Source organism: Helianthus annuus, chromosome 16, assembly GCF_002127325.2.
Source record: "Helianthus annuus cultivar XRQ/B chromosome 16, HanXRQr2.0-SUNRISE, whole genome shotgun sequence".
NCBI classification, from domain to species: Eukaryota; Viridiplantae; Streptophyta; class Magnoliopsida; order Asterales; family Asteraceae; genus Helianthus; species Helianthus annuus.
In genome coordinates this window covers 161,134,350-161,206,438 of record NC_035448.2, presented here as the reverse complement: position 1 = coordinate 161,206,438, position 72,089 = coordinate 161,134,350, and the positions used below count along the sequence as shown (strand labels likewise).

General features: G+C 36.1%; 3 protein-coding genes and 1 long non-coding RNA gene across 10 annotated transcripts in view; 2 read left to right on the top strand and 2 right to left on the bottom strand.

Moving 5' to 3' along the window:
- The window catches only part of LOC110919862, a 1,146-nt gene extending 918 nt beyond the window's left edge, over positions 1 to 228 (top strand). Inside the window, exon 1 of the mRNA XM_022164109.1 lies at positions 1 to 228. This exon is cut by the window's left edge and continues 918 nt beyond it. Within this exon, the coding sequence (XP_022019801.1) occupies positions 1 to 228 (228 nt within the window).
- Positions 229 to 3,796: 3,568 nt separating this feature from the next.
- Positions 3,797 to 5,098, top strand: LOC110920508. The gene is made up of 3 exons (XR_002581745.1): positions 3,797 to 3,919; positions 4,461 to 4,514; positions 4,837 to 5,098. It is a non-coding gene; the product is annotated as an uncharacterized LOC110920508 (long non-coding RNA).
- Positions 5,099 to 34,309: 29,211 nt separating this feature from the next.
- LOC110915932 (GDT1-like protein 3) lies at positions 34,310 to 40,421 on the bottom strand. Of its 7 annotated transcripts, none has more exons than XM_022160682.2 (8): positions 39,392 to 40,415; positions 39,214 to 39,286; positions 39,011 to 39,096; positions 38,718 to 38,801; positions 38,112 to 38,190; positions 37,876 to 37,948; positions 34,718 to 34,811; positions 34,310 to 34,621 (listed from the first exon to the last, which is right to left on the bottom strand). In XM_022160682.2, exons 1-5 carry the CDS (start codon positions 39,455 to 39,457, stop codon positions 38,122 to 38,124), a joined length of 378 nt encoding a protein of 125 aa, XP_022016374.1. In that variant the 5' UTR covers positions 39,458 to 40,415; the 3' UTR covers positions 34,310 to 34,621; positions 34,718 to 34,811; positions 37,876 to 37,948; positions 38,112 to 38,121. The 7 variants fall into 7 exon arrangements, with proteins under 7 accessions (XP_022016374.1, XP_022016373.1, XP_035841788.1 ...); XM_022160681.2 differs by having other exon boundaries at positions 37,876 to 37,927; positions 39,392 to 40,414; XM_035985895.1 differs by lacking the exons at positions 34,310 to 34,621; positions 34,718 to 34,811 and adding an exon at positions 37,204 to 37,374 and having other exon boundaries at positions 38,112 to 38,174; positions 39,392 to 40,421.
- Positions 40,422 to 53,461: 13,040 nt separating this feature from the next.
- LOC110919859 (aspartic and glutamic acid-rich protein-like) lies at positions 53,462 to 55,612 on the bottom strand. Its single transcript, XM_022164107.1, has one exon. It carries the CDS (start codon positions 55,610 to 55,612, stop codon positions 53,462 to 53,464), a length of 2,151 nt encoding a protein of 716 aa, XP_022019799.1.
- Positions 55,613 to 72,089: the final 16,477 nt, after the last annotated feature.

Genomic DNA, 72,089 nt, shown 5'->3' with positions numbered 1-72,089 from the left:
AATTGTGGTCAAGAGGGACATCCATACTATAGGTGTCCTAATCCTTCCAGAACGTGCTACAACTATTTCCAACCGGGTCATATTAAGGCAGAGTGTCCCAAGCTTCAACAGAAAACTGATAAGGAAGTAAGAAAGGAGGAAGCCCCAAGAGCTAAGGGGAGGATGTTTCAGATCACGACTGAAGAAGCAAAGGACCTCCCGATGTTGTATCAGGTATATTCTCATTGAACTTGATGCCTACGTACGTGTTATTTGATACTGGAGCCAGTAGATCGTTTGTATCGAGCGAATTAGTGTCCCACCCCTCTTTTAGAATCAAAAGAATGCATGTGCCTTTAGAAGTAGCGATAGCCGATAGTAAGAGTTATTTGTTGCACGAAGTTTGTAGAAATTGCGAAATCATCATTGAAGACGAGAAGTTTGCTATTGACCTTATTCCCATGGTATTGGGGGAATTTAAGGTTATAGTTGGCATGGATTGGCTAGCTAAACATCATGCCGAAATTCAATGTGAGAAAAAGGTGATTCATGTGCTAACACCGGGAGGAAAACGAGTAAGCATACAAGGGGAAAGGAATATTAATTCGAAGCTTTGTTCTATAGTTCAAGCATACAAGTATGTCCGAAATGGAAGCAAGGCATTCCTAGCCTACGTGGTGGATACTAAGCAGAATACCCCTAAGATAGAAGAGGTTGAAGTCGTGAACGAGTTTCTTGATGTTTTTCCGGAAGATTTGCCGGGGCTTCCACCAGAACGCGAAGTGGATTTTAAGATTGAATTGTATCCCGATGCCAAACCCGTAGCCAAGGCTCCTTATAGGTTGGCCCCAACTGAAATGCGGGAGTTAATGGTACAACTACAAGAATTGCTCGACAAGGGATTTATACGCCCGAGTGCATCGCCATGGGGAGCGCCTGTTCTTTTTGTCAAAAAGAAAGATGGTTCGATGCGCATGTGCATCGATTATCGAGAGTTGAATAAGCTGACGGTGAAAAACCGATACCCGTTGCCCCGAATCGATGATCTCTTCGATCAGTTACAAGGGGCAAGTTGGTTTTCAAAAATAGATTTGCGGTCCGGGTACCATCAGTTAAGGGTGCGAGATGAGGGTGTGGCGAAGACGGCTTTTAGAACGCGATACGGGCATTACGAGTTCTTAGTAATGTCCTTTGGATTAACGAACGAGCCCGCCGCGTTCATGGATCTTATGAATCGAGTTTGTCGGCCCATGTTAGACAAATTCGTTATAGTTTTTATCGATGACATCCTGGTTTATTCCCGAAGTAAAGCCGAACATGCATGCCATTTATGTGAAGTTCTTGAAGTACTCCGCAAGGAGAAATTGTACGCGAAATTCTCTAAGTGTGCTTTTTGGCTTAGAGAGGTACAATTTCTCGGTCACGTGATTAATGCGGATGTTATCTTAGTAGACCCGTCAAAGGTGGAAGCCGTTATGAAATGGGTACCTCCAAAGAACCCAAGTGAAGTGTGAAGCTTTTTGGGTTTAGCAGGCTATTATAGGAGGTTTATCCAAGACTTTTCTAAATTGGCCTTGCCGTTGACCAAGTTAACCAAGAAGGATAAGAAGTTTTCATGGGGTGCAGATCAAGAGAGGGCGTTTCAAACCTTGAAAGAAAAGCTGTCGAGTTCCCCGGTACTAACCTTACCTGATGGAACGGAAGACTTGGTGGTGTTTACGGATGCGTCACACCAAGGGTTGGGATGTGTTTTGATGCAAAGGGGTAGAGTCATTGCCTATGCTTCTAGGCAATTGAAGTCACACGAAAGTAATTATCCAACCCATGACTTGGAGTTAGCTGCAGTAGTGTTTGCTTTAAAGATATGGAGGCATTATCTATACGGTACGAAAAGTGCAATTTATTCTGACCACAAAAGCCTTAAATACTTTTTCGAGCAAAAAGATTTAAATATGAGGCAACGAAGGTGGTTAGAACTTCTTAAAGATTATGATTGTGAGATCCTTTATCATCCGGGCAAAGCTAATGTAGTGGCCGATGCCCTGAGCCGAAAGGATTACCCGCCTCCAATTCAAGTAAAGTCCATGAGGATGGTAGTTACACCTCGATTTCTCGAAATGATTAAGGAAGCCCAAATCAAGTCACTAAGCGGAATGGATTCTAGAAAGGAAAGAACAAAGGGGTTTGTGGATAAATTCGAAGAAAGATCCGATGGAATTAAAACCATGTATGGTCGTATTTGGATACCTCGGTTTAGCGAAGCAAAGGGTGTATTACTCGAAGAAGCTCACAAATCCCGATTCTCGGTTCATCCTGGAGCTACAAAAATGTATTTAGACTTGAAGAAAAGTTATTGGTGGCCCGGTATGAAACGTGATATCGTCAAGTATGTTGCAAAATGTTTGACGTGTTTGCAAGTGAAGGCAGAACATCAGAAACCATACGGGAGGTTGCAACCGTTAGAGATTCCGGTATGGAAATGGGAAGAATTGACGATGGACCTAGTGACCAAGCTTCCTAAGACAAGGAAAGGTCACGATGCTATATGGGTGATCGTGGACCACCTCACCAAGAGCGTGCACTTCTTACCCATTCGGGAAGCTTTCTCTTCTGAAAAGATGGCGGAGATCTATGTTAACGAGATAATATCACGACACGGAGTTCCTGTATCTATTGTGTCGGATCGAGATACCCGATTCACATCTTGATATTGGCAAGGTTTTCATGAGAGTATGGGTACAAAATTACATTTCAGTACCGCCTACCACCCCCAAACGGATGGTCAGTCTGAGCGAACCATTCAAACACTCATCGACATGCTGCGAGCATGTGTGATAGATTTCGGGGGAAGCTGGGATGACCACTTGCCATTGGTGGAATTTTCATACAACAATAGCTACCATAACGGCATTCGAATGGCACCGTATGAATTGTTGTATGGAAGGAAGTGTAGAACTCCAATTTGTTGGGGAGAGGTGGGGCAGAGAGAAATTGCACCCAATGAGGTAGTAGCTAAAACTAACGAAAAGATCGATCTTGTGCGAGCCCGTTTAAAAGCGGCTCAAGATCGACAAAAGGCCTATGCAGATCGAAGGAGGCGACCTATCGAATTTCAAATAGGTGATTATGTGTTATTAAAGGTTTCCCCATGGAAAGGTATAATCTGTTTCCGTAAGCGAGGAAAGCTAGGTCCCCGCTACATAGGACCTTTCAAGATTTTAACCCGGGTTGGGAAGGTAGCATATCGGTTGGAATTACCGCCAATATTAGATGGAATACATGACACATTCCATGTGTCACAATTGAGAAAGTGTTTAGCGGATGAGACGGCATACGTGCCCCTTGATGATATTGAATTGGACGAAAAATTGAATTATGTTGAAAGACCGATAGCTATCATAGATTCCAAGGTAACCCACCTTCGGAACAAAACTATAAAGCAAGTCTTGGTGCAATGGCAACATCGGAAAGGATCGGATCTTACATGGGAGTTAGAAGATGAAATGAGAAGCTCTACCCGACATTATTTGGTACGTATTAAGGTTTCGGGGACGAAACCTCTTTTAACGGGGGTAGATTTGTAACACCCCAAAATATGCAATTTATGTATGTTACATAAAATGTTTAGTCATGTTATATTTAACCTAGTTAAGTATTTACACTAGTAACTTGATTAGAAGGAAGGTTACATGACAATTAAACAATATAAGTAAGTAAAGGGACTAATCTTGTTAAAAAGGATGAAAGTTTAATTAAAACAAATAAAAAGAAAAAGGAAAAACACAAACACACATTCTGGTGTGTTTGTGTGGATCGATCAGAGCAAGAGGGCAAGGAGACAAACCCTAACTTCACAAATTCTCAAAAATCAGAAGGAAATTAGGAGTTCTAATGGATGCATGAACCCTAAATCGAATAATCTAAGCTTGTTCAACTCTTGGTAAGTAGGAATTTCTGATTTGAATGATTTGTAGAAAGTGGGTTTTAACCCAAACATGAAATTATGTGGATATCTCATGTAATTGAGAGTTAGGGTTTCATAGTGGTCGAAATTATTGTTGATTTCAGATTTGTTTGAATGATTTAAGTGTATTACCCAATTGTTGTGAAGAAATCATAAACATAATGCCTTCCATGTGTGATATTAGATGAAAAATTGATACTTGACCTTGATTGGATATAAAGAAATTAGATGAGATAAGGTAGGATGAAAGAAAGATATGAACTTGGTTGATTCTTGTTAGACTAGAAAATGAACAAGTAGGATCATGCTTTGAACACTTGTACTTTATGCTTTGTTAATGATACGCACACCAAGTGTTTGATGAAATGCCTTAGTAAAGGTGTTAGCTTTGATAGTCATAAATTTTATGTGAATTGAATGTGCTTATGAAGCAAGTGCAAATTTTATGAAGTATTATCCATTGGTGTGAGCAAACGAGTATGAGACATAAATTAAAAGTATGAATGGTTATGTATAGGTGTTAAGGAAGAGGGCTCGAGTCAAGTGAAGAAACAAGGGAACCAAGATCGAGGTACGCTACTTGTACAAAATTCAGAATTTTTATCATATTGTTGTTTTACCATTTGGTATGTTAAATTGAATCTTTTATAAAAGAGTGTCTGTAGAATTTATTAAATGAATCGAGTATGATGATTTACTACGTAATAGAATGAATATGTATGTTAGGACCCTTTATGAATGGGTCAAAAGAATAGAATGCAAGAATGAAAGAAATGGTAGTTAGAGAATTGCAAGTTGCAAATATCGTCGTGACTATGAATCCGCTAGATGGAATCTTGAGTTAAAAGAAAGAATTTTAGTCCTAATGAAGTTTACTTGTTGTTGTGATGTAGGTAAATCTCAAGTTTAATGACAAGCTTTGCCCGGTCCGAACACACTTCAAGCTCGTCATGCGTTCTGCAACTTTTGTAAAGAAGACAATGTTAATATGTTTGTTTTATTAGATATGTCTAGTAGTTAAAAGCTTGAACTTTGTCTTGTTCGTTTTTTTTAAAACTTAGTCGGTCGTAAGTAATCTAGCATGATGGTTTCGTATGTGAAACCAAGGTCCGTTTTGATGTAGTACATTATGTCTTTTGAAACGTAGCGTATGTTAAATGATATTTTGTTATGAAAAACAGGGGATTACTTCTTTTACGAACGGGTCATGCCCAAATTTCATTAGAAAAGTATGTTGTTATTGAGATAATTTAAAAAGAAAATTTTTGGTGCGTTACATATTTAATCCACAACTAGAACTATCACCCGTCGTAATGCTGCGGGGATTCTTTAGTTATATATCGTATTAGATGAAATGCAAATGTTTTCTTACATGACCACGAGTCTGTGTGTAAAACATAGAAAAGAATAAGTAAGTCGATTTCTGACCTGCGCGTTGCGACAGACCTATCAAACGGGAAAAATAGACGCGCTGCGATGGGCCTGTCAAACGGGAAAAATAGATGAAAAAACATTGAACCCCATACGCACATTGCGACGTGTTAACTCGGAAAATTTAGAACGAAACGTTAAACAGAAAATTTATGAAAAATGAAAAGTCTAAGGGATTAAAATTGAAAGTAAAAAAGTGTTGGGGTTAAATTTTAAAAGATGAAAAACTTTGTGTTAAAAGCAAAAAAAAAAAAAAAAAATCAAAGAGGTTATTTACAAAAGATGGAAACTTTAGAATTAAAAGTGAAATATCAAATTAATCAAAGGGTTAAATTACTTAATATTGAAACTTTAAACCTAATTTGCCAAATATGTACACTTTAGAGTTAGAAATGAAAATTTCAAAATTATTTTTGAAAAGCTCTCAAAGAATCATGTACAATAAATATATGTATAAGTAACTTGCTAATTTCTAGTATTTAAATTAAATGTATTTTTTTTTTATGAAAAGTGTTTGAAGTGATTCTGAATAATACAACACACTTGTATTTAGTGCTTTATATATGATTGTTTAGAAAACAAGTTTATATTAAATAAAGAACATAAAAGTATAGAAAGTTTTATCTCTCTCACTTCTTTTTTCTCACTCTTCATTCTCTCTCCCGAATAAAAAGGAGACAATTTCAAATAATAATACAACAAATGCACATATATATGTGAAAAGAATACGTAAAACCATAAGCGACTTTAACATATAAAGTCTATAGAAGTAGGAAATGCATTCATAGTAAACAACTACTCTATTTTTCATATCAAATTTTAGCAAGAATTACACGATGAATCAAAACCAAAATCTACATGTGCATTAAACCTATTAACCCCTCTCAATATTGGGAATTTCAAGAAGTGACGTCCAAATTGAAAAAAAAAAAACAAAATATAAAGAGAAATACATAAGGAGTTCAAGTACATATGAATGAAAACCTAGAAGATGGAATGCAGAGATATTACATACATAAGAAGAGAAAGTTGTACAAGAAAATCAAAGTTGAAAATGAAGTAATAATGAAATTCACTTGTAGGGAACATAACCAAATTTAAGTAGTAAAATCACATAAATAGTCATTAAGTTAAAGTACTTATAAGTACAAATATAATCCTTATTAAAAAGTGGTTTTAAGTTGTTGTTTTTTTTTAATCATCACTAGTGCTCTAGTGGTGGCCACGAGTATTTAAGTTCCACTTATGGTAGGCCCGGGTGAGTTTTCCTCTCAAGGTCTCAAGTTCGAGTCTTGGTGATAGGGGTTTCTCATTGAGGGGTTTAAATTGGGGATCTATTGTGCGAGGGGGCTCTCTAGCGCGGACCCGGTTAAGAAAACGTATGCTAGACCTCCCGACATTCGCGAATAATTCACACATTTCCAAAAAAAAAAAATTAAAAAGTGGTTTTATATTAAAGAACCTTTGAGAAAACAAATTTAATAACAAAATAACGCTTTCCGGATACGTTATACCTAGTCAAGGAATAGTTGCAAGTTGCAACATTCATTTTCATTGAAGGATGTAATGTAATAGCATTGTCAATATAAGTAAACTAAACAATTTTATTAATAAGTTGAGCATTCACACCTCCAGTAAGACTTTCGGCACGACCATTATTTAAAAAGTCTACGTAGTTACATTAAACTAAAACGAAGTCAAGCGGTAAGTTTACGTGACTTACTAGTAATAATACTAATATATTAAAAGTTATAAAATGATGTCAACTTATTATTGGTTTAATGTTTCAAAATATTTAATGATATCTAATCAAATGAAGTTACATATACTCATTTACTAAAAAGTATATATCTTAATCAAACTATTTATTGTATATATATAGTTAAATTAAGACTCTAATGGTCCCAATAAGAAAAATTCAACAACACCTTAAAGAAATCCATCTCAATAGGGCATTATACTGGTTATTGATAGGTAAGTCATGCGTATTGTTTTAACTTACTTTCCAAAATTATATTATAATAAAGTAATAATCATTCTATTAGTAATATTGTAGTTATTAATTATACTACACTACGTATTTTGGTGTGGGTTTATTGGGTAAACACAAAAAAATGTGAAACTGAAGAACCATTAGTAAATTTGTAATAAAAAATAAATTTTATATGTAAAAAAACATTTTATCATTTTTTTAAAGTTTTTTGCATATAAACACATGTAAAAACTGTTTTTATAAAAAAAACTAAAAATAGTTGGAAAAAACAGCCAAGAAAAGGTAAATTAAAAAAAATTGAAAAAATATGTTTTTATTTGAATGGCTTCTACATTTATTTACATACAAAAGCTATGAAAAAAAGTATGTAAAAATAATTTTTTCTATCTAAAATAATATTATAATAATTTTTTTACATATAAAATTAGTGGTTTTTGGTTCTCTACTTTTTTGAAATACTCCATTGAATCTCACACTACATACTTTTACACCGTTTCTGGAAAATTCAGAAACTATTTTGTTTTCCAAAGTAGGTCTTTGTTCATTAATTAGTTATACATACATAACCTCTTGTTTGATAAATTTATCTACCGAAAATAATGAACTCGGATATATTCCCTCAATTTTTCTAACAATTATTTACACAATATAATAAAGTAAATCAATGTATAAAACATGTCATTAATTGGAGACATTTGACATTTGTTTTTTGTTTTCCCGCATTCGTATCATACTTATCATATATTAATTGATTAAAGAAATAATAAATCTATTAATTTAAAACAATTCTAAGCATTACTACTTATACCATATGCTATTAAGGTTGTAGGGTATCATAGGCATTAACATCTTGTACTTAATGTTGTCATGTTTGTTTTATATTTAATATTAAACAAGACAAAAATATTATTTGTAGAAATTGATATGATCTATAATTCTATATATGGTCTATATTATTTCTAGAAACTTACATAATATAAATTTACAACAAGTTGAGGCATTGGGTGTTGTACCCCATGTTTTGAGGTTTTTTGCAAAAAAAAAAAAAAAAAAAAAAAGTTGATGTTTCACTTTAAACCCAAAACTACTTGATTTTGTAGTTTTAACCCAAAAGTTTTTAGTTTTTCCAATTTAACTTCACAACCTTTTTACTTTCAACTTTAATCCCCTATGTTTTTTATATTTTGCAAAATTTTTCGTTTTACGTTTAGATATAAATTTAGCGACTTAACACGGCACAATGTGTGTGTGGTTCAACGATTTTACGTTTTGTTATACACTTCGTTCTAAATTTTGCGAGTTAACATGGGGCAACGTACGTGTGTGGTTCAGTGTGTTTACGTCGTCTATTTTTTCCCGTTTAATCAGTTTGTCACAACGCATGAGTCCTAAATCGAGTTAGTTTTTATTTTCTATGTTTTATATGTCGGTCTAATTTTTCCACATTAAAACGTCGCAACTTCAATGTTGGTGGTCCTTAGCTATAGTGTGGCATTGGTGCTATTTGTCATGGTTTTAGCCCACGCCGCAACGTGGGGGTGCTTAATACAATAGGTTATTTATATGGATACAAGTCATGTAACGTAGTAATTATAATACCATTAATTGTATTGAGCTTATTTGTATAAGATAGTAATACAAACTTAACCAACAAAAACATCTTTAACACATTGTAAATGTGAATCTGATCAACAGCATATCAATTTCGTTAGCCGCAGCGCAACGCGCGCGGGTCAAACTTCTAGTTTGATATTAAATGTTATCCTACTTTCGAATAAAATCATTTTATTATTCTAATAAAATATTATCCTCAAAATTAAATTGTTAGTTTAAGATATTTATCTATACATATAATAAAGTAAATCATATGAGGACACATGACGCTCGATGAGGTGATCTCAACTATTTTTTCCTGCCTAAATAAATAGATATAGATAATATTTGTTAAAAAAATTTAAATAAAAATATATTATTTTAATCCATAAATTTTATCTTTTTATCTTTTAATTCTACTAATGTTTTAGATTTTTAATGTAAAAATATAAATGAAAATACAAGTAATAATTTGATCTTGTTATTTTTTACTGTTTTGTTTTCCACTTATATTTATCCATTATATTATTTGGTATATAAAATTAAATTTATTCAACCGATGCAATATATGAGTTTTTTTAAATATATTCTTTAATTAGTATATGAAATTACATTTATTCAAACCGTGCAAGACACAAGGTTTTTAAAGATGCAACTTTTTTTATTTTTTAATATATAAAATTTCATTTATTTAACCCGTACAATACATGTGATTCTTAAAGGTATAACTTTTTTTATTATTTAATATATAAAATTACATTTATTCAACCCGTCTAATACAAGTTGTTTTTAAAGATATAACATTTTTATTATTTGGTATATAAAATTAGACTTATTCAACATGTACAATACATGGGAGATTTTTTAATGATATAACTTTTTTATTATTTAATATACAAAATTACATTTATTCGACCTGTATAATACATAGGTTTTAAAGATATATATTTTTTTTATTATTTAGTACATAAAATTACATTTATTCAACCCGTATAATACACGTGGTTATATAATAAAAGAAATAAAATGGGGACATTTTCCATTGGTTTGAGATGCATGTATTGATACCAAGACTTTTCTTTTCAATAAGTAATGCACACAAAGTAGTAAATGTGAGTAAAATAGAATCAAAATAGTTGCATGTTTCTTCAGGGAATATTGGATTTCAATAATCCCAAATATTCGTCGTTGGCCGTCAATAGTTCTAACATAAAAAATAACCACCGACAGTCCCATTTGTTAACATATTGGCCTCCAATGGACCCTGACCAATAGAACTCTAAAAGGAGGAAGGTTTAGCTTTAGCCTATAAAAGGAGGCCGAAGCCTCAGTTGTCCGTCGCTCAAATTTCTTTTCTCTCTCAAAGTTATAGTGTAAAATACTCGGGTATTATACCCCTAAAAACACGAAGCTCTGCCACGTTGTAAGTATTTTTACCCCTAATCACGTATTCGTTACCCTACCCGATAGATCTAGGGCTCCGTAACGCATGTCAAGGCTCTGCATGACTCAGTTCGTTGGAGTTCTGTCTTGGTTGTATGGCTAATGTGATTTGGGTTATCTTGCTAACACATGTGCATTGTTTAATTTTAACAGATAATAACCAGGAAAAGCAACAGGAAGCTATAGTAACACCTAAGTCAACAATATGAGTCATTCTCTTTTTCTACCAAACTATTTTTATAAAGCCTCAAATGTTTTAAGTTATACTTACAGTGATTGGGTCTATGTGTTCTACAATTGATGCTCGTATGTGAGGTTTTGTATACACTACTTGTAATCCGTTACTATTGGACGACGAGTTAGCCAATGAGTAAATGACCACAGTCATGGAACTGTGAACATGACAAATACTGAATGAGTATATTGGTTGATATAAACATTGTAATCTCTCTCAATACTGTAAAGTTATAAAAGCCTGTTTTGATTAAACTAAGATGCACTCTCTAGTATTTCTTGCTGATAAAACCTTTTTAAAACGCATTTCAATTAACTTAATGTGAAGCTAATAGAAGGCAGCTGGAGAGCACTGAAGGCTTAAAGAAGTGGCTATAAAAGTTAGCTAAATAAAAATGAGATTATGTTTTCAATAATTAGGGTTGATCCCTATAAATGTACTATCAATGAAACTTGGGTTTTTATCCCATTTATTTATTATAAAAGTTTGGTGTTTTGAAACTCTGATAATATTTCCTAACTATGGTCCTGATGTCTCATTTCCGTTGCCAAATTAATAAACACCGATACCACCTGGCATGTCTCGTGGCTTCCGCTCCCGGGGTAGGGGTCAGGGGTTGCGACAGAAAGGTGGTATCAGAGCCAATGCCACTAGTTTAAGCAATTTAGGTGTTCTGTTAATACCTAAATTTTAACCAATTGTGTTAGGAAATAACTTATGTGATTATGTGTAAATCTGTATACTATTTGTTATTTGACAATTTGTTAATTTATAGTATGAGTGAGCAAGGTACTTCCGACGCTTACCGTCAATTACCTAATTCCCCAAAGAATGAAGGAACCTCATCCTAGCCAACCTCGAGATACTCTGCTGATTCTGAGGAAGGAATCTTTATCTTTAAGGCACAATCTGAGGAACCATTCACCCCTGAAAAGAGAGGCTAGTTTAGTAGAGAAGCGCATGAAAGGAGGAAAAGAATGAAAAAACTCCAACAACAGCGAGCATTAGCAAAAGCAAATAGAGAAATGAATACTCAAACCCAGGAAGCTAATAGACCATTATGGGAAGAGGAACTTGATAGGCAATTAGCTGATTTTCACATGTTAGCAAATACAGCAGCAGACCCTAATCTTAACCAAGTAGCTGAACCAGAACTTCTGCCCTTATTCCCTAACCAACCAATGGAGCTAGAATCCAACCAGGAGAACCAATTCCCAATCCCAGCATTTGACCCCAACGAAATCCCTAGAGTTCCCGCACCAAACCCTATAGCACAGTATACTGGCCTGAACCCTTTAGACCCGTGGTGGAACGATGACAAGTCAATTCATGATATACTAAACAACCCATACACTTACGGAGAATCCATACCATGTTACCCTGACCCAGTGCCAGCACTACTACCACCCATGAACCAAGAAAATGTGGAGGAACTTCGGTCATATGGCGAAGAATTAGTTGAAGAAGGAAATAGAATCCGTCAGATAGGAGAAAAACCCGTCTGGAAGTATGACGAGCGTGAGATGCAGTTCTAGTCAAGCCAAAACTTAATATATATATATATATATATATATATATATATATATATATATATATATATATATATGTGTGTGTGTGTGTGTGTGTGTGTAATTTTGTACTTGATAAAAAAATCAACTAGACTAGATAACCTAATACCTATCGATGCATAATTATTAGTGTGTTTAATTTTCAATTGTAATGTGTAATCGATGAATATATATAGATATATATAAAAACAGTAAGTCGCAATGTTCGACGTTTTTTATCAATCTGCTTGTGTGATTGTTTGAATTAAATTTATTCTGTGATATTAATACATGATAAATGTTTACAATTCAGATGGACAACAAAGTAAATCAGGAAAACCAGAATAATGATAATAACGGAAACCAAGTAAATAACAGTGCCATCGAACACATAGTAGCACAAGGAATTATAGATGCTATGCCATATATTATTAAGACTGTTAAAGAAGCAGAAAATAATAAATCTGTAATTGGAAGTAAACGTGCACCTACTGAACCAAGTCACAGCGTGAACGAAAATCACGGACCACTGATCCAAACACCTATTCCAAAAAGAAGAAGAACCATGTCATATGGTTGTTCTTATAAAGAATTCTGGTCTTGCAAACCAATATAATTCTCAGGCAATGAAGGGTCCATTGCAGCCTTACGCTGGATAGAAAAGACAGAAGCAGTCTTAAAAATAAGTAAATGTGCAGATGAAGATAAGATCACGTTTGCTTCTAATCTTTTCAATAATGCAGCCTTAGAATGGTGGAATATCATTCTCCAGTCTAGGGGGAGTGACAGAGTTTATAGCATGGAATGGATCAACTTTAAGGAGATAGTTGAAAGGAAATTTTGTCCTCATCATGAAAAAGAACAGATTGCCAATAAGTTCTTTAATCTTAAAATGACTGGAATAGACTGCAAGGGTTATACTACCATATTCTTTGAATATGTTAGGATAGTACCAATATTGGCCTCACCAGAACCAGTATTAATCTCCCGTTACATCTGGGGATTAATCAGTGAGATCAGACATGTAGTCAAGGCAGCTAGACCGCAAGCCATAGAAGAGACAGTAGAACTAGCCAACGCATTGACTGATGAATTGGTACGCACACAAGAAGAAAACCAGAGAAAGAACCTACCTCAAAAGCTTACCCAAGAATTTCGTTACAGTAATTCCTACTGTGGGAAAGGTATAGGTTCTTCCTCTTCACCCAACTGCAAGTATTGCAAAAGGAAGCACTCAGGAAGGTGCTCAATATACTGCAACTTCTGCAAAATATCTAGACACAAGGAAGAAGACTGTAGGCAGAAAGCTAGCAATAGGCTATGCTTCAATTGAGGAGAAGCCGGTCATATCAAACCAAACTGTCCGAAACTAGCTCTAGCAGCAGACAATAAAGCTAAGGCAACCGAAGGACCCAAGAAGAATGCCAGAGCATTCGTTCTAACAGCCGAAGAAGCCAAGATGATTCCGGATGTGATTGCCGGTACGTTTTTAGTTAATGATGTTTTTGCTAAAGTATTATTTGACTCTGGTGAAAACCAAAGTTTTATCAATACTTCTTTCTACAAACTTCTCAACCAACCATTAACTAAACTTCAACAAGACTGTCTGGTGGAGATGGCAAATGAAGAATCTATTAAGATAAGTGAAATCCTGCAGGAAGCAAGGATAGAAATTCTAAACCATAATTTTACCGCTAACTTTTACCCAATGAATCTAGCCGGATTCAATATTGTATTAGGAATGGATTGGTTGGTAGCCAATCATGCTAGTATTTTGTGTGATCAAAAGTCAGTACAAGTAAATACACCAAAGGGTGAAATGATCACAATTAAAGGAGACAAGCTAACCAGGTCAACAAAATTCATCTCTGTGATGAAAACTGCAAGCTATGCAAGGAAGGGAGGAATAATGTATATGATTTCAACAATCATTAACACTAAAGGAAAATAATTAAAAGATATTCCCGTAGTATCTAAATTCTCTAACGTTTTTCCAGAAGAGTTACCTGGATTACCGCCAGATCGAGAGGTTGAATTTAGAATTCACCTAATACTAGAAACGACACCGATTGCCAAAGCCCCATATCGACTAGCAGCGACGGAAATGCAGGAACTGAAGAAACAGTTGGACGAACTACTTGACAAAGGATTCATACAATCTAGTTCATCGCCATGGGGAGCACCGGTATTGTCTGTCAAGATGAATGATGGATCAATGCGTATGTGCATTGATTACCGGGAATTGAACAAGGTTACGATTAAAAATCGGTACCCATTACCAAGAATCGATGATCTGTTCGATCAACTTCAAGGAGCTCGGTTCTTTTCTAAAATCGACTTACATTCTGGATATCATCAATTGAAAGTACAGAAGAGGACATTCCTAAAACTGCTTTCAGAACAAGGTACGCTCATTATGAATTTACTGTCATGCCATTTGGTTTAACCAATGCCCCAGCCGCATTTATGGACATAATGAATAGGATATGTAAACCATACCTGGATAAATTCATAATTGTATTTATAGATGATATTCTAATTTACTCTAAGAGTAAAGAAGATCACGCGGAACATTTGCATACACTTTTGAAATTATTGAGAAAAGAGAAGCTTTATGCTAAATTCTCAAAATGAGAATTTTGGTTACAAGAAGTGCAATTCCTTGGGCATTTGGTCAATCACGAAAGAATTCATGTGTATCCCACAAAGATCGAGGCAATTACCAAATGGAAAGTCCCTGAGTTACGAATAGAAGTAAGAAGTTTTCTTGGACTAGCAGGATATTATAGGCGTTTTATTCAAGATTTCTTTGGAATAGCCATTCTATTAACCAAACTAACTTGCAAATCAATTAAGTTTGAATGGGGATCAAAACATGTGGAAGCATTTAGGATTCTAAAGCAAAAGTTAACCAACGCACCGATACTCGCGTTACCAGAAGGAACTGGAGACTTCATAGTCTATTGTGACGTATCTGAGTTAGGATACGGATGTGTGTTGATGCAACGTCAAAAGGTTATAGCCTACGCCTCTAGACAACTTAAGAAACATGAAGAGAATTATACAACCCATGATCTAGAGTTAGAAGCCATAATTTTTGCCCTTAAGATTTAGAGACACTATCTTTACGGTAGTAAGTTTATTGTATTCACAGATCATAAGAGCTTAAGATATGTTTTTGGGTAAAAGGAATTAAATATGAGACAGAGACGTTGGATGGAAATTCTTAGTGATTATGATTGTGATATCCAGTATCATGCAGGAAAAGCTAATGTAGTAGCTGATGCTTTAAGTCAAAAGTATCACGGAAAGCCAAAACGAATACGCTCTCTCATATTAAATCTGCAGATAGATTTAAATGAGTGAATTAAAAAGGTACAAGAAACAGTAATAAGGACAATACTGAAGGATTAAAAGGAATGATTAAGGAATTAAACCAAGGATTGGATGGAATTTGGAGATTCCATAAGAAAAGGATCTGGATACCTAAACAAGGAAACCTACGCCACAAAATTTTAGAAGAAGCCCATAAGTCTAAGTATACGACACATCCCGGTAGTGATAAGATGTATCAAAATTTAAGGAAGAATTTCTGGTCGATAGGAATGAAAAAAGATATAGCAAACTATGTTGCTAAATGTCTAACATGTTCACAAGTTAAAGCTGAACATCGGAAACCTTCAGGATTATTGCAACAATTAGAAATGCCAATTTGGAAATGAGAATTGATAACAATGGACTTTGTTACCAAATTACCCAAGACACGAAAAGGTAATGATACAATCTGGGTGATTGTAGACGGATTAACCAAATCTGCTCATTTGTTACCTATGAAGGAAACTTTCAGTATGGAACAATTAGCCAAGTTATATGTAAATGAAACAGTTTCATTACATGGAATTTCTTTATCTATTGTATGTGATAGAGATAGCCGTTTTACATCTCATTTCTGGACAAGTTTCCAAAAAGCAATGGAAACCAGGTTAAATCTAAGCACAGCTTATCATTCTCAAAAGGACGGACAAAGCGAAAGGACAATTCAGACAATGGAAGATATGCTTAGAGCCTGTGTAATTGATTTCAGAGGAAATTGGGACGATCATTTACCATTAATAGAATTTTCCTACAACAACAGCTATCATACCGGTATCAATGCTGCACCGTTTGAAGCGCTTTATGGACGAAAGTGCTGAACTCCAGTCTGTTGGGCAGAAATTGGAGAAAAGCAACTATCTGAACCAGAGATAGTGCAAGAAACAACGGACAAGATTATTCAAGTCAAGGAAAGACTAAAAGCAGCACGAGATCGTCGAAAGAGTTATGCAGATAACAGACGAAAGCCATTGGAATTTCATGTTGGAGATAAGGTATTGTTAAAAGTTTCTCCATGGAAAGGAGTGGTCAGATTCGTTAAAAGAGGAAAACTAAGCTCCAGGTATATTAGACCTTTTGAGATTATCAAAAGAATAGGACCAGTAGCTTATCAGCTACAACCGCTAGAGGAAATGGCAGGAATACATGATGTATTTCATGTATGTAACCTTAAAATGTGCTTAGCAGACGAATCATTAGTGGTACCTCTTCAAGACATAGAGGTAAATGAGAAACTTAAGTTTGTAGAGAAACCCATCCAGATTGAAGATAGAAAGATTAAGAGTCTCAAACACATGAGATTATTTCTGGTTAAATTGAAATGGGATTCCAAGAGAGGACCAGAATACACTTGGGAGCTCGAGTCAGAAATTCAACATAAATATCCACACCTGTTCCAGTAGATGTCACACCCCTATTTTCCACATGTCACCGGTGGGCCCGGTGGGGAGTATCTTGACGTAGTTGATATCATCATAGTCAAACAACATAAATAATAAATGCACAACGGAAACAAAAGATAGATTTATTTCAACTGAATAAATTGTAATGTTAAGTGTCACAAAACAGTCGAAACAGATCCACAGGCGGATCAAATAAAAGGAAAATTGTTCAACAGACTTTGACATCTAAAGCTTGCGAGACTTGAGTAATGATCCCTGGAGTAGCCAGCCTATTTCGTCTAGTACCTGCACTTAGCCTTTTTGGAAAATACGTCAGTTTACACTGGTAAATACAACTTAACTGACTCATTTTGAAAAGAGTTTGAAAATTGATTTGAATGCACTTCGGCAAAAATATTTTTATAACTTGGGACAATTAAAAATAATCTTGTATACAGTTTTACTCATTTGTCGTCCATTAGGGCTGGTTTGTAAGGCTGGACTTAAGTTAACTGACACGCCACAGGTATAATGCCCACAAGGTAGATTCCTTTAAGTGGGATAACAGTTTTTATATAATGCATCTGTCAGGTGTACGCCTACAACCCGTGCTTAGGTCGTGGCCATTTCTTTGAATGATGCCAAGGATATCCGGGACATGGTCATTTAATCCCCAAGGGCCATACACCAAATATATCAAATGGGTCATGCAAATACATTAATCACAATCCGATTTAAATGACTACACAAACCCGACCAAGCAGTACTTTTATAGTACCGTATCCCAAGCCCGTATAGGGAAAATATGTTAAGGGTATTTACCTGAGCAAAGTATAAATCAAATACAGCAAGTGCACGTATCTTTTACTGGGCTCCTAATCTAGAACGAAGGTTTTTTAATAACCTATTAGAATCCTAACGGGTCTTTAATTAAGCTTAGACTTAGACCGGTTAGTTTTTAAAAGGAAGACACGGTTCAAACGCATGATAAAGCGAATACCGGTTTAGAATGTGGTTTTGACCCGACAAGCTTGAATGCTTGTTTAATATGGGTAACTTAATCACATTCTGGATTTTGAGACAAAAAAAAAATATGATTTGACCCGTTTCGGCTAATATGTGTAAACTAGTTACATAAGCCGATCCGAATGCGAAAAGTGCGTAACGAGTAACCATAAGAGTCATATACAAGTCTCCTAAGTTAATATGCCTTAAATATGTTGTGACATCAGAAAGATATCTTCTATTATGCCCCAAATGAATTTAAATTCAAATTACGCCCCGAAAGGGCATTTTGGTCATTTAAATGGTTATAAAAGAGTTTAAATATAATTCTGAGTTTCGGGTCTGATGTAATCAGTAAAAATACTCAATTTACTAAGTTATATCAGTAGGGTATAACTTATATGTGAAATCTATCCTTTATAACCAAATATGCATCTTAAGGGCATTTTGGTAATTTCATATAGGCTTAAAAGGTCAAAATTGGAAATCAGAGCTTAAGACCTTTGCTTACTGTTAGAATGTAAATATTTACTAAAAATATTAGTAGGCATCAAACCTTATATTTATAAAATGGTTTTAATACATACTATGCGTTAAAAACGCTTAAAAGGGCGATTTGGAGCCATTTCCGGGTTTTTAAAGGAAAGCTGATATTTTTATTATTCCAGAAGGCGTAAAATACTTTATTTATCATATAAGATCAGTAGAAAAAGGTTTGGGGTCAAAAGGATTTGTAAAACTCATTTTATAGCCCAAAAGGGCAAAATCGGCAATTACCGAATCAAGCTTAGAACTCTAAGTTATGCTCGGCCTAAAAATAAATAAAAATCTTCAAAAATCTCAAAATATTATATAACATCAGTGGGTAAAAAGTTTGGTATCAAAAATTAGGTTTAGATAGGTTATATGCTAATTATTCGGTTTAATTACTAAAAAGCTTTCTAATTAAGCTAATGAGCATAACTCCTAATCTAGACTTCAAACTAATCTCAAATTTTAGGGACAAGTCTATAAATCAGTAGTGAAGGTTTCTATTCTTTCACTTTATCAAAAATCACATTTTAAGATGATAAGGGCATAATAATCAACATTTAAGCATTTAACGGAATCATGCATATGAATCGGATAACTAATGAACCAAGTTGTATAATCTTAGAGGGTTATACTTATAGGTAACGTGGTCCTATTAAGGCTCTAAGGCATTCCTAAATCATGCTCAAACGGGTCAGAACTGAAAGTCAAAGCATAAGCCAAACTATGCGACTTTCGGTCCCGAACCGAGCCTAATACTGAAAACTGTCGAGTTGAACATGTTTAGACATGTTCTTACATTAATTACCAAGTTATATTAATGTCAAAACAGGTTGCATAGCTTCTACATTGCTAATTATGCATTTATTTGAAAACTAGCTTTCTGTAGACTTTTTAAAATAAGCTTTGACCCGACAATTGACCTAATTAGAGTGGGAATCAGAGTGTGACCTTTTAAGGGTTTATTGCCCACATAATTACCAACTCATAGATACTTTCAATTTAAAATTTGACTAGAGAAATTAAGAGTAATGACAAAGTCAAATCTTAATTATGACGGTTTGACTTTACGCTAATAAACTAAGCAAAACTGAATTAAAGGAGGTTAAGCATACTTACAAAAGTCCTAAGCACGACTAATGATCACTATGGAAAGGTGTTTGAGCTCCAGGAACCTCCAAGAAGTGAGTTATGAACTTCCAAGTGAATGAGCAAATGAAGAACTCAAACTATAGCCTTCATATAGGTTTCTTGATGCAATTTGATCATGCCAAACAAGTCTAGGATTGATTCCAGATGATTACAAGTGTCCCTAGACCCTTTAAAACCATCAAACAAGCCCCTTGAATCGAAAAATGGTAAGTTAAGTCGGTTAAACCGGCTGTATAGGCAGCTTCCAACACTTTTCTGTATCTGGGCATCCTAGGCGGCCCGCGTAAGGCTCCATAGAGACCTTACGCGCCCCGTGTGAGGGTCTGATCCGGTTACAAAGTTTCAAATATTGCATCTTTAGTCCCTGGTCCTCCTAAACTCATTTTTAACATGGTTTCTTGCACTATAAACCCCCAAACTTGACTTTTAAGGACCCCAGGTCATAAACCAACTTTGTTAAGTCCCCGGTTATTCATACGTTCACCGAAACGTCTTAAATTTCAATATTGACGCTTTTAACCCCTCGTATACGAATATTGTCATAACTTTCTCATACTTAATCGAAACCTTGTGAAATTTTTATCACTTATCCTCGTGAGTATAACTAACCATTACAAAGCCTCGGGTTTGCTAAAAGGTCACTTAGAGGTATACTTTAAACATGTTGACACATTTAGCCCCTGTAGTTTGTAATTCCTCACTTTCTTTCATAATTAGCTTCGTTTGATCCATGATTTATTTGTTTAAGGGTATGAACATCATGTAAGGTTATTGAAAGATATATTTATTCATTGTTGACATTTTGAATCCTTTTACACACATAGATTCCCTGTTTGTCAACTTTAGTCCCTCTAATTCAATCCTTTACACGTTTTAAGTCCATGACACGTGTCGATATGATATTGGACATGAATTTTCGAGGTGTTACGTCCTCACCCCCTTAAAAGAAATCTCGCCCTCGAGATTTTCTGAAATAAATAAGGGTACTTTTCTTTCATTGTGGACTCTACCTCCCACGTGTACTCGGGACCTCTGCGGGCATCCGATTTGACCTTTACAATAGGCACATGCTTCCTTCGTAGCTTCTTAACCTCTCGATCCTCAATCGACAAAGGTTTTTCCGCAAATTTTAAGCTCTCATCTATATGCACATCTGTGTGTGGTATGACTAGCGATTCATCAGCTTGACATTTCTTCAGGTTGCAGATGTGGAATACATTGTGAATACCACTGAGCTCTTCAGGTAAGTTTAACTTATAAGCCATTGATCCTACACATTTGATGATCTCGAATAGTCCTATATACCTTGGGCTTAACTTACCTTTCTTACCAAATCGCATCACCCCTTTCCAAGGTGATACTTTAAGCAAAACTTTATCACCAACCTCAAACTTGAGAGGTTTTCGCCTTTTATCAGCATAACTCTTCTGCCTATCCCTGGCAGCTTTTAGGCGATCACGAATCTGGACAATCTTGTCCGTCCTTTCAAATACTATTTCAGGACCTGACAATTGAGCTTCTCCTACTTCTGCCCAACAAATAGGCGTTCTGCATTTCCAACCATATAATGCCTCAAAAGGCGCAGCCTTAATGCTTGTATGGTAGCTGTTATTATAGGAGAACTCAATCAATGGCAGGTGTTCATCCCAACTACCACCTAGATCAATCACACACGAACATAGCATGTCTTCCAGGGTTTGAATGGTACGCTCACTTTGCCCGTCCGTCTAAGGATGGTAAGCCGTACTAAAATTTAAGCGCATGCCCAAAGACTGTTGGAAACTTTTCCAAAAATGGGATGTGTATCTAGTATCCCTGTCGGAGATAATAGATACTGGTACGCCATGTAAAGATACAATCTTTTCTACGTACAACTGAGCTAACATGTCAGAGCTATAAGTTTCCTTAATGGGTAGGAAATGTGCTGACTTAGTCAGTCTATCCACTATCACCCAAATAGTATCATTTCCTTTCTTAGTCTTTGACAACTTGGTGATGAAATCCATTGTCACCATTTCCCATTTCCAAGTGGGAATTTCAGGCTATTGTAGCAAACCTGACGGTTTTTGGTGTTCAGCCTTGACTTGAGCACACGTCAGACATTTAGCTACATAGGCAGCTATAGACGTCTTCAAGCCTATCCACCAATAATTTGTCTTTAAATCCTGGTACATCTTGTCAGCTCCAGGATGAACGGAATATTTGGAACTGTGGGCTTCCTGGAGGATAACATCCCGAAGTCCTCCATAGACAGGAACCCATATTCGTCCATTTAATCTTAAGATTCCGTCCTTGCCATAGGATAACTGTTCTTCAGTTACCCCTAGCTTTTCGTCAGCGTAGTTAGCTTCTAAAAAAACTTCCTTCTGTGCAGCTAACAACCTTTCATTCAAATTATTCTTTATCTCAATGCTCTTGGCATTGATTCTTATATGCTTTACCCTTTCCTTTCTGCTTAAGGCATCAGCAACCACATTTGCCTTGCCTAGATGGTATCTTATTTCACAATCATAATCGTTCAAAATTTCCATCCAACGTCGCTGCCTCATATTCAAGTCCTTCTGATTGGACAGAAGGATTCCTGCTGCTTAGGCCCCCAGTCAAACTTACTATTCTTGCGAGTGAGTAAAGTCAGGGGTGCTGCAATTCTTGAGAAGTTTTCAATAAAGCGTCTGTAGTATCCTGCCAGTCCTAGGAAGCTGCGAATCTCCGTAGGCGTCTTCGGCTCTTGCTAATTCATAATAGCTTCAATCTTAGCGGGATCTACTTGGATACCACGCTTACTAACAACATGTCTAAGGAATTGGACTTCACGAAGCCAAAATTCACACTTAGAAAATTTGGCATAGAGCTTTTCCTGTTGAAGTAGTTTCAGAATGCAACGAAGATGCTTCTCATGGTCAGCTTGACTCTTCGAGTAAATGAGGATGTCATCGATGAAGACGATGACAAAGTTATCCAAATAAGGCTTGCAAACGCGATTCATGAGATCCATGAATGCGGCAGGTGCGTTAGTGAGCCCAAAAGGCATCACTAAGAACTCATAATGACCATAGCGAGTCCTAAACGCGGTCTTGTGTACATCTTCATCCTTAACCTTCAATTGATGATAGCCTGACCTTAAGTCAATCTTAGAAAAGTAGCTTGCCCCTTACAATTGATCGAACAGATCGTCGATCCTGGGCAAAGGATACCTATTCTTGATAGTGACCTTATTAAGTTCACGGTAATCGATGCACAGACGCATCGATCCATCCTTCTTCTTGACACACAAGATTGGCGCTCCCCAAGGAGACGAACTAGGTCTAATAAAACCTTTGGCTAGCAAATCATCTAGCTGCTTCCTCAATTCCTTCATCTCTGTTGGTGCGAACCTATAAGGTGCTCTAGCAACAGGTGCTGCTCCGGGGATGATGTCAATTCTGAATTCCACTTGCCTATCTGGTGGTAAACCAGGTAGTTCTTCAGGAAAGACTTCAGGGTAATCAGAAATGACCGGAATATCTTCAATCTTGGGCTTCTGCTCGTCGGCCGTTACTTGTGCCATATAAATAACACAACTCTTCTTCAAGCACCTAGATGCCTTGAGCATAGACACTTGCTCAGGCAATCCATGTTAGGTATCTCCTTGAATGGTAAGTGACTCACCAGACGGAGTCTTAATCACCACTTGCTTCTTGTTACAGATGATCTGGGCTTGGTTATGCGATAACCAATCCATGCCCAATACTATATCAAATTCGGCTAACTTCAAAGGAAGCAAGGACAAAGGAAATGAGTGGTTCCTAAAAGATATAACACATCCATCTAACATGGTTGAGGCGGTTTTTAAGGTTCCATCGGCTAACTCCACCTCATATTTCACACTTAAGGTTTTAACAGGTAAATTCAGCAACTTACAAAACTTGTTATCTATGAACGACTTATCAGCGCCTGAATCAAACAGTACTCTAGCATATACATCATTTATGAGGAAAGTACCTGTGATCACATTGTCGTCCTGAATTGTCTCCTGTGCGTTCATTTGGAAGACCCTAGCATTTGTCTTTTTGGCTTCCTCGGGCTTCTTAGTGTATTTAGGGTAGTTAGTCTTAATGTGCCCTTTCTCGTTGCAGCCGTAGCAGGTAGCATCTTTAATCTTCTTGCAGTCAATAGTCTTGTGCTCTTTAGACTTGCACAACCCACATGCAGGTGGTCCTGATTGAGACTTGGTCTCAAGCCTGCATTTTCCAAAGTGGCGTTTTTGGCAAGTTGTACACTTTGGCTTTTCCTCAGTTCGTTGACTATTCTTTCCAGACCTAAACTTCCTGGAATCATTGTTTCCCTTATGCTTCTTCTCTGACCCTCGTGAGTTATCCTCCTCACGCTTCCTCTTACTCTCTTCAGAGTTCTTGAGCGATCTTAGCCTGACCGCATCTAAAGTGAGGGATAAAGATAGATCAGCTGCTGATCTAAATGTAGCAGGTCTTGAAGCCTTAACACTGGCTTTGATTTCTGGGGCTAAACCCCCAATGAAGTGAGCAATCCTCTTGGGTTCTGGTGTCATAAGGTAAGGAACCAGTCTAGACATGGTGTTGAAGCTTGTAAGATAGGCTTGGCAATCTAGGTTCCTCATTACCAGTGATAAGAAATCTGAATCAATCCTTTCCACTTCATGCTGTGGACAATAATTCTCTTTAATGAGAACAACAAACTGCTCCCATGACATATTGTAGAGTGGAATCTTCCCAGCAGCTTAAATGAGAGACTTCCACCATGCCAGTGCCTCTCCCTTGAACGATTGGGATACATACTTCACTCTATCCCTTTCAGCACAACCGCTGATATCAACAACAGTGTCCATTTCATCTAACCAGGTCATACAATCAATTGCTCCTTTCTCCCCAGTGAAATCCCAGGGTTTGCAGGAAACAGAGTACTTATAGGTACAAGACTTGGTACGCGGTTCATCATCGAACACTATCCTCTTGGGTGGAACACTGTGTTGATTTGAGGAATGTTGAACATCCTCTTTCTTAGATTCATCTTTCTTAGAGGGTGGCTTGCTATGAGCTTCCGAATGAGTTTTAGGGACAGACTTAGAGTGGGGTACTGAAGAAGTTCTACTATGAGTTCCACTAAACCCCTTGAATTGCTCCTCTACAGCTTTAGATACAGCTGTATCAATCAGCGTACGGAGCTCTCCTCTGGTTATATTAACCTTATCATCATCGTGGTTTTCCAGGGGATGACTGTTCACTTCCTCCGACCTAGCCATGTAGCTTTAATTGCTACATAAAAATCAAACAAGGACAAGGTTTATATAGAAGCTTATACAGTTTTTATCGTTTTAGACGATTTATTATCCATGGTTTTTAGTACCCAATTTAGTTAATTATTCAGGATCTTTATCATAACCCTAAATTATAAATTAATAATAGCATAAAAGGCCTAGTCTCGAAGACAAGTTTAATTTATAAACCAGGATTCTTACAGAATCGAGATATTAAGGTTTGAATCAAAGTTCATTACCTTTTCTAGACACGGAGTTGTAGGCTACCACTGTCTTTAGTCCCAGAGGACGTTAATTATTAGGGCTGGCAAAAGTAACCCATATAGCTGATTTTGGGTCATTTTGGGTCATAAAAATAACCTCATGGGTCTTTTTGGGTTTTAATATTATCTTTGAAGGGTCAAACTGGGTCAAAATAAAAAGAGGGAAAGGATGGAACAGGTTAATACGGGTCAAGGTAAAAAAAGAAATGGGTGAAAATGGGTGGAAGAAAAAATTAGAAGGAATGAATGGGTTCGTTGCCAATCCACATTTCAAAGTTCAAACCCTACAAACCCTAACCATGTCTTCACGGCAGCTCCTCGCCACACTCCTCCCCCGCTCCCTCCACCGCTCCCCCGTCACCAGATCCGCCGCCGCACGCGCCTCTTCCACTCTCCCTCACCCCCTCCCCCTCATTTCACCCGTTACACCACCTACTCCACCTCAACTGCCGCTCCATCTCCGCCATCACCAACTGCCGTCGCTGGATCTCACGACGGCAAGATCACCGACGAGTTCACCGGTGCCGGTGCTATCGGACAAGTGTGTGAGGTGATCGATGTTGTTGTTGATGTTGGGTTTAGCTAAGGATTACCGCCGATCCTCACGGCTCTTGAGGTTTTGGATAACTCGATTCGGTTGGTTTTAGAAGTGGCAGAACATCTGGGAGAGAATATGGTGAGGACTATTGCTATGGATGGTACTCCAGGACTTACATGTTCTTAATGCTAGTTCTATGACTGTATGTCTTTGTTTTTTATATTAATTAATAATTTGTTGATATGTTTCTGTAAGTTAATTTGGATCTAGTGGAAGTAAGAATGGATGTTTTTTATATTATGAATTCATTTTCATTTTCATTTTCATTTTCAGTAGCCAGAATCCCCTTCTACATCGTTCTTCTACAATTCGTTCGCTAGCCAACCATTTTTTAACTAACCAGACCCGACCCGACCCGAAACCCGTTCTGACCCGAAACCCGTTCCGACCCGAACCCGTTCCGACCCGAAACCGTTCCGACCCGAACCTGTTTTGACCCGAACCAAAACAACCCTTTTTTTAATTGACCCGTTTTGACCCGAACCCGTTTTGACCCATGACCCGACCCGACCCGTTTGCCAGGTCTATTAATTATAGACCGTGGGCACTTCATCCTTAAGGGATGATCATATAAATAAGGGAATTTAGAATAACCCATTTTAATAATGACTTATGTGATTTTATCGAATCACATTTGTCAAGCATATTAATATGCTTTCTGACGTTAACAAGGTTTTGAATCTTTTGAATAGGTTGTACCATCTTGGCCATGTCTGCAATGACATTTAGGCTAGGTTTTACCTTTAAGATTCTTTTAATATTAACGCAGAGCAATCCTAAATTGAGATGTTAACAAGGATCTGAAGCTAATTGAGGAACTACCATCTTGGCCCTGTCTTAGAACGACACTTGAGCTAGGTCTTGTCCTTTTTAGATTTTGCCATTTTATCACAATGGTAGATCTTATAATAGGAATGTTATTTTAAATCAGACCATTCCATTTAAAATTTAAACAAGTATATGGTTGCCCTAAACGGGACTTCTAACTGAAATGATTTACCCATGCAAGGGCCAATCAGAAAAATAACAAGAAAATAAATCAAAGACAAAACAAAACGAATTAGGATTAGTCCTAAGTTCTTGTCTAGACTAGAGAATGTGCAATTGTGTAACTGAGATTAAACACAAAAGGCTAGTGTTTAATTTACTCAGTGTTGGCTCTGATACCAACCTGTCACACCCCTATTTTCCACATGTCACCGGTGAGCCCGGTGGGGAGTATCGTGACGTGGTTGATATCATTATAGTTAAACAACACAAATAATAAATGCACAGCGGAAGCAAAAGATAGATTTATTTCAACTCAATAAATTGTAATGTTAAGTATCACAAAACAGTTGAAACAGATCCACAGGCGGATCAAATAAAAGGAAAATGGTTCAACAGACTTTGACATCTAAAGCTTGCGAGACTTAAGTAATGATGCCTGGAGTAGCCAGCCAATTTCGTCTAGTACCTGCACTTAGCCTTTTTGGAAAATACGTCAGTTTACACTGGTAAATACAACTTAACTGACTCATTTTGAAAAGAGTTTGAAAATTGATTTGAATGCACTTCGGCAAAAATATTTTTATAACTTGGGACAATTAAAAATAATCTTGTATACAGTTTTACTCATTTGTCGTCCATTAGGGCCGGTTTGTAAGGCCGGACTTAAGTTAACTGACACGCCACAGGTATAATGCCCACAAGATAGATTCCTTTAAGTGGGATACCAGTTTTTACATAATGCATCGGTCAGGTGTACGCCTACACCCGTGCTTAGGTCGTGGCCATTTCTTTGAATGATGCCAAGGATATCCAGGACATGGTCGTTTAACCCCCAAGGGCCATACACCAAATAATACATATCAAACGGGTCATGCAAATACATTAATCACAATCCGATTTAAATGACTACACAAACCCGACCAAGCGGTACTTTTATAGTACCATATCTGAAACCCGTATAGGGAAAATAAGTTAAAGATATTTACCTGAGCAAAATATAAATCAAATACAACAAGTGCACGTATCTTTTACTGGGCTCCTAATCTGGAACGAAGGTTTTTTAATAACCTACTAGAATCCTAACGGGTCTTTAATTAAGCTTAGACTTAGACCGGTTAGTTTTCAAAAGGAAGACACGGTTCAAACGCATTATAAAGCAAAGACCGGTTTAGAATGTGGTTTTGACCCGACAAGCTTGAATACTTGTTTAATATGGGTAACTTAATCACATTCTGGATTTTGAGACAAAAAAAATATGATTTGACCCGTTTCGGCTAATATGTGTAAACTAGTTACATAAGCCGATCCGAACGCGAAAAGTGCGTAACGAGTAATCATAAGAGTCATATACAAGTTTCCTAAGTTAATATGACTTAAATATGTTGTGACATTAGAAAGATATCTTCTATTATGCCCCAAATGAATTTAAATTCAAATTACGCCCCGAAAGGGCATTTTGGTCATTTAAAAGGTTATAAAAGAGTTTAAATATAATTCTGAGTTTCGGGTCTGATGTAATCAGTAAAAATACTTAATTTACTAAGTTATATCAGTAGGGTATAACTTATATGTGAAATCTATCCTTTATAACCAAAATATGCATCTTAAGGGCATTTTGGTAATTTCATATAGGCTTAAAAGGTCAAAATTGGAAATCTGAGCTTAAGACCTTTGCTTACTGTTAGAATGTAAATATTTACTAAAAATATTACTAGGCATCAAACCTTATATTTATAAAATGGTTTTAATACATACTATGCGTTAAAAACGCTTAAAAAGGCGATTTGGAGCCATTTTCAGGTTTTTAAAGGAAAGCTGATATTTTTATTATTCCAGAAGGCTCAAAATACTTTATTTATCATATAAGATCAGTAGAAAAAGGGTTGGGGTCAAAAGGATTTGTAAAACTCAGTTTATAGCCCAAAAGGGCAAAACCAGCAATTACCGAATCAAGCTTAGAACTCTGAGCTATGCTCCGCCTAAAAATAAATAAAAATCTTCAAAAATCCTAAAATATTATATAACATCAGTGGGTAAAAAGTTTGGTATCAAAAATTAGGTTTAGATAGGTTATATGCTAATTATTCGGTTTAATTACTAAAAAGCTTTCTAATTACGCTAATGAGCATAACTCCTAATCTAAACTTCAAACTGATGTCAAATTTTAGGGACAACTCTATAAATCAGCAGTGAGGGTTTCTATTCTTTCACTTTATCAAAAATCACATTTTAAGATGATAAGGGCATAATAGTCAATATTTAAGCATTTAATGGAATCATGCATATGAATCGGATAACTAATGAACCAAGTTGTATAATCTCAGAGGGTTATACTTATAGGTAATTTGGTCCTATTAAGACTCTAAGGCATTCCTAAATCATGCTCAAACGGGTCAGAACTGAAAGTCAAAGCATAAGTCATACTATGCGACTTTCGGTCCCGAACCGAGCCTAATACTGAAAATTGTCGAGTTGAACATGTTTAGACATGTTCTTACATTAATTACCAAGTTATATTAATGTCAAAACAGGTTGCATAGCTTCTACATTGCTAATTATGCATTTATTTGAAAACTAGCTTTCTGTTGACTTTTTAAAGTAAGCTTTGACCCGACAATTGACCTAATTAGAGTGGGAATCAGAGGGTGACCTTTTAAGGGTTTATTGCCCACATAATTACCAACTCACAGGTACTTTCAGTTTAAAATTTGACTGGAGAAATTAAGAGTAATGACAAAGTCAAATCTTAATTACGACGGTTTGACTTTACGCTAATAAACTAAGCAAAACTGAATTAAAGGAGGTTAAGCATACTTACAATAGTCCTAAGCACGACTAATGATCACTATGGAAAGGTGTTTGAGCTCCAGGAACCTCCAAGAAGTGAGTTATGAACTTCCAAGCGAATGAGCAAATGAAGAACTCAAATTATGGCCTTTATATAGGTTTCTTGATGCAATTTGATCATGCCAAACAAGTCTAGGATTGATTCCAGATGATTACAAGTGTCCCTAGACCCTTTAAAACCATCAAACAAGCCCCTTGAATCGAAAAATGGTAAGTTAAGTCGGTTAAACCGGCTGTACAGGCAGCTGCCAACACTTTTCTGTATCTGGGCACCTTAGGCGGCCCACGTAAGGCTCCATAGAGACCTTACGCGCCCCGTGTGAGGGTTGTGATCCGGTTACAAAGTTTCAAATATTGCATCTTTAGTCCCTGGTCCGTCTAAACTCATTTTTAACATGGTTTCTTGCACTATAAACCCCCAAACTTGACTTTTAAGGACCCCAAGTTATAAACCAACTTTGTTAAGTCCCCGGTTATTCATACGTTCACCGAAAAGTCTTAAATTTCAATATTGACGCTTTTAACCCCTCGTATACGAATATTGTCATAACTTTCTCATACTTAATCGAAACCTTGTGAAATTTTTATCACTTATCCTCGTGAGTATAACTAACCATTACAAAGCCTCGGGTTTGCTAAAAGGTCACTCAGAGGTATACTTTAAACATGTTGACACATTTAGCCCATGTAGTTTGTAATTCCTCACTTTCTTTCACAATTAGCTTCGTATGATCCATGATTTATTCGTTTAAGGGTATGAACATCATGTAAGGTTATTGAAAGATATATTTATTCATTGTTGACATTTTGAATCCTTTTACACACATAGATTCCCTGTTTGTCAACTTTAGTCCCTCTAATTCAATCCTTTACACGTTTTAAGTCCATGACACGTGTCAATATGATATTGGACATGAATTTTCGAGGTGTTACAGTAGATCTCGAGGACAAGATTTAGAACAAGGTGGGGGAGAATATAACAACCCTCGAAAACACCCCTAAACATTCCTAATATACCTCGTATATATTTAAATGAACCCGTATAACCTTAATATTATTAAAAATCAAATAAAACAAATGAATAGCGTCACTCGCGGGCCGCGAGTGAGTCCACCCTGTGGCTCGCGGGGGGCGACAGCCCCTGGTTCGCCGGAACCTCCTTGTGCCACGTGTCCTGATGCTTGTCGAAGCTATATAGGTAACTAACCCAAGCTAGACCCCAATCTAGCTGGCTCGCGGGCCGCGAAGGAGAAGGGGTGGGGACTCGCGAGGTGTGAGCCATCCCTGATCCAGCCTATAAAAGGAGGCCGAAGCCTCAGTTGTCCATCGCTTAAATTTCTTTTCTTTCTCAAAGTTATAGTGTAAAATACTAGGGTATTATACCCTTAAAACACGAAGCTTTGCCTCGTTGTAAGTATTTTAACCCCTGATCACGTATTCGTTACCCTACCCGATTGATATAGGGCTCCGTAACGCATGTCAAGGCTCTGCCTGGCTCAGTTTGTTGGAGTTCTATCTCGGTTGTATAGCTAATGTGATTTGGGTTATCTTGCTAACACGTGTGCATTGTTTAATTTTAATAGATAATAACAGGAAAAGCAACAGGAAGCTATAGTAACACCTAAGTCAACAATGTGAGTTATTCTCTTTTTCTACCAAACCGTTTTTACAAAAGCTCAAATGTTTTAAGTTATACTTACAGTGATTGAGTCTATGTGTTCTACAATTGCTGCCAGTATGTGGGGTTTTGTATACACTACTTGTAATCCGTTATTATTGGACGACGAGTTAGCCAATGAGTAACATGACCACAGTTATGGAACTGTGAACATGACAGATACTGAATGAGTATAGTGGTAGATATAAACATTGTAATTGCTCTCAATACTGTAAAGTTATAAAAGCCTGTTTTGATTAAACTGGGATGCACTCGCCAATATTTCTTGCTGATAAAAACTTTTTAAAACACGTTTCAGTTAACTTAATGTGAAGCTAATAGAAGCCAGCTGGAGAGCACTGAAGGCTTAAAGAAGTGGCTATAAAAGTTACCTAAATAAAAAGGAGATTATGTTTTCAATAATTAGAGTTTATCCCTATAAATGTACTCTCAATGAAACTTGGGTTTTTATCCCATTTATTTATTAGAAAAGTTTGGTGTTTTGAAACTTTGATAATATTTTCTAACTACGATACCGATGTCTCATTTCTGCTACCAAATTAATAAACACCGATACCACCTAACATGTCTCGCGGCTTCCGCTATCGGGGTAGGGGTCGGGGGCTGCGTCAACTGTTCTTAATGTCCTTTGGGAAAGCTTGATTCTTTTGTTGGTGACAGAAATGTAACATTAACAAAGAAGAAAGATTTGTGACGAAAAAAAAAAAACAAATTAATCAAGAATGGGAGAACTTTTTTGATGTTAGGTTGGTTTGATGTTTAAAATATGGCTGCATCTTCTTTTTTTTTTTTTTTTTTTTTTCTTTTCTAGCATATTGCTAGAGGGTCTGTTAAAAAAATAAGCATCTTTTGTAAATGAAATATTTGATATTCTTTTTCTTTTTGTGAAATGCTATCTAAGTTTTCTTTATATTAGGTACTTTTTTGGACAGCATGTATTTGAAGTTAACTCTCGAAGCTCAAGGATTTCTTTGAATGGGTAAAAACAAAACAAAACATACTCTTGTTTCATAACATTTGTTCATGTATGAATTATTGTTAACCAAACTATTTTTTGCCCCGCCCGCGTTGCGGGGCACTAAACCGAATATTTCTCACTTTCCTAACATGTACGCCTGTATTTTGCTTACTTGTACATGCTACTCATAACACGATATCAATAAAAGTTACATCGAGTCAACCAATTAAAAAAATGGGCCAAAATGGTTAGTTATAGAGACCATGGGGGCCAAAATGGTTAGTTATAGAGACCATGAGGACAAATATGTTAAAAATTCTTATTTTGGGCTAATATAGTAAAAAGTGATATAATCACAGGGGTCAAAAACGTAATTTACACTAAAATAGAAATAAACAAAGTTACTGTTCAAAGTACTCAAAAATTAATATAAGGATAATGGGCCAAAATGGTTAGTTATAGAGACCATGGGGGCCAAAATGGTTAGTTATAGAGACCATGAGGACAAATATGTTAAAAATTCTTATTTTGGGCTAATATAGTAAAAAGTGATATAATCACAGGGGTCAAAAACGTAATTTACACTAAAATAGAAATAAACAAAGTTACTGTTCAAAGTACTCAAAAATTAATATAAGGATAATTAATATAAGGATAATGTATGAATTCATATATAAATAAACATTGAACAAAACAAAAAAATCTAATAGTAGTTTAAATGTGAATTTGTATTGTGGATTCACCTAATCAAATATGTAAAAGAAAAAAAAAACCTATTTTGCATTTAAAATTTTGGCGGTTCAAATGTCAATTAAGATTTTAAAAATCCAATAAAATTATAAAGAATAGTGTTTATTAAAAATATAAATAACATTTGTTTTTAAATTGTAAGGAGGAATTTTACTCGCGCTTTGTGGCGTGTAACAACAACAGAGTAGTGCTAATTTTATAAACACTTGTTACGACAATGACATTAACATGGTTAAATATAATAACACTTGATCCATTCACATAATTTATCATCAACCTGTATTAGGGATGAGCTCGTACTAATACCCAAAATACTGATCCCGCAAATCATCAAAACTATGTATCGGTACTGAAAATGCTTCGTAGGATACGATATATAAAGGTAAAAATCAGCAAAATATTGATACCGAACCTAAAGTACTGATCCTGAAAAAGCCAAAAAGTGGGTCCCAAAATTTAATTGGTACGTTACCGGTATTTTTCGGTACCAATACTTACGCCTTTTTTACTCTCAGATCGAGGTTCTCGGCATTGAAAAATCTTCGTAAACTAAATCACACGTAAATATGTTGACATTTAAGAGATATACAGTCAAGAAAATCAAGGACAATCTCTAACCTATATCCAATATTATGAAGAATATACAAAACAAAATGAACAGCAATTTAATTTGTAACTTTATTTATGAGCTTGGTATGGTTGTAAAAAAATAAAAAAAAGTAACTTTATTAAAGTTTAAAGCTTGTATGGTAATTTTTTTATAATTAAAGGATACAAAAGTAATTGACTAAACAAAAAGGAAGAAATAGACCGATTAAAGTGAAGGGGGTGTAAACTCGACCTTCTCCTGCAAGTTTTACCCCTATTTTTTGCATACCCCTAGATTAAAACGTTACAAAGACGACTGTAGAAGAAGGGGAAAAAATTCGAAGTAATGTTTTTCGGCCCTTTACATCAGCTGTAAAAAGATAATGACATCACCATGAAATAAACTTTTTACAACATTTACGACTCGTGTAAAATTAAAAAAAAAACTAAGATTTTTTAAGGATTTTTGGTAAAAGAATTTTTTGAAAAAACCTTTCTTAAGACCGAGTTCTCTAAGTTCTCAAAATTCTTATAGGTTTTCATTTTACCCTAACCCTACATATATATGTATATATATATATATATATATATATATATATATATATATATATATATATATATACTAGTGGGAAACCCGCGCATTGCGGCGAGTCAATACTTTGCAATAGAATTTATAAAAAGTTGTCAGTAGAAATCGCTAGATGCTTTCAAGTTTCAAATTATCATCGATTCAACACATACCGTAATAGCCAACACTCCTTTAACCAATTTTAAAGTACATAATGTTCGAACAAAGAACAGAAGCTATCAACGGTTGATAACCTTACCTAGGAGCAACTGTTTTTTGTTTTTAAAGGGATGATCCTGAAGACTCAACCTTAAAGTACATAATGTTCGAACAAAGAACAGAAACTATCAACGGTTTATTTCGTTACCTAGGAGCAACTATGAAATATGAACAATACTCGAATTCCTCTAATTATAAGTACATGCAAGGTAATAACACCTTCAAACATGACCCTTAGCGTATGTCCATCAGCAACATCAGTCCTAAAATTTTATAAAAATCGAACATAACAACATTATAAAATGGAGATAAGAAAACAAAAATATTTAGCTGGAAACACAAACATATATCGATCTTACGTGTCCATAAGTATTCCAGCATTGGCCAAACATTAAACTCATCACAGTGTAAAATAGATGCCAGACTGCTAGTTGAGCACAGAGAAAGAAGTGCCTGCAACCCAAAAAAATTATTTATTATATCAAATCTTTATAAAACAATGTGGCAGAGGTTCATACCCAATCTCTATGACTATCCTTAGATTACAATATGTGACACCAAAAGTCAAAATGAAAGAAACACTGTTGATGAACACCAGCATAAATGCAAGCCACCTAATGACACACGTGAATCAAGATATCCATCTTTTATGAAAATTGCAAACCAAACCAGCTAATGAGTTTTTTCATCAAATAATCAAATAAGAAAGTATAAAAATAACTGATTTTCAGATGGAATTTGGCATCAATTGTCTTGAGATTTCATTGACAGGATGTATGGATGAACCGATAATTGAATAGAGAAACTCATCAAGATTCGACCTTTTTATCTCTCAAGCTGTCAAGCAGAATTGAGTAAACTGCTTATTCAATCAGATAAAATAAATTATCAAGTAGGACATTAAACCATACTTACTGGGTAATCAGGTTGATGTTTGAGGATGTGCGTGTAACCAAGTGCGAAAGTATATGGGCTCTCAGCTGATGCAAGCTCTCTCAAATCAATTTTCCTAAGTCTGTTTTCAACTTTCTGCATGTGTCGGGACCAAAAGTGCCGGACAACACGCACCCACAAAAACTTTTACGTCCATCTATTTTATATATATGAATGTGTTGAATATAAAAAACAATTACTTAAATCTTCGATAGCAAGATTTAGAAGGTAGTTTGCAATAGATTATCTTTAGAAAAGATAAGAAAAAAAATCTCGATTATTTTGGACCTGGTTAGTTTACGTAACATTTTTTTTATCTTGTTCAGAAACTGTAAGCCTAATACATACATATATATATATATATATATATATATATATATATATATATATATATATATATATATATATAGGGTAAGGTTCATGCGAGAACCACCTTTATTGCGAGAACCGCGAGAACCAATGTGAACACAAGCTAAAATAGCTAAAAAAACCTAAAAAAACCCTAAAAAAACCTAACCCCCACCCCCCAAAAACCTAAACCCCCCCCCCCCCCCAAAAAAAAACCTACCCCCCCCCCCCCACAAAGCTAAATGCTAAAAACTAAAACCCTCAAAAAACCTAAAAAAAACCTAACCCCCCCCCCCCCCAAGCTAAAATGCTAAAAACTAAACCCCCCAAAAAACCTAAAAAATCTAAAAAAATCAAAAAAAAATCTAAATTTTTTTTTTTATTTTTTTACTATTTTTTATGTTCAAATCGCCACTTTTAGTAGCAAAAAAAAAAAAAAAATTTTAAAAAAAAAAATTTTTTTTTTTTTTGGATACTAAAAGTAGCGATTTTTATATAAAAAATAGTAAAAAAATAAAAAAAAAATTTTTGGGTGTTTTTTAGATTTTTTTAGGTATTACTGTTTGTGTTCACACTGGTTCTCGCGGTTCTCGCAATAAAGGGTGGTTCCTAACGGATCTTTGTCCTATATATATATATATATATATATATATATATATGTAGGGGAAGTTTCTTTGCAGAACACTAAATATCGCGAGAACACGCAGAACAAAGTGAATCACTCATTTTTTTCAATCCTAAAAACCTAAAAAGTAAATGAAAATGTTATAAATGTAAGATTTATTGTTTCTCAAACTAGAATTTGAAACAAAAAATGAAATATCTTCGGTTTTTAAATAACCTACACACATGTAGGTTATGTGTAGGCTAAATTTCCTACATATATGTAGATTATGTGTAGGAAAAAATATATGATTTTTTTTTATGTATATATAAAACACATATGAATGTAAGAAACATAAAATTTAAGAAATATGAATCTTAAATCCCAAAATTTAGTGATTTAGAGTTGTTCTTTTTGTTCTCGCAATAATTAGTGTTCTGTAATGATCCTTATCCTATATATATATATATATATATATATATATATATATATATGGAGCCGCTAGAATGAGAACCACCTCGAGTTGTAAGAACTGCGAGAACTACACCCCACGGAGCGCCGTTCGCCATGATTTTTTTTTACAAGTAGATGTGTATATTATAAACACAGCCGTAAAAAATCATGGCGAACGGCGCTCCGTGGGGTGTAGTTTTTTACACCACAAGTTTGGTGAAAAAAAAAAGAAAAAACAAAAAAATTAAAAAACACCAAACTTGTGGTGTAAAAAACTACACCCCACGGAGCGCCGTTCGCCATGATTTTTTACGGCTGTGTTTATAATATACACATCTACTTGTAAAAAAAAAATCATGGCGAACGGCGCTCCGTGAGGTGTAGTTCTCGCGGTTCTTACAACTCGGGGTGGTTCTCATTCTAGCAGCCCCCTATATATATATATATATATATATATATATATATATATATATATATATATATATATATATATATATATATATTCTTTCCCAAAATCATGCTCTATCCAAAAAATCAAGACCCAAAGAAAAATTTTAATTTCCTTAACGGGTCAACATGCCGAAAGTGACCGGTGGCCTGTAACTTGTTTTAGTGTCCAGCTATTTTGACCAGTCGCAAATCCCAATCCAATCCAACCCAACCAAACCATTTTGACACCTACAGTGAAGAGAAAGAAACAAATGTTTGACAAGGTTATCAGATGTGCATGGCTTGACTATCAAACACCTGGTGGTGTATTGATGCATTATCCTACCCACTTTGAGAGATTGAGATATCATGCATTATCCTACCCACTTTGAGAGATTGAGATATCTATCTTTTTATAATTCTGAAGTATTTTGACCCATTATCCTACCCACCCGTTTGCCACCTCAGTATTTACGCTTAATTTATTTTACCACATATCGATTTACATTGAACACACCATAACTAATTAATTATTCGAAAAGTTAATCTAGTTGTCAAAAACTTCAAAACTGACACAATTTTCAACTCGAAGATGAGCTACTTGATTTTTTGAAGTGTAAGCTTAACTCTGATATGAGCCAAGAAACAACCCTAAATATCAGCATCCCACAGTCATTGGCAAAATAAGAAAAAAAGAAACAAATCAAGTGGAACCAAACATGCAGAAAAGATAGCGTAGAATAAATTTACCTGCAGCCTCAAGTTGCTTTTGAAGTTCTTGACCAACAAGATCATTTTCAGCCTTCACAAAAAGATTCATTATCTGTGAGATCACAATCTATAATCATTCTTCTTAACTTCTTTAGTTCTTTTAGGTTGTTATCGTCACGCGTATGATGATTATTCATGGGATGCACTATGGTAACAATTTTTTTAATAAAATCCACACATATAAACACTAAAACTTTCTATGTGGGCTAATATACCTTAAGTTCTTCAATTTTTTTTCAGCTGAGCTTCCTCACCTCCTTCGAAAAACAGAAGAGCAGCTACCAATGCATCAAACTACACATGTTACAACATGTGAAAATTAATCATGAAAACTCAATTTCAAAGTCATGGACAAGAGTTATAATGCAAACAAATTATCTCCATTTAGTTCTATCTTGGTTTAAAAAAGCCTGATGAACAAAGGCATCAGGAAAGCACCACAGGGCCTTGAGGTGGAACCTCACGCACAGTTAGGTTGGTGATACGTAAAACCATGAGACAAATGCCGTTCTTGGTTGTACATAAAGCTTATTTGGTTGTACATACAACAACACCTCGCGTGCGTGTGAGGCTTTTGCTTCACGCCTCGGGCGGCCTAAACGTAAAACGCCTCAGAGCGCTTCACGCTTTTCTAAACCAAGGGTACTTAAACCAGTCTTGTTAACCTTGAAAACACCAAAATGTCTAGTCTCGAAAAATTACTTTAGTGATTAACGTTTAGAAATCTTGGCTTCATTAACTTCTGTGCATCTTAAATAAATTGATAAAACTATAACAAGAATACAAACAACAAAAATTGAAAACCATTGAATTAAATGTACCTCCAAGAAAATAGGCGTACAGAATCTAGAAAAGAACCGTCGGGCAGCTGTTTTTCCTTGTCCAGACTCAAGTTTCTCTTCTACCTGTATATATTATAAATCAATTTAAGAGGAAAATACATTTACAAATATATAGAGACACCAGCTATAAAGGGACATTATTCAACCCAATAAGTCTGGTAAATGATAACTTCACCAAGAAATTTGACATTTTCAGGGTTATTAGTGCATTAAGTTGGCATAGTTTTCTGATAACTAAACATTAAACATAAAAATTAAAAATTAAAACATACCTCTTCCATCTCCTTCTTCTGAGATGCTTTTGAATCTGATCTCCAAGCTATATAGAGCAAACGCAGCCCAAAAAAGGCATAAAGAGCTGCATTTTCGAACAACAACTTAGATGTCTGCCAATCTTCGTATATTACATGTAATTTGAATATGGCAGAATAAGGTTCACATGTAATCATCTAAGAAGAAAGGGTCAACTACATGCCTGTAGCAGCATTGTTTGTCTGCTTCCTAGATATCAAATTTGGAAAAATCCTACCAAGCCCTGTAGACAGTATCTACATACCAAGTAAACCAAAATCAAGCTTAATACGAAAAGATCATAATTCATCATGCATTCGAAATTCAAAACAAAAACAACTTGGATTTGTTTTTCTATGTACCGTCATCACGAACAGTGCACTGAAGGCGCCAGATAAAACAATCGACTTTTGATGATGCATTGCCATAAGAGCTGCTATTATAGAAGTCTCATGTAGTCACCTAATTCGCGGTTCGCTCTGGTTCGAGAATGCGATTCGGGTTTGCGATTCGCGAGATAGGACGAATTCGGTACGAAAGGGGTAGGTTCATTTCGGTACGATCCGGTACGGTGAACCATTGAGTCCGGTTCGGTATACACAAATTAAAACAGAAATTACAAATCCAAATAACCAAAATCCAAATTCATATTACCAATAGAAAACGTAAACAAAAAGTTCTAAAAACACACATTAATTTTTTTTATCTGATTTATTGAAAACCCCTTGGCTGTCAAACAATATAACCCCAACCTTACCATTTTTTCCACCAATAAGAAAAAACAAAACCTAAAACCCTAGAAATGCTTTTACAGCTGCACACACGACCTATTCTTTTTATTTCTTTTTCTTCACTAAACAACCCAAAAACCCTAATATTTCTACCAGCCGCTCCTTTTTCACATTACCAGCCCACTACACCTCTTCTTCTTTCTTTCATTCAGACACAAACAACAATCAAACATATTCGAATTACAGACCAAGATCAATGAGCAAATTGAACCAGATACGTACCAAATTGAACCTGGTACGCCAAGATTTTTTATCAAATTCGCGGTACTTGATCGAATTGGAGCGCTACCCACCTGGCTGTATTGAACTCCACTCAACCAGAGCGCCATTAGGGGGATTTGAGAGAGAGACAGAGAACGAAGGAAGAGCAAGCACAAGATTTAATTCAATTTTGAGGGTTTCACGTTAATAACCGTGGAGTTTTGGCCTACTTATAATAAAAATTTCATTGATGAATTAGGGTCCGGCAAAGTGCTTGAGGATTTATGGTACTGAAAGCGTAGAGGAATTGATCGACTCATACTTGAGGTGTATTGAAAACTTAGGGCTTTTGGTTTCTATAAGGGTAGAAAAGTGTAAAAATAAAGGAGTTTGTTCTAGCTTTTGGTATGCCATCTTAAAAAATAGGATGAAAATTACATTTGTAGACATAGGAAATGTTTTATAAAGGTCTATATATATATATGGGTAGGGATAGTGTACATTAATTCAAAAGTGTGAGAAGTGTGAGATGTGTTTTAAACCATTAGATCTTTTATCTAATGGTTGAGATCAATAAAGACCAAATTATAAATTGTGTTTTAATTATTTTGACTGATTTAAAAATTGTAGGGGTAATAGTGTCTTTATATATATATATATATATATATATATATATATATATATATATTTCAAATTAGGTAACCTCTCCTAAATTCTAGCGATTCACTCCTAAATTCTAGCGATTCAATTTTAAACTTATTTTAAAATTCGGACATTCTAAAACCAGAAATATGTAACTTCTACAAGAAATATATAACACTATACATTCATCATATACCACTATATAACACCATATAACACTGTATAACACTATGTAACACCATATAACACTATGTAACACTGTATAACAATATATAACACTATACATCTATCATAGACATGCTATTAGACAAATATAACACTATATAACACTATATAACTCTAAATAACACTATATAACATCATATAACACTATACATCCATCATATAACACTATATAACACCAAAAAACACTATATAACATCATATAACACTATGTAACACTATATAAAACTATATAACACTATATAAAAATATATAATACTATACAGTTCTGAACGAGATGACACAAATTCGTAGATTAATTCTTAATTCGTATTCCTATAATTAAGGGTGACAGTTATGGAAGGTTATCAATTAATTAAATCAATAAGAAAATTACTTGTTTACCCTTTTGAATTAATTTAGATTGAGGACACATGTCATCACTACAATATTTCTCACCCTTCTCACACTTTTAAATTAATGTACACGATCCTATATATATAATGTAAGTATCTAGAGAAAACCCCTACAAATGAGAAAACCTAGGAAACTCTAACATCCTGATTTTTTTTTTTTGAAAAAATGTACACATGTAATATACATGTTTTCAAGGGTTTTTGGGCAAAAAAAAAAAATCAAAAAAGCGCCAAGTTGATATTTTTAAAAAAAAATAAACAAGTCTCCTGGGTAACATATGTCATATGAATGTAACATATGTTACACCAAAAGTTTTTATTTTTTTTAAATATCCACTTGGCGTTATTTATTTATTTTTTTTTTGATTTTTTTTGACCAAAACTCTTAAAAACATCTATATTACATGTGTAAATTTTTTCAAAAAAAAAAAAAAATCGGGAGCTTTGAGTTTCCTCGGTTTTCTCACCACAAGTGGGTTTTCTATACATCCTTCACACACACACACACACACACACACACACACACACACACACACACACACACACACACACACACACACACACACACACACACACACACTACAGGGGTGTCCGTGCAATGCGACAAAAAAAACATCATTACTAATCACATAATATGTTATTCTTAAATAAAAAACTATAGTAATGCCATACTCAAATTAAAGAGAGTAAAATGTTCTTTTTTATGGTATAATTTAAATATATATATATATATATATATATATATATATATGTATATATATATATATATGTATATATATATATATTAACATATGAAAAAATTATGACCGTTTAAAAATCGTGATGGTAGTTGATTTAAAAATTAACAATATGTTTTAAAAGATTGCATGCTTATGCTCTAAGAGTTATATTACTTAAATTCTTAAAATTACGTAAAATTACATTTTTATCATCTTTATATATATTTTTAATTTTAATATAGTGTGTAATACACAGACGTATATATTGCATAATCGATGTCACCAATTCAATCTCACATCACAGTTCACAAACATCATGAATGAGGATAATTTAAAATGACATGTACATAGATGATAATCCCCTTAAATTCCTAAAATACAAGTGGAAGTGTGGAACCAACGAGAAAGCTTATCATATATACAAAAATCAAACCCAGTTTATTTCTACCTTAAAAAATCTAAACATATTATGCTAGCATTCCAGGTAATAATTAAACTTGTCATTGAGCATTTCTTCCCTCCATTTCCTAATATTCTTGGCTATAAATTCTTCTATTCTAATGGTAAGATCATCGCTATCGCTATCGTTACCATCATCAAGAATACCATCATCATCATCACCTTCATAGTCGCAATTCTCAGCATACCCATTAAACTCTTCAATCTCGTTATTGCTCACAATAGCACCCTCGATTAGTTTCACATGAATAACATGAGGGGCGACTTTGTTGTAATCTTCATGGTTCCCAGTGGCACCTTCGGTTAGTTCTAGATGAACTAATCGAGGAATGAACTCCTTTTCATCTTCATTTACAACATTAGTGAGACTATAAGTCTCATCTAATATTTCTTCATGAATTTTGTGTGACCGAGGGATTAACACCCGGTCATCATCAGCCACAATATTAGCGAGACTATAAGTCTCATCTAATGTTTCTTCATCAACTTTGTGTAATCGAGGGATGAACTCCTGGTCATCAACAGCCATAATATTAGTGAGACTATAAGTCTCATCTAATATTCTTTCATCAACTTTATGTAACCAAGGGATGAACCCCCAGTCATTTTCGGCTACATTAGTGAGACAATAAGTCTCATCTAACATTTCTTCATCAACTTTGTGAGATAATGGGTACAACTCTAATATAGAGAGAAAAGGGTCGGAGTGACGTTGAGATTCTTCACTATCATGTGATTGCTTCGAAGAACCACTCGAGAATATGGTTACAATGCACCAACTAATTAGTGCCAAAAACACTAGCAAAACATAGATATGGTTTATCTCACTTGCGGGTTTGATAGCAATATGATGAACAAGAAGTTTTTGATGGCGACGCGACGAAGAAAAGAACGAGACGATGCTACTTATGAAAGATAAAAGTTTTGGAACTCGACGGATCTTCATGCACTTCTTTCTTGGTTCTTGCCTATGTTTGCTATTAGTGAGAGTTAATACATACACACATATATGCATATATAGTCAGTCATATATATAGACATATATCCAAAGATTTTCAAATCATTTCGGATTATTATAAAGAATTGGGTGTGTTTGAGTAATGATGTCAAGAAACGTGGAATATATATCATAAAGTCTACTCCTGAAATTTCTTGGAAATAGTTGATTATGACTTTGTAACTGTGAATAAATTATATGTGTACATGTCATGATGAGGATTAAAATATTAAAATGATCTTTGACCAATAAATACTCCTCATACACGAAGTTAATTTAGTTCATAGAAATATTAGATATTTTGAATTGCAATTCCTACGTCACTAGCTAAGTATGTGAGGCTAAACTATACTATATAGCGATAAAATACACCGTTTATCTATTCATTTTATGTTCATGTAACATTATAAATGTCTTTGACTACACAAATATTACCCAGTTTTTAGGAAAACAAAGCACATACGTGAAAATAAAGTAAATGCTTGTATAACGTAGATGCTCAACAAAATTTCATGTATAAATAAAAAAAGTGTATTACGTTCCAATGATTTTCTCATGGTATGGAAACTTGAAGTAATATGAGAAATAAGTTTACGTACTTCAAAAGCTAAAAAGATAAAAACTTATGTGTCTAAATATACTTTATTTTCATAACTCATAATGTTTTGCTTAGTATCTGTATATTGAACATATATGAATAAAAAGATCCATTAACATTCGTAAATCTATAAATTATGTATAAGTTAGAGAAACACGTGTCTATTTTGTATACTAGACATGATTTTTTTAAGGATACTTAATAAAAAATGATTGCCTTTTTTATTGTATTTCTAGTAGAAGACTTGGTCGTTCACTTTGTTTTCGTGTTCCCTTCTTGAAGTTGGGTTCGCTAAAGTAGCGATCTTTCATATTCATATTTGATAATTCAAGAAGCTAAAGTCAGTAATGTTTTAAAGACCGGTTTATATCGGCCGGTTGAGTCGGTTAAATCGGATGCCGGAAGCTTGGTCGGCTCGAATCATACCAGTAAACTGAGGGAACGGTAAAGAAATTGTACCGCTGGTAAATTTTTGGTTTATTTTTTTATTATGGATTAACTTTTGAGATAGTTTTTTTTTTTTTTTTTTTTTATGAAATGATGTAGTTTTGGATTATTTTTTGAGTTGAAATTGTATTTTATAGATTTATAGGGTTAATTAGTCAACTCAATTGAACTGTCCAGTATAATACGGTTCAACCGGTTGAATCATTTCTAAGCTTAACCTAGTACGATTTAAAAACCGATTTTAAAAACATTGAAAGTCAGGGTTAGGGACTCCCATCCTACTAGAAACAAATTCACACTACATTTTTTTACAAATTCTTCACCCATTGAAACGTTTACAGCTATATTGATTGACACTTGTTATTATAAAAGCCTTTATAATAAATTTAGCTCATAAATGACATCAGAAATGATGAACAGTATTATCCTTAATTACTAATTATAAATGAAGTTGGTAAGTAGACTAATTAAATAATATCCCATGGAATCTTAGAAAATCCAACCACATATTAGTTTTAATTTTCAGTTTCGTCCTTATGATAAATGTATTGTTATAATTTTGTTCCATGCGACATGTAAAATGATAGAAGTATTCTCATTTCCTTTGGAGTAAAAATGCAATTTGTGTTCCTGTGGTATGTCTCAAACATCAACTTGAGCCCCTAAAAACAATTTTTTGCATTTTGAGCCCCTGTGGTATTAATTTCATAACAGTATGAGTCCCTGCCGTCAGTCTTCCGTCAGTTTGACCGTTTGCCAGTTGTGAAAAGTCCATAATACCCCCCACCCTTTAATATCTACACTTAAATGTTCACCAGTTTCATTATCATCATCAACAGTCTCGACAAAGTTCTCCCAACTCCCAATATCATCATCATCAACAGCTCTCCCAACTCCCAAGATCATCATCATCATCTTCATCGAAGAGATCAACAGATCATCTTCATCATCTTCATCGAACATCGAACAGATCATCTTCATCTTCATCGAACAGATCAGGTTCATCTTCATCCTCATATTGGTCATTCGATGTGTTTATATTGTGAAAAAACAGAGGGTTGATTCTGGGTTTGATTTTGGGTTACATTCGATGAAAAACAGAGGGTGAAAAACAGATTTTGGGTTTGATTTTGGGTTGATTTTCGGTTGATTCTGGGTTTGATTTTGGGTTTGATTTTGAATGTGTTTATATTGTGAAAAAAAACAGAGGGTTGATTCTGGGTTTGATTCTGGGTTGATTTTGGGTTACATTCGATGAAAAACAGAGGGTGAAAAACAGAGGGTGAAAAACAGATTTTGGGTTTGATTTTGGGTTGATTCTGGGTTTGATTTTGAATGTGTTTATATTGTGAAAAACAGAGGGTGAAAAACAGAGGGTTGATTTTCGGTTAAAAATAGAGGGTTTGATTCGATGATTTGGGTTCCTCATATTAAGAACTGATCGTATCAGTTTCGGATTGAATGTGTTCCTCATTTTGATTTTTGTTTTTTGTTTGATTCGATGATAACAGTTATTTGGGTATTTTGGTTTTGATTTAATGATTTGAATGTGTTATTTGGGGGGTTTGAATGTGTTTTGGTATTGATTCTTGTGGGTTTAGGGTTTACGGTATCAAAACAGAGAGGGTTTCAATGTGGGTTTGAATGTTTCAATGTGGGTTTGAATGTGTTTTGGTTTTTGATTCTTGTGGATTTTGATTCTTGTGGGTTTAGGGTTTAGGGTATCCTCATTTGAATGTGTTTTGGTTTTGATGCTGGTTTGAATGTTTTTGTTGTATCGAATCAGTTTCGGATTGAATGTGTTCCTCGTTTGAATGTGTTTTTGTTTTGATTCTGGTTTGAATGTTTTTGTTGTATCGGATCAGTTTTGGATTGAATGTTTTCCTCATTTGAATGTGTTTTGTTGTACAGAATGGCTGCGGACGTAAAGATACTACGCAAAACACCAACTACGAAGGCGAGAACACTTGACAACCTCCTAGAAGATGGCGCGGTGCACATAAGGAAGTGATTGATATGAATGAATACAACCCCAGTGGCAGATACGTAATTAGCGAGCTCTGGAATTTCATATCTACCACTTGGGTTATATTCATTCATATGAATGAATATAACCCCAGTGGCAGATATGTAATTAGCGAGCTCTGGAATTTCATATCTACCACTTGGGTTATATTCATTCATATCTGCTACATTCCGAAGTGCACCCGTCAGTAAAGATCCACAATTGCTTGTGGATCTTTGACGTTTTGTCTCTGTATTGTATGTTTCGGTCTTTTGTTATCGAGTCTGTAAGTTACGGTCTTTTGTTATCAAGAATTTTATTATGAATGAATATAACCTAATTGCTTGTGGATCTTTGATATATATAGGATACATTTAATTATTATATTGCATTTTTTAAAAAATAAAAGAGTTAATTTAATTTGAATTATTAGATCTCTTAAGAAAAAAGCAAAAAATGAATTTAGGGGCTCAGGTTGATATTTCACTCATACCATAGGGACGCAAAGTGTTATTAATATATGTCAAAAGACGGTCCTACCCCTGCCTCAAACAGTCAAACTGACGGCAGGGACTCAAAGTGTTATGAATTTATAAGGTCAGGGGCTCAAACATCCAAAAATTTAATTTAGGGGCTCAGGTTGATGTTTAGGACATACCACAGGGACGCAAATTGCATTTTTCTCTTTCCTTTGTATATGTATATATTTACTATGTTACAATCTCATGTATTATATATGTTAATAAATGTAATTTTATATAAATAGTAATAAAAAGTATGTTTTAAAAAGGATATTGTACAGTCGAATAAACCGCGTATTATAGTAATAAAATATAATGTAATCTGTTAATATATACAGTTGTCAAGATATGTATTTAAAAAAATTAACATTGACGTGAAAGTTATAACTCTTGTCAAGTTACTTTTAAAAACATTATTTCTTTCAACTGGGTATTAACTTTGATTTTTTTAATACCACCTATTTTTTAATATTTAACATGTATTTTAGCTATTCGGTTCATCGAACCACATTATATATTTAAATTTGTTTTGAAATCACTAAAAACATCTTTATCGTTGTTCTTCATTTTTTAATATTTTAACTAACATAATTTTGAACTTGGTGAAACTTTTAAGTAAAAAATACAAGTTTATTTAAAACTTAATAATTAATTTCATATAAATTCATTTGGTTAATGATATAATAAACTATCTTTAATTAAAAAAATAAGTATTCATAATTAAGTAGAAAAGATATGCCTCAAAATCAAGAATTAGATAAATCTAATGAATGACATGTGTTCCCATTTAATTTTCTTTAAAGTAAAGTGCAATCTGTCATCCTTTGGTTTGGTCCATATTGCCAAATGAAACCCCGAGGTGGGTATTTCATCTCACCCTGCCACCAGACGTTAGTCAACTGTTAGTGAGAAAAGGTTTGACCATCCAAATGAGGGGTATAATCGTAATGTTGCATCTCCTTCATAACCCCCCCCCCCAAATCGTTTATATGTATATTGCGACCCTGTAGTATACTAAATTACAATCACTAGTGGTATGTACACTAAAAAAGGTCGATTAAAGCTTCAATTACAAGTGGATTAATGTTGTGGCCGCTGGAGATTAGAGAGTTCGTCCAAGTGAAAACCATGTTGATCCATACCGATTATACCATGGTAAGTATCGCTTGTAACGTTCAGTGTATAGCAAAGGCTGAAGCTTTGCATATGAAATTGAAATCCGTTGTTGTGTTTGTTTGTAGCTAACGAAGTGATACTGCTTACGTTGAAGATATTCCATGCAGGTGAGTTTACTCAAGCTCCTGATCGGAACTACCTACCCGCTGACATTGCATATATTGATTTTGTCGATACAAACGATTTTGGAATAGATGTGTTGGAAGAGATGGTTAAACAGATTGGTTATGATGTAGATATGGTTTTCTACTAGCATTTTAAAGATCATAATTTCTCTTTGGATGATGGTTTAAGAAGTCTGCCTATCGATAATGATTTTGAATGATTTAGAGGTCATGTCCAATCAGGTGTTAAGTTAATTGAAATTTACGTTGAACATTGGGTTTCACAGGTGTTGTTAGACTCCAACCCATCATCTCAAGAGTTAAGAGTTGCCCCGTCTAAGGATTCGGTTAAAATTAAATCTAGTCAATAAGTTCCCTTGAGTCCTAGCTCCGGTTTAGGAATGGACAATACTGAAGATGTCAATGATCCATCATGATTAGAAAGGAATTCAGGATCACATGTTGATGCAGGTTTAGAAGGTTCAGAAGGTGATGCAGGTTTTGAAGGAGAAGAAGGTGATGCAGGATTGGAAGGATCAGGCAAGGATGATGCTGACGTTATGGTAGTAGAAAGACAATCTTGGGATGGATAGTTTAGAAGTGGACATGAGTAACTTTAAGCCATTAGTTAATCATGATGTCGTAGAGAGTGACCTCCATGATGATTTTTTTAATGAATTTGAAGAAGACTTAAATGTTGATATGGATAACTTTGATAGTACTAGTTAAAATGAAGGTGATTTGAGGTTTGTGTGCTAAACCAAGCAGCTAGGAGAATTAGGAAGCAAAGAAGGAAAAATCTTGACCAACATAATCCTTTTTATATTGGCCAACTTATTAAAGATAAGCAGTAAATTAATCAGATTGTTAAAGCATATGCTCTTAAGGATAGAAGAGATATTTACATTGGTAGAAATGAACTACTAAGGTATAGGGTAGTATGCAAAAGGGAAAATCCGCAATTGGTAGGGGTTGTAGGTGTAGAAAGGGAAGTTGGCCAAAACAATGGGGGTCAATCTGCAAAATCTAAACTTTGGAAAAGGAAAACAAAACCTACTTGTCCATTTGTTGTTCAGATCTCTAGACAAACAACCTTAGATGCTTGGTGTGTGAAAACAATTCAGCCTGAGCACAAGTGTCTTCAAACTAGAGAAGTTGGTCTCTATACCATGAGTTTCATCGCCAAGGAGATACAGCCGCTTGTTGAAACCAACCCGATATACCCCTGCCGGCTCTTCAAGATATAATCCAGAAAAAGCATCAGGTACAAGTTTGAATTATAAAAGTGTTTAGAGCAAAGTGTATTGCCTTAGCAAAAATTAATAGTGACTATAGAGATCAGTATGGGTTGTTAAGAACCTATTGTGATGAACTATTAAACACTAATCCAGGTAGCACAATTAAGATCGATGTGGAGCCTCATGCAAACTATAGTAGTGGTATGAGGTAATTTAGAAGGATTTACATATGCTATGTTGGTATGAAGAGAGGTTTTAAGCTTTATGGTAGAGAATTGTTGGGATTGGATGGTTGTTTATGAAAGGGCTATATCCAGGACAGATCTTGAGTGATTGGGTGTGGACGACAATAATGGAATCTATTCACCCAGTTTTTCTCTTGTTGAAAGTGAATGCTATTAAAGTTTGTCATGGTTTTTAAGAAACATCTAGGGTCATCTTGATTGCACTATGGAGTCTAATTTCACATTTATTAGTGACCGGCAAAAGGTAAGTCCTCCAATTCATCATTATTGTGCTATGAAATGAAAGTTACGTAAGTTGTCTGGTCCTATCCATGCAAGCTCTCATTCCAGTTTTGAAAAGGGTTTTTCCCACAAACAGAGCATATGTATTGTCTTAGGCACATACACGAGAACATGAAGAAGCAATGGCCAGAAAATGTTTTTAAAAACATGTTATGGAGAGCAGCTATGATGACAAGCATGCCTTACTTCCAAACCTGCCAGCCCAAAACTACACCATTGGCTACTTTAAATCCCACCTGAATCATGGTCAAGAGCTCATTTTACACCTAGGACTCAATGTGATATATTGTTGAACAATATATGTGAGGTGTTTAACAAGTAGATAATTCGAGCTAGAGATAAGCCTATAATAACATGTCTGGAGTTCATCAGGGAATACATGACAAAAAGAATTGTTAATTTGAAAAGGCTTCAAGCAAGAACAAATGGTCCATTAACACCGTATTCTGAATAGGTACTCAAAGAGGCTAAAGAAAAAGCTTCACGGATGAATGTCCTCATGGTTAATGCCTCAAAATACCAAGTGAGTGGTACAAGATCATAATGTGTGGTTAATGTGGATCTAAAGACATGCTCATGTAGAAAGTGGGGTTTGACTGGGATTCCTTGTAAACATGTTGTTGTTGTAATTTGGGACATGTCAGGGAACAGTATTAGGGCTGGCATTGCTGAAAACTGGGTGTCGAAAGTTTACTGGTTGGAAATATGGGAAAAAGCATACGACCATTACATTGAGCCAATATGTGGTCCTGAAATGTGGACTTTATCCTAGTGCCCAACTACATTAATTCCTCCAAAGCATTATAAACATGTATGTCCTGACATGACACTCTTTTTTGGTTAATGAAAAGATTGTAAAATTATTGTGTGTCGTTGTTGTAGGTTGGAAGACCCAAGAAGAAGAGAAAGATGTATGTTGATGAGGTTCAGAAAAGTTTTGTAACAACATGTAAAATGACTAGGAAAGGTCAAATCATAAAAGGTCACAACCATAAGAGCTACAAAGGCCAAGGAGGTGTTGCCCAACCCGCTCAACAACCTGTTTCACAAAACTCAACAAAGGGTGCACCACAACCTACTTAAGGCTGATTTTTATGTAGTTCATTTCATGTTTCTCTGCTTTAAGACAATGTTTGTTTGTATGGTACTGTATTTTTAAGAAAATGTTGGTTTGTATGTTATCAGGATAATGTTGGTTTAAATTTTAAGACAATGTATGTTTGGTTTATTATTCAATAGTTGATGTTTGGTTTGTTTGGAAACAGTTGACCACAGAAAATCAAAGAAAGTCACAAACAGTTTGATGTTAGGTTTGTTTGGAAACAATTAACTACACGAAGTCAAAGATGGTAACAAACATTTTGATGTTTGGTTTATTATTCAACCAACCAATCTTGGTTTGGTTTCCATACAATGATTGTTATTGATAAGTTTGACTGAAGAAAGTCAACATAAAATATAAAATGGGTCAAAATACATCAAGGGTACCAAAATTGCCTATTTGAAGGATAATACATTATTGATCATAATCCAACCATTACATAACAAGTTTCATTACATAACACAATTTTGAACACAATAATCATGACAAACATATATTATTTCCAATGATAATCATCGTTGGACCATTCAATATCTGACTCATGCTCTCCTTTGTGCGGATCATGAAACCACCAGTTGTCACTTTCTTCCGATCTGTCGTAGTCCCGAGCCTCTTTTAACACATCATTATTAATTTCCAACTCCTTTTTGTTTAAATGTCCCCCTTGCACATCTTCTTCAAACTAATGATTTCATCCCTATAATACAGTGCTATCAACTCTTCTTCAGGCATATTCAGCTCCCTCACAAAGTTATTCTCAACCACATTTTTATCTTCTGCCTTTCCCATTGGTTCATCACAAAGTATAATCACACGTTTACAAGAACGCTACCAAAATAATTGACATAATAATCATAATTTTCACTGGCATTATCAATATAATGGATGCATTATCAACATGAACATAAATGGCATAACATAAAACATCAAATCCATTACATCAAATTCATTACAATACAAACAATAACCAAATCAAACGATAATAACATACACGATAAAGAATAACAAGCTAACTACAAAACCAATCTTCCAAAATTTTACTTGCTTAGCTTACGATTGAGCATTTCGTCTTTCTTGTCGCCTGTCACCCCCGTCTAATTGCGGAAGCGTGCAGTGTGATCTTGATTAGTTTTCATTGCATACGATAATAATCAACAACTACATGATTAAAACAAACGATGTTCATCCATTCATAAGTTAAAACATTACACACACCATAAGTTGTTTAAGTTACAAACCAACATGAGTTTTAAGTTTCACAAAGGACTAGTTCGACAAAAGATTAAAACGTAAGGCTTTGCATCCTATATCTCATCAAAGATGAGATATATGGACCAAACCCTCCAAAAGGGATGACATTGAAGACTTGTAACCCAAAAGCTTGATAGTAAACGCTAGCACCAAGATCCAATTAATTTCCTGAAATACATGTAACTCTGAAAACAATCAACAAAAGTTGAGCGAGTTCATGTGTTTTACGTTTATGCGCATCAAATGAATCTCAAAACATTTGAAAGTTCAAGTGTTGTAAGTTGGTATGTAAAGCGACTATGAATTTAGTGATCATTAATATTTTTGCAAGGACATTAATATGTGTGCTGACATAGGAAGCACTCAAACCGGTAGACGACTTAAGTGTCGATTAACCTCGACTGAGACACAACAACACTCTAAGTGGCCGCACAAGGACCGTGAGATGGGCTCGCCCGAACCCGATAGATCTAACCCTTTGTTCCGTGGTCCTTTAAAGGATTAATGGTACCTAAGTTAACGCCTATTCGCACGTGACCCAAGAATTCATTCCATAGTGTATGATCGTTTTACCGACCAATTGAGTCAATCAGAGGCAATACACACTGTTTGAGAGGCGGAATCAAACAAACAGAGTAGAATTAGTGAAGAATGGAGTAGAAAACAGAGAGTTCACTTTAAAACAGTCTTCTCATTCAAATATCAACGTGATTACACAGTGGAATTTTGGCAGCACTTCGTGACAAGTTTCCTAATTCCGTGCCAAATGAGAAGACAACACAACTATATATAGGCCTTGTAATTCCGCACGAAACTAAATGTGTCAGTTCAAGCGAAATTACATAATGTAATTTCGCACGTAACTAAACAAGGACATTACAAACGAAATTACAAAATAACCCTTAACTTTACAGATTTGACACTTTAGACCCTATACATTGTGACCTAGACTTAAGACGTAGGCTTTAGACACCGTGCACCAACAAGCTCCCCCTTGGATATAGCCGGAGTCTTCAGTCTGGTCTTCAACGCTTTCTTCACAGTGACTTGAAACTTTCTTCCCTCGGCTTAGGCTTTTTCTGCAACAGCTTCCTAAGCTTCTCATTCTCATCAACTCTCTTCTTCTCCTCAGCAGCCATCCTTTGATTTAGTGTATGCTTCAGCATATTGTCTTTGTCTTCACGTTCTTTCCGTTCTTTCTCTCTCTTTAACTTCTCTTCTTCTTCAATCTTTCGCCACTTTGAGTTCCATTTACTTTCAGCATTGATACCTTTCTGAAAGCAAATCGACACAACTCTCTGAAATTGCATCGCTTGTTCTCTGTCTTCAGCTTTGAACCAGATTTTGTTTACAAACAAACATTCGATGTCTTTAGCAGAGCAGTTCACCAGCCACAGAGGATCATATACAAAGATTTCTCTAATCTCATTCTCTGCCCTGTAAGTAATCACAGCTTCAGTCGATATACAGCTGTAAACCCAACATACAAAACCTTTATAAAACTCTTGTTCCATTTTCGGCACAGGAATATTCTTGATCACTCTCGGCTTCTTCACATGTAAAATTGTTTCTTCAACTCCAGTTTCTGGATCTACCCTTTGAACTTTCTTCGGGTAATGAGGCTTCCAGTGCTTGAAGTTTTTCAACGATTCATACTTTATCAAACCCCACATAGGCACAATGTTCTTTCTGATTGGATAGCCCAATGTATTTGACAACTCTTCCACGTCCCACCAGGGTAGGGACATAATATCATAAAGACGTTCAAAGTATTGCACATCGTATTCTCTACGAATAGCATATGCATTAACTTGAGGTAGAAATCCCCAGCTAATGATATCACCAAGCGAAACATCTCTATCTCTCTTGTAGAACTTCAAAGGACGCTTCAACTTTCTTTCAGAGTCTTTACGGAACCACTTCTTTCTCTCTTCCTTTTCTGGATCTTTCGTAGTACCGTCAAAGTATTTATCTTTCAAAATTTCAGCAACTTTTCTCCTCAGTTCATCTCTGTTCTCTTCACTGAAAAACTCAACAAGAGTTGGAAAATTAGACGTGTCTTCAGATACACCCTCTTCATCACTGCAATCCTCAACTTCAACTCTGTCATAGTTATCTGCTTCATCAACATACTTGTACTCATATTCGGGTTGCTGATTGATATCGAATGCATTTAACTCTTCTTCAAAATCAAACTTAAAATCAGGATCATCAATCCTTGTCAGCTCAATAATCTCAGCCATTTTATACGTGTGCCTGATCTCACCTTCTTCTACTTCAGGCTCTAAACGCAAGATTAACTTTTCAACTTTATCAACGTTTTGATCATCAACTTGCTCCCCCTCACTTTCAGCACTTTCATGATCTTCATTCGCATCATCATGCATATAATCATCAACATTTTGTTCACTTGACGCTTCTGTAACTGTAACACCAGTACCACCCTGATCATCGTCATCATCGCCATCACTGTGACTGCTAGCAGAAAATACATCTTCTGCATCATCAACTTTCTCATCATCATCATCATCCTCTTCGTCATCATCCTCATCAACATCTTCTTCGTCATTAATAACATCTTCAAGTAATACATCTTCCTCAAAGATAGCAGACACGACAGATATCGGATGAGGATTCTGAATAGGAGACTCAGCAACAGTAGATATAACTATTGATCTTTCTTCAACTTCAGAACCTTCAACACCCTTTCCTTTATACTTCATTTCAGCATCAATTTCAGCTTGACGTTTCGCTCTTAACTCTTCAACTTCTATCTCTTCAAACCTCTGCTCTATAGACTTTCCGAGCATATTTTCAAGCACTTTATTCATCATGTACGACTCATGTTCTTTCATCGCTTTGGCAGCTTCAAGTTCTTTGTTCTTCAATTCAAAGTACTTATTCTGCTCATCTGGACGTGCTTTCTCTTCCTCCAACTCTGCTACTTTCACTTTCAAAATATCAATTTCAATCTGATCTGCTTCAATCTTCTTCAGCAAAGACTTGTTCTCAGACTCAACTTTCTTGACACGCATCTCAAGAATCTTTTCACGATCTGCCAATTTCTTATTCTCAACCAACACTGTATCAACTTTCATTTCTACATTCTTTACTTGTGCAACATTCGCAAAGTCAAAATCTCCAATTTCTTCAAGAGAAATACCTTCTGGTGGAATATTTGGAAACATTTTGTAACCAGAAGAACCAGGTGTGGATTGAACATGTGGTTGTGAAGTTGGTGGTGTTTGGAAGATTTGCTGTGAAGTAAGAATAGGTTATTCTTGGAATGTTGTTTGATGTGGTGGTGTAAAATGTTGTGGTGATTAGATAGGAGATGGTTGTCTTGGTGGTGATTGATGTGGTGATTTAGGTGGTGATGGTTCAGGTGGTGGTGATGGTGGTGGTGTAGGTTGTTTTGTTTTGGGTGTACGTTTTGGCAGCCTAAGAGTCAACTTTTGTCTCGCTGCTTTTGGAGATGCAATACTCTTTTTAGCACTTGCTTTCTTTCTACCATCAGACGGAGGTGTTTGAGATTCTGACACGTGTTCAGGAGATGGAACATACACATCATCATCCTTCTCTTGTCTTCTTTTTCTTTTCAACTGCTTTTCTTTAGCTATCTCAGCTTGAATTCTCTTTGCACACTCTGTTTCATCAACTTCAGACTCAGATGAACTTGAAGAGCTTTTATCACCCTCGTTACCTTCTTTCTCACCAGCTTCCTTTTCTTTTTCAGCATTAAATTCATTAAGATACTTAAGTAAATTTGCAGAATCGGGAGATAAACCAACATCTCCTTCAACATTCACTTCAGTTTTAGCTTCAGCTTCTGCTTCTGGTTCTTCTTCATCCGGTTCATCGACAAGCGAAGTCTCAACTATTTTCTTTCGACGTTTCTTAGGTTGAGATGAAGAACCTTTTTCAGTTTTAACTTTTGGAGTTTCTTTCTTGCTTTTCTTCTTTTTCTCTTCTTTTAAGAACCATTCATTGCGAGATTCTCTGAAATTTTTAAGAACTTTCAGCTCATCAGCATAACTCTTTTCTTTCATTTCTATTTCATTCCTCCAGTTCTGATGATTGACTGGATCTGGATCTTGATAATTCTTGTCTTTAATGAAGCCAAAGAATTCAACTTTTGATGATGGCTCTGGATGGTTTGGATGATATCTAGCCAACTGCTTCAAAGACTCATTATCCATGTGATATAAAATCAACAAATCATTCTTCTCATCTCTTTCCAACTGAGGATAAGCGTGATCTAACATCATCTGGATAAAACGTGGATACACCCAAGTCTTGCTCTCTGTGGTTATATTTTCAACCAAGTAATTAAACACAATCTTCGAGAAATTATACTTTTTGTTGAGCACTAAAGCTGTCACCATGTTCATCTGATAATCTCTCATCACGTCGTAACCAACTTTCCTGTGACTGGGAGCGAGTACAACAGAATGAATCAGAAACTTGTATAATCTTGGAAAACATGCTTTCAGATAATTTGCTCTGTTCAGATCACCGTTGTAACCCATCCTTAACATACACCCTTTTACCATCCTCTCTAGGAACTTTGTTGGAGAGTTCTCATCATCCGGAAAATTCATCACCTCTCTTACAAGCTGTTCAGTGATAATAATTGGTTCCTCTTTTCCATTCACCCTCACAACTAAATTAATTGTCTTGTTTGCTTCATCATAAGTTGCCTTCTCCCAAAAACGCTTAATGTGAGATCTAAACACCAAACGTTGATTCGACAATGCTTTCTGTATTGGCAATCTCTCCATAAACTCCAGAATTTCTGTAAATCCAGCCATTTTTGGGATAGCTTTATCATAAACACAGCAAGTGTTGTGCAATGGATCAAACAACACATTCGAAGTCTGCAAAATCACAACAAACAGATTCAACACTTAGAAAAATTTTCAGCTCAATTCCTATTCAAACGAAATTACATCTACATAACAAATGGAATTACATCATCAAACGAAAATACAATCTCAAGCGAAATCACAATTACATGCGGTATTACACTTCATACGGAATTACACTTGAAACGGAATCACACTCAAATGATATTACTCTCAAATGGAATTACACTCAAACGATATTAATGATTTGAAACGAAATTAACCAAAATCAAAATTTTATGAACGGATGATTCAATTGATGAATTGGTTTTGTTCTATTATGAATTCCGAGCACCAAGATGTGTTTTTTATTCATTTTCGTCCACTGAAACGCCCTAGATCTAAGTCTTAAACAACTGAACTACCGACAGCACTTAAATCCGACAAAATTGAATCCCCAAACATGTTTAAGATCATATTCCGAGTACAGGGGTATGTTAATCATTCATTAAACATCACAAACAAACCCTAGATCTAAGATTTTTAATCTGTTTAAGATCAGATAAACACAGATCTCTCACCTTTCCCATGATAATAGTTGAACCAACCAACTAAAACCATAAATTCTATCAACAAATGGGCAAAGTAACGGCTGTAAATTGAAGGTTTTGAGATCTCGTTTGAAATCGCCTAGAACGAGATAACTTGAAGCGAAATTACAGAACAATGCCCTTCAAACGATATTAAACCCTATTTATAGATGAGGTAATTCCGCGTGGAATTACCTCTGATGTCCTTCACGCGAAATTAACCCTCAAACGAAAACATGGTTCACGTGGAATTATGTGTTTCAAACGATATTAAGCTCAAACGGAATTACCATTCAAGCGAGATTAAGATCAAGTTTTTCATTTTTTTCAACTTTGTGAGAATTTACCGACACACCCAGTTAACCAAGTCCAAATTAATGACCCTGGTCAACTGTTTAGTCCTACCAAGTCTAAGTTAATGGCCTTGGCTCAGATTATGAAGATGCTGATTTTTGAAACAAAATTTAAGTTCAAATTAATGAACTTTTGAACTTTCAAGCAATTTACCAACACATTTTCAATCTTCTGCTTTCCCAACCCTCATGATCCAGACATGTTCTGCACATAAGACTTTGATCATCTGATCCCCAACGTCTGTTGCCGAAAATAAGATGAAATGAAAATCTTTTTGGATTTTAGAATATGATAAGCAGTAAACTGTACACACAATATTTTTGTGAGCGTGTTAGGGGATCATATCAGCTTCCGACAAGATACTAGCACCGTTAAGCTTAGATTTCATTCACAGCATTAAACAATTTGCTTTGATTGCCGATATACTGATCCTCTTAAATTCTCACACAATTTTCAATCTATTCGGGATACGGATTAAGTGTTTTAAGATCTTGACTTTTACGCGTGTACCACCTCCGAATATACTCCCTTATCCGGATCACTATATTCAGTCTTACAGGTGAGTGTACACTAATGATATCTGTAATTGGGTGAATGAGAAACCGTGAGAGCTCAGGTCAGAACTTCCGTTCAGCAGAGAGATGACGGCTCGACTTTCGGTGTGTTCCCTTTAGGGAATCTTTTTTACAACAGCACATGATTAGCATTTTGAAATGTTTCATCATTTTTTATGCTGAGGGGAGGTTTTACGAATAAAGCTTGTGCAGAGTATTATACGATGACTAGGCTATTTCTTCCGCAAAATCAGAAGTCCAGGTATAATACCCCAGATATCATCACGTACAAAGACCTAGTATGTTAGAAATAGGACCTTTCAAACGAGATTTCAGGGGTTACCTATATATCCTGGAAATGTTCCCCACGTAAAAGCAAGTTATTATTTTTGTTTATATCCCAAACAAATTTACTAAATGTGCAAAAATCTGTCGACACATCATTTGCAAGACTGTTTAACACATTTTATCTTTAAAATTCTTTAGCGTACTGCATCTGTCTAGCTGATGTACTATCATTTCCCCTTTTTACACAAACTCTTTTTCTGTTTTTCAATGTTTTTGGATTTTTCAAATATTCTAATGTTTTTGGATTTTGAAATTTTATCATGTTTTTGTATTTTTCTGCAAACTATCTCCCCCTAAAAATAAAAACATATTTTTGTGTTTTTGTTTTTATCGAAAGCAGAAAATAAACTGTACAAAAAGTTTGACAACAAGACGCAGATCACATCGGATCGCCGCCCTCCTCGGCTTCACATTCCACAACCCTCCCAGAAAGCAAATTTTTCATCCCATTTAATTTCAAAAGATAGTTAAATCTCTTTTTGTCAAACGGTTTGGTGTAAAAATCAGCCCTCTGTTCATCGGTGTGTATATGTTCTATCCGAATCAATTTCTTCTCGTGACAATCACGGATGAAATGATGACGGATTTCAATATGTTTGGTTTTAGAATGGTGAACCGGGTTTTTCGTTATATTAATTGCTACTTCATTTTCCACAAAAATCGGCGTGTCCAAGAACTGCAAACCAAAGTCTCGCATCTGCTGTTGGATCCAAAGGATCTGAGAGCAACAGCTCGAGGCCAAAACGTATTCAGCCTCGCAAGTAGAGAGCGCTACTGAGGTTTGTTTCTTGCACTGCCAAGTGACTAGTCGAGTTCCAAAGAACTGACAGCCTGCAGTGGTGGACTTAGCATTCTGCTTGCAGCTACCAAAATCAGAATCAGCAAAACCAGTAAGAGAGAAGTCACCAGACTTAGGATACCATAAGCCGATGCTTGGGCAGCCTTTCAAATACCGTAAGATTCGTTTCACGATTGTCAGGTGAGACTGCTTCGGACTTGACTGATATCTGGCGCATAAACACGTTGGATACATGATGTCCGGGCGAGAAGCAGTAAGATACATCAAGGATCCAATGATCGACCGATACAATGTCTCTTCCACCTTTTCTCCACTCTCATCTGGGCAAATCCCGTGATTCTAAGATAAGGGGGTTGATGCTGGACTAGATTGAGCCTTGTTGAACTTCTCCAGCACATCATTCACGTACTTCGTTTGATGAATGAAGATTCCTTCGGGCATCTGCTCCACATGCCGCCCTAGGAAGAACTTCATCTCCCCCATCGAACTCATCTCGAATTTCTTTTTCATTACCTTCTCAAAATCCCTACACAAGTTGTGACAACTGGCACAAAACCGGTAACCTCCGTACACCTTAATTACTATTTAATGATTACAGTTATGTGCTTAAATGTCAACATTGACTGATTAGATGCTAAACAAGTGAATTCATGCACGTTGTATGATATAAAATATTGCTTTATGCATAATCGAGAGCGTTGCGTCAGGAACACTAGTGAACTCACCGGTAAGACACACTGTGTCAGCAGAACTGCTGAAAGCAGTCAGACAATAAAATTGGAGCCTAGGTGAAGGTCCAATAACAAAAATACATTAAAACCCAAGAGTACAGATAAGGGTTAATATATATACATTACGGAAGCAAAAATAAGCACCAAAAAGCACCCGAAACGCACTTTAAGTGCAGAAATTTACATAATTCAACTATAATCAGCATTTTGGCACTGAAATATTATACATAAATGTCGTTTTATTATCCAGAATATTTCCCTAGATGTTGGGAATTGAAAGGGTGCAAGAAAGATACTTAAAAGACACTAAAAAGTGTAATTTAGCACTTTAACGAATCAGTACCTAACCGAACAACCGGATATCACCCGGAACATAAAAATATTGTCATGGACACTGTTTTTCTTTTTATGAGCCAGTTAGAGTCCCCGAATACCCTAACACCCGTCATAAGACACTACATGTTAGTAACTAGTTAACATCCTAATTCTAACTAACTAATACTAATCATCTAGTTGGAATTGAACCATGGAACCCCCCCCCCCAACCAAACTCGGTTCCTTATGGGGACATCCCACAAAACTTTTGATTATTTTATTCACACATGTTTAATATCTAGGAAACATGTTATATAGTGGTTAATAACTTGACATGGTTTATAAATATAACCATTTGACACACCACATTCACTTAACCACCAACACAAAACTTGATCATCTCTCTCTCCCCTCTCTTGACTTTCGGTCGAAACCATAGGCCACACCACCACCATTTTTCGATTTCAATCTTCCATTCTAAGGCTACTAGAAGGTGTAAGAAGGCCACTAACGAAGCTCGGTGCAAGCGGATCTTGAAGGACCATCACCATTTGCTTTTATCCACTTCATTTACCCTCTTGTTTTGTTGTGATTATTTTGTGTTGTTAGTTGCTAGTAGTAGTTCGGATCATCATCTAACCCTGCTAAGTCATGTTCATAGAGCATGGACTAGTGTATGTTAAAGTATGAAAAGGGCTAGATGATGAACACTACTACATAATAACATGAACTTGTGTAAAAGAAATTTCTCTTTTAAAATGAAGTTCTAAACTAGTAGATCTAAAGATCTACAAATGGTATTTTCGAAGAACCAAGTGTATGATGAAATCATGTTTTAAGGCCGGATCTTTCATAAACTAAAGGTGTTTTTGTGAACACACAAGTGTGTAGACACTTGTGTAACAAAAAGTTTTAACAAAGAGTTATTTTTATAATTTTTGACCAAGAAGTTGTAAACTTCCACTTTCTTTAAAAATAAGATTTTTAAGAAACCGATTTTATTTATGATGGTAGAAAGAACTATTAAAAATAATGGAAAGTTACTACACACTTTTACATAACCCACAAATTCATATGTTGCGATTTACTTATGTGTTTGAACTAGTTTGATGTTGAAATATTGTTTGTTGATGCAGGGAAAATCGTTGGTTAAATTTTGAAAAGAAAATGATACGCTAGAAAGCGTGGCCACCTCCAGTTACAGAGGAAACTCTGGCGAAAATTTTCCAGAAATATAACACTTGGAAATATTTTTTTTTTACGACAAGTGTTATGAATATATTTTAACTGGCTTTTCCAAAATAAATTTCGCCATGATTTTGTTACAAAATTTCCAAGCGTCGGAGGTGGGTTTTCGTAAACGAAACTTGTTAAATATATATTTAGAATATATATTATTTGATCACCAACTTTTGTGCTAAGTGTATATAGTATGAGTTATACGTGCTACTGTATTAAGGCTTAACATACACACTAAATAATCATGAGGAGTATAAACATGAAAATACACTTACAATATACAAGACACATAATTCGGATGCAAAGTGTAAAACACGAGATACTTATATTATTTTTTGAGAAAATGATATAAGTAAGATACCTAGTTAAAAATAAAAAATATTTTTAACACAACAATACGAATACAAAAGAGAGTGACTGTACTTGTGCGACACAAGCCTAGTAACTAACGTTAAGAAAACGCGTATAGGTCACGACGTTAATTAAGCAAACCCGGTGAAGTTTACGACGCACAGGAACGCAAAGTTGTGAGTTCATGCTCCCCCTTTTCTTTAACTGTTTTTGTTTTACACTTCGGGGGTGAAATACATGTCACAAATTTTATATTGTTTACATGTGTTATGATGGGCACAAAAACATTCAAGTGAAACATTCTAGACCATGTCTCGAATAGGGTATCATAAGCACCATTAATCAACGTATACATTTAGACCGCGGAACAAAAGGTTAGATCTAATGGGTTTCAGGCAACCCCACTCTTGGCCTACTTCTACCAATGAGTGCTTCTGTGTCTCAGTCAAGGTGACGAAAATGCCTAGGTTTGGTGGCTTCCTATGTCGTGACATATGTTAGTGGCCTTGCAAACCACTAGCAATCTCACACATTCAAACAGTCATAGTACCCAGTTACATATACGTTTTACAAGTTACATTCAAGCATTCATACATTCTACAAGTTTCATACTATGTTTCATTCAAGGATATTAGACATTCAAAACAATCACTGCATGAATTCACACCAACATTATGTTGACGTTTTTCCAAGACTCACATGTATTTCAGGTAATTAAAGGTGGATGTGCGCGCGGTCCTACTCATGCTTATGGATGTCGTCTATGTTTTGTTTAAATAAAGTTGTAAACTTTTAAGACTATGTTTTAAGCTATCATCGCGATGTAGACGCTAAACTTGTGTTTTCAAATTATGAATGGTTGGTATTTGAATTTATTTTGTGAGCATATAGCATGTTTACCTTTCGTATGCAATGAGAACCTTTCATGATCACACCTCGTGCTTCCGCCGCAGAAAGGGGTGTGACAGATTGGTATCGGAGCTGCGATTGTAGTGAACCAGGATTCCTTCTCGAGTCTAGTCTACAATCTCTAGGATCCTATCACGAAAACAATTTTTCAAAAGTTTTCATTGCATAAAACGTCCCGCGACATCCACTGCCTGAAACTGTTTACATGAGTCTAGAAAGGAAGCTACGTGACTTAGGGTGCGCTGGGGTAGCACTTGTCTACGATTAAGGATTACTTGCAATTATGTGTGATAATTAGCATACACATGTACTAGATGTAGAATACCCCTAGTATACATGACTTTGCCTGAAAACAATGACTTAACTGAAGGAAGAAATACGAGGATGAAACGAACTGTGCGGACTGTGCAAGGAGTTACGTAATTATGGATGCATACATAATTATGGAATTCAGTGCACAGAAACCACATCAAGTCTTGTCACGTGTAGATTCCCTCAATGCAAGCCTACTAAGTACTCTGCTAGAGTAATAAGTGTTTGATGTTAATTATGTGGTATATACCTGTGAATGTATATGCTACTACTGTTTAGTACGACGATATCAAACAAGTATTTAACCCTGTTGTGTTATGTTCTGTCAGAACATGGCACCCAGGAGAGCTGTGAATGCTCGAAATGGTGATCAACCTCCTCCTCCCCCACTGCCAAGAACTGCTGAAGAGCTGAACGCTCTACTGGAAGAGAGAATCTCTGCTGCTATCGCCCAGTACGAGGCGAACCGCACCCAAGACAGTGGAGGGCCAAGCAATGCTAGGCGTAACGGACATGGAGATTCGTCGGGAGGAAACGCAGCCAAAGGTAACCTTAAGACAATTTGCTAAGCATGGAGAAATTTATGAACGGTCCTTGTTTCATTATTTCTTCGATTGCTCATATGTGAATTGGTTGGGTTAATTACAGGCTGCACCTTCAAGCAGTTCCTCGACTACAAACCAATGAACTACGATGGCACTGGAGGAGCGGTAGCATTTGTGCGTTGGACGGAGAAGACTGAGGCCACTATCCGCATGAGCAAGTGTACAGCGGATCAACAAGTCACCTTTGCTACTGGGTTATTTGTCGATGAAGCTTTGACTTGGTGGAACCTACAAGTCCAAACCCTAGGCGATGATGCTGCGTATGGCATGACTTGGGATGAACTGAAAGAGAAAATGCGAGAGAAGTATTGCTCTCGTGCCGAACTCCAAAGGTTGGAGACAGAGTTCTGGCACTTGACTATGGTGGGTACTGACATCACTGGGTATACTCGAAGGTTCCATGATTTGTCCAGAGTGATTCCCTACATGGTGACTCCGGAATTTAAGCGCGTTGAGCGCTATATTTGGGGACTGGCCCCAGAGTTTCGCAGCATGGTAACTTCGGCCAAACCTCAAACAATCACCGAGGCTGTAACTCTGGCTGTGTTCGTATGGAGAAATTATCGTTGAACCCAACAGAGAAGACCGAGACACATGCTGAGTCGTCCGGTGACAGGAAGAGGAAGCATTCGAATCTGAATCAAGCAACTCGCAACAACAAGGGTTTGAACAACAAGAAGCGTGAAACTAACCCACCTAGGGAGGCAAAAACCTTCGCAGCTGCATATGAGTCTGGAGCTAAGAAGTATCAGGGCACTCTGCCCAAGTGTAACCGCTGTGGTTTTCATCATGTGGGAAATTGTCGTGTTGGGAAGTGCGAGAACTGCGGAAAGTCAGGCCATCGCACCGAAGATTGTTGGGGTAAAGGTATTGGAGGCCGCAATGGCAATGGTAATAGGAACGGGAATGGAAACCGTAACGGTGCTGGTAATGGGGACGATGGCGGAAATGGAAATGGCAACAATAACCGAATTGGAAATGAAGCTGGGCGAAACCAAGGATGCTTCAGATGTGGAAGCCATGAACATTTCATGAGAGACTGCCCGAAGAAAAACAACGCTCAGGCTCGAGCATTTGTGATTGGAGCAAAGGACGCACGCGAGGACCCTAACGTGGTCACCGGTACGTTTCTCGTTAACAATCACTTTGCATCCATATTATTTGACACTGGTGCCGATTATAGTTTCATGTCTGTGGAATTTAAACGTACGCTTGGGATAGAGTCTAGTAGATTGGATATTCCATACACCATAGAATTAGCCAATGGTAAACTTGTTGAGTCGGGCGAAGTTGTTAGAGGATGCACACTAGAACTTGGTGAACGAAGATTTAGCATCGACCTCTTACCTATCCAATTAGGTAGCTTCGATGTAGTAGTCGGAATGGACTGGTTATCCAAGAACAAAGCTGAAGTTATTTGTCATGAGAAAATCATTCGCATCCCTTTGGAGAATGATGAAACTCTCATCGTACATGGAGAAAAACGAGGCGCGCCACTCCGAATCATCAGTTGCATGAAGGCACGGAAGTGCTTAAGGAAAGGATGTGTTGCCTTCCTAGCACACGTTGTAGATAAGAAGGCTGAGGAGCCGAAACTCGAAGATATTCCTGTGGTGAAGGAATTTCCTGATGTTTTTCCCGAAGATCTACCAGGACTACCTCCGCAACGTCAAGTCGAATTCCGTATAGACTTGGTCCCAGGAGCCGCTCCTGTAGCCAAGGCACCCTATCGGCTTGCACCATCCGAAATGCAAGAGTTATCTACACAACTCCAGGAGTTGTTGGATAAAGGATTCATAAGGCCAAGCTTCTCGCCCTGGGGAGCTCCAGTATTGTTCGTGAAGAAAAAGGATGGAACTCTGCGAATGTGCATCGATTACAGAGAACTGAACAAGCTCACTATCAAGAATCGGTACCCACTACCGAGGATTGATGACTTATTTGATCAGTTGCAAGGATCAAGCTACTATTCCAAGATCGATCTTCGATCTGGATACCATCAGTTAAGGATACAAGAAGAAAGCGTCCCAAAGACTGCATTCCGAACACGCTATGGGCATTACGAGTTTCTTGTTATGCCATTCGGACTGACGAACGCACCAGCGGTCTTCATGGATCTGATGAACCGCGTATGCAAACCATACCTCGATAAATTCGTGATTGTATTTATCGATGATATCCTGACTTACTCACGTACGAAGGAAGAGCACGATCAACACCTCAGAACCATTCTGGAACTACTGAAGAAAGAGAAACTCTATGCAAAGTTCTCCAAGTGCGAATTCTGGATTCGTGAAGTTCAATTTCTTGGTCACGTTGTGAATGAGAAGGGCATTCACGTAGACCCATCCAAGATCGAAGCCATAAAGAATTGGGAAGCCCCCAAAACCCCAACTGAAGTTCGGCAATTTTTGGGCTTAGCGGGCTATTACCGGCGATTCATCAAGAATTTCTCAAAAATAGCTCAGCCGCTAACAACCCTTACGCAGAAGGACAAGAAGTATGAATGGGGTGTTAAACAAGAAGAAGCTTTTCAGCTACTCAAAAACAAGTTATGCGATGCACCAATACTGTCACTACCCGAAGGCACAGAAGACTTCGTGGTATACTGCGACGCTTCACGACAATGTTTGGGTTGCGTGCTCATGCAACGCCAAAAGGTCATCGCTTACGCTTCAAGGCAATTAAAGGCGCACGAAAGAAACTATACCACTCACGACCTGGAACTGGGCGCAGTGGTATTTGCCTTGAAGATCTGGCGACACTATCTATATGGTACTCGATGTACAATCTTCACAGACCACAAAAGCCTGCAACACATATTTGATCAGAAGGAATTGAACATGCGACATCGGCGATGGGTCGAGCTGCTAAATGATTATGACTGCGAGATAAAGTACCACCCTGGAAAGGCAAACGTTGTAGCGGACGCATTAAGTCGAAAAGAAAGGGTTAAGACCCTAAAGGTTCGAGCACTGGAAATGACTATTCGAACGAACCTCATTTCACGTATTCGTGACGCACAACAAGAAGCCCTTAAGGTGGAAAACCGCAAAGCTGAATACCTCCGGGGTGCATTGAAGTGCATGGCGCCAGATAAAGAGGGATCCTTATACTTTAAGAAGCGTATTTGGGTTCCGCTCTATGGTGGCCTACGAGAAGTCATCCTTGATGAAGCGCACAAGTCAAGATACTCGATCCATCCAGGGTCGGACAAGATGTATCAAGACTTAAAAGAATACTATTGGTGGCCAAGACTCAAGAGCGACGTTGTTGTCTATGTTGGAAAGTGCCTGACCTGTGCTAAGGTTAAGGCTGAATATCAGAAACCGTCTGGCCTATTACAACAACCAGAGATTCCCATGTGGAAGTGGGAGCAAATCTCGATGGACTTCATAATGAAATTGCCCAAGACCCCAAGAGTACACGATATGATATGGGTGATAGTCAATCGGCTAACAAAGTTCGCGCATTTCCTACCAATCCGAGAAAAGGATAGCACTGGAAAACTGGCAGAGATATATTTGAAACAGGTTGTGACACGTCATGGAGTGCCTATCTCAATCATTTCAGACAGAGATGGACGCTTTGTCTCAAGAATCTGGCAATCATTTCAGGAAGCCTTTGGATCTCAGCTAGATCTAAGCACGGCATTCCATCCATAAACAGACGGCCAGAGCGAACGGACTATAAAAACATTAGAAGATATGCTTCGCGCATGTGTCATGGACCTAGGCGGCAGCTGGGATACTCATCTACCTTTAGTTGAGTTTTCCTTTAATAACAGTTATCATAAAAGCATCAAAGCCGCACCATTTGAAGCTCTGTATGGCCGCAAGTGTCGTCGCCTCTATGTTGGGCAGACGCTGGAGACAAAAGAATGGTTGGTCCTGAATTGGTTCAAGAGACGACCGACAAGATTACACAGATTCGAGAGCGCATTAAGGCGGCTCGAGATCGACAAAAGAGCTACGCTGATCGAAGACGTAAACCATTAGAATTCGAGGTGGGAGACAAAGTTTTGTTGAAAGTCTCACCTTGGAAGGGCATAGTCAGATTTGGAAAGCGTGGAAAGCTGAATCCACGATACATCGGACCATTCAAGATCTTAGAAAGAATAGGTACCGTAGCGTACAAGTTGGAGTTACCGGAGGAACTTAATGGGGTACATGATACGTTCCATGTATCCAATCTCAAGAAGAGTCCAATACAAGGAGACGTGATCATCCCTGCGGATGAAGTGCATATTGATGACGCCCTCCGATTTACAGAACAACCCGTTGAGGTTACCGACTGGAAGGTCAGCAAGACCAGGAGGAGCAGTGTGAAACTTGTCAAAGTATGTTGGAACTCTAAACACGGACCCGAGTACACATGGGAACGTGAAGACCAGTTCAAAGAAAAGTACCCCCACCTATTCAAGAAGACTCCAGCGAGAGTTAGTTCAGCCTGAATTTCGGGACGAAATTCTTTTAACGGGGGGAGATTGTGACAACAGGCACAAAACCGGTAACCTCCGTACACCTTAATTACTATTTAATGATTACAATTATGTGCTTAAATGTCAACATTGACTGATTAGATGCTAAACAAGTGAATTCATGTACGTTGTATGATATAAAACATTTCTTTATGCATAATCGAGAGCGTTGCGTCAGGAACACTAGTGAACTCACCGGTAAGACACACTGTGTCAGCAGAACTGCAGAAAGCAGTCAGACAATAAAATTGGAGCCTAGGTGAAGATCCAATAACAAAAATACATTAAAACCCAAGAGTACAGATAAGGGTTAATATATATACATTACGGAAGCAAAAATAAGCACCAAAAAGCACCCGAAACGCACTTTAAGTGCAGAAATTTACATAATTCAGCTATAATCAGCATTTTGGCACTGAAATATTATACAGAAATGTCGTTTTATTATCCAAAATATTTCCCTAGATGTTGGGAATTGAAAGGATGCAAGAAAGATACTTAAAAGACACTAAAAAGTGTAATTTAGCACTTTAACGAATCAGTACCTAACCGAACAACCGGATATCACCCGGAACATAAAAATATTGTCATGGACACTGTTTTTCTTTTTCTGAGCTAGTTAGAGTCCCCGAATACCCTAACACCCGTCATAAGACACTACATGGTAGTAACTAGTTAACATCCTAATTCTAACTAACTAATACTAATCATCTAGTTGGAATTGAACCATGGAACCCCCCCCCCCCTAACCAAACTCGGTTCCTTATGGGGACATCCCACAAAACTTTTGATTATTTTATTCACACATGTTTAATATCTAGGAAACATGTTATATAGTGGTTAATAACTTGACATGGTTTATAAATATAACCATTTGACACACCACATTCACTTAACCACCAACACAAAACTTGATCATCTCTCTCCCCTCTCTTGACTTTCGGCCGAAACCATAGGCCACACCACCACCATTTTTCGATTTCAATCTTCCATTCTAAGGCTACTAGAAGGTGTAAGAAGGCCACTAACGAAGCTCAGTGCAAGCGGATCTTGAAGGACCATCACCATTTGCTTTTATCCACTTCATTTACCCTCTTGAACTTCCCTAGCCTTGTGCTAGTAGTAAGTGCTTCAAATCTTCATCTTGTTCTTGTTTATGATGGTTAATAGATGATTTAATGGCTAAAAATCATAAACACTAAAGATCACCAACTAAAAGTCTTGTAAAATGATGAACTTGATGGATAAAAGGAAAGTAATGATGTAAAACTTGTTAAACTTGTTTTGTTGTGATTATTTTGTGTTGTTAGTTGCTAGTAGTAGTTCGGATCATCATCTAACCCTGCTAAGTCATGTTCATAGAGCATGGACTAGTGTATGTTAAAGTATGAAAAGGGCTAGATGATGAACACTACTACATAATAACATGAACTTGTGTAAAAGAAATTTCTCTTGTAAAATGAAGTTCTAAACTAGTAGATCTAAAGATCTACAAATGGTATTTTCGAAGAACCAAGTGTATGATGAAATCATGTTTTAAGGCCGGATCTTTCATAAACTAAAGGTGTTTTTGTGAACACACAAGTGTGTAGACACTTGTGTAACAAAAAGTTTTAACAAAGAGTTATTTTTATAATTTTTGACCAAGAAGTTGTAAACTTCCACTTTCTTTAAAAATAAGATTTTTAAGAAACCGATTTTATTTACGATGGTAGAAAGAACTATCAAAAATAATGGAAAGTTACTACACACTTTTACATAACCCACAAGTTCATATGTTGCGATTTACTTATGTTTTTGAACTAGTTTGATGTTGAAATATTGTTTGTTGATGCTGGGAAAATCGTTGGTTAAATTTTGAAAAGAAAATGATACGCTAGAAAGCGTGGCCACCTCCAGTTACAGAGGAAACTCTGGCGAAAATTTTCCAGAAATATAACACTTGGAAATATTTTTTTTTACGACAAGTGTTATGAATATATTTTAACTTGCTTTTCCAAAATAAATTTCGCCATGATTTTGTTACAAAATTTCCAAGCGTCGGAGGTGGGTTTTCGTAAACGAAACTTGTTAAATATATATTTAGAATATATATTATTTGATCACCAACTTTTGTGCTAAGTGTATATAGTATGAGTTATACGCGCTACTGTATTAAGGCTTAAAATACACACCAAATACTCATGAGGAGTATAAACATGAAAATACACTTACAATATACAAGACACATAATTCGGGTGCAAAGTGTAAAACACGAGATACTTATATTAATTTTTGAGAAAAATGATATAAGTAAGATACCTAGTTAAAAATAAAAAATATTTTTAACACAACAATACGAATACAAAAGAGAGTGACTGTACTTGTGCGACGCAAGCCTAGTAACTAACGTTAAGAAAACGCGTATAGGTCACGACGTTAATTAAGCAAACCCGGTGAAGTTTACGACGCACAGGAACGCAAAGTTGTGAGTTCATGCTCCCCCTTTTCTTTAACTGTTTTTGTTTTACACTTCGGGGGTGAAATACATGTCACAAATTTTATATTGTTTACATGTGTTATGATGGGTACAAAAACATTCAAGTGAAACATTCTAGACCATGTCTCGAATAGGGTATCATAAGCACCATTAATCAACGTATACATTCAGACCGCGGAACAAAAGGTTAGATCTAATGGGTTTCAGGCAACCCCACTCTTGGCCTACTTCTACCAATGAGTGCTTCTGTGTCTCAGTCAAGGTGACGAAAATGCCTAGGTTTGGTGGCTTCCTATGTCGTGACATATGTTAGTGGCCTTGCAAACCACTAGCAATCTCACACATTAAAACAGTCATAGTACCCAGTTACATATACGTTTTACAAGTTACATTCAAGCATTCATACATTCTACAAGTTTCATACTATGCTTCATTCAAGGATATTAGACATTCAAAACAATCACTGCATGAATTCACACCAATATTATGTTGACGTTTTTCCAAAACTCACATGTATTTCAGGTAATTAAAGGTGGATGTGCGCGCGGTCCTACTCATGCTTATGGATGTCGTCTATGTTTTGTTTAAATAAAGTTGTAAACTTTTAAGACAATGTTTTAAGTTATCATCGCGATGTAGACGCTAAACTTGTGTTGTCAAATTATGAATGGTTGGTATTTGAAGTTATTTTGTGAGCATATAGCATGTTTACCTTTCGTATGCAATGAGAACCTTTCATGATCACACCTCGTGCT

Bases quoted from the DNA above. Each gene is read 5' to 3' on its own strand.
- LOC110915932 (XM_022160682.2), bottom strand. From the start codon at position 39,457: ATGGCAATGCATCATCAAAAGTCGATTGTTTTATCTGGCGCCTTCAGT. The intron at 39,097-39,213 runs GCATGTAGTTGA...TCGAAAATGCAG, and splicing joins GACAAACAATGCTGCTACAG to CTCTTTATGCCTTTTTTGGG. The intron at 38,802-39,010 runs GTATGTTTTAAT...TAATATATACAG, and splicing joins AGAAGAAGGAGATGGAAGAG to GTAGAAGAGAAACTTGAGTC.
- LOC110919859 (XM_022164107.1), bottom strand. From the start codon at position 55,612: ATGTTTCCAAATATTCCACCAGAAGGTATTTCTCTTGAAGAAATTGGA.